The sequence below is a fragment of the Equus asinus genome, chromosome 17 (genome assembly GCF_041296235.1).
Source record: "Equus asinus isolate D_3611 breed Donkey chromosome 17, EquAss-T2T_v2, whole genome shotgun sequence".
Taxonomy (NCBI): Eukaryota; Metazoa; Chordata; class Mammalia; order Perissodactyla; family Equidae; genus Equus; species Equus asinus.
In genome coordinates, this window is record NC_091806.1 from 26,893,436 (window position 1) to 26,965,524 (window position 72,089).

Below are 72,089 nucleotides of genomic sequence, written 5' to 3' on the forward strand. Positions count from 1 at the left end.
TGTATTCACCTTTCCATCTCTGCAATGAAAGTTCACTGTTTAAGAATTAAACAAGATTTGTTGATTTTTCAGTCTGTGCAGCTTTTTACTTGTTGGTGACAGACTGGAAACTTCCAAGCTCCTTACATGTGGAGTTGGAAACTGGATGTCTCCAAGTTTCATTTTAGATGTTTAGATGTTTCTTTTGTTCTCTTCTTCATTAGAAGAAAGTTTACTCAAATGTCTGGTAATATATGTGTGCCCATCTTTACAAATGGGTCACTGAAAGGAATTCTAATGTCATGTTACATCACTTCAGATTTATTTCTGTTGTTGTGTCATCATAGAGATATATATTGTACCACCTCTAAAATACATCCAATCCATACTACAACATTCTACTTTATCACCTTTCTCAGCTGTGCTTCTATTAATGGTGTTTATAGTCCCTGACATTATTTCTCTGTTTCTCCCCAACCTAGAAGGCTCTCAAAACTATTTTTTTGAGTATTTTTTTTCTTTTCTTCTCTTTTTCCTTTTTCAGGAAGATTAGCCCTGAGCTAACATTTACCACCAATCCTCCTCTTTTTGCTGAGGAAGACTGGCCTTGGCTAACATGCTTGCCCATCTTCCTCTACTTTATATGTGGGATGCCTACCACAGCATGGCCTGCCAAGTGGTGCCATGTCCGCACCCGGGATCCGAACCGGAGAACCCTGGGCCACCGAAGTGGAATGTGCACACTTAACAGCTGCGCCATCAGGCCAGCCCTCAAAACTACTTTTGAACAGATAAATATATGAATGATTATCAGATCATTTTACTACCCCAAAGTTCAATTTGTCTATCAATAAAAAGAGAAGTTGTTCACTAGACCTATTGTTTCTAACCCCACTGCCCATCAGGAACATCTGGAGAATTGAACAAAAGTTAGCATTTTGATGGGTCTCTTTTGTCTTTCAATGTTAAGTTTTTCTTTTTAAGATTGGCACCTGAGCTAACATCAGTTGCAACTCTTTTTTTGTTTTTTGTTTTTTGTATTCTTCTTCCCAAAGCCCTCCAGTACATAGTTGTATATTCTTGTTGCTTCTAGTTGCAGTTACTTCTAGTTGTGCTATGTGGGATGCCACATCAGCATGGCCTGATGAGCGGGGCTGCCAACGCGGAGCATGAAAACTTAACCACTCTGCCACGGGGCCGGTCCTTCAATGTTAAATTTTTGTATTCAGGTCCTAGGGGTGTGTGTGTGTGTGAGTGTGTATAGATAAAGATACAGATATTACCATGTCTCTTGAATATGCTATAGATTAGCATTCAGGAGTCATAATCTCACATGGCTTCTGAAGTCTTACAGAGCATTAAGTGTTTCATGTCTCCTATGCCACATGCTTATGGCATTTTGTACTTTTCTCATCATTTGAATAGTAACTATTTCAATAAGTTCAAAATGTATATCTTTTCCTTTTCAAACATAGCATTAAATAATTTTGAAGACAGTATAAGTATAATGAATTTGGATGACTGTAAATCCATGTGCTGTATCCAGCAAGGAATACAATGTAAATTTACATTTTATAGTTCACCATGTAAACTGACGTGTTGTCATATAAATAAGTTATGTTGTCAGTACTAGCCTTAGAAAAGTTAAGTGCTAACCCATTATCAGAGATATAATATAAGATTATGTTTCATGTCTTAAGAGTTCTTATCTATTTGGTTAAATTTGTTCCTAGGTATTTTATTCTTTTCTGTTGCCATTGTAAATGGGATTGTATTCTTTCATTTTTTTATTTTATTGAGGTCATTATAGATTATAATATTGTGAAATTTTAATTGTACATTATTATTTGTCAGTCACCATATATATATGTGCCCCTTTTACCTCTTATGCTTAACTCCCTCCCCCTCTGGTAACCACTGATCTTTTCTCTTTGCCCATCTATTTGTTTATTTTCCACATATGACTACAATCAGGCAGTGATTGTATTTCTCTGTGTGGCTTATTTCACTTAACATAATACCCCAAGGTCCATCCACATTGTTGCAAGTGGGAATGCTTTGTCTTTTTCATGGCTGAGTAGTATCCCATTGTATATCTATATATACATTGTATCTTCTTTATCCATTCATCATTTGATGCACACTCAGTTTGCTTCAACATCTTGGCTATTGTGAATAATGCTGCAATGAACATAGGCGTGCATAAATTTATTTGAATTGTTGAGTTCAAGTTCTTTGGATAAATATCCAGTAGCTGGATCATATGATATTCCTATTTTAAATTTTTTGAGAAATCTCCATAATTTTCTATAATGGCTGCACCAGTTTGCATTCCCACTAGCAGTGTAGGAGGGTTCTCTTTTCTCCATATCCTCTCCAACATTTGTTATTTTTTGTCTTTGTAATTATAGCCATTCTAACAGGTATAAAGTGACATCTCGTTGTAGTTTTGATCTGCATTTCCCAGATGGTTAGTGATGTTGAACATCTTTCCATGTACCTATTGGCTATCTGTATATCTTCTTTGGAAAATGTCTGTTCATATCCTCTGCCCATATTTTGATATGGTTCTTTGTTTACTTGTTGCTGAGTTGTGTGGGTCCTTTTTTTTTTCTTAAAGATAGGCACCTGAGCTAACAACTGTTGCCAATCTTCCCTTGTTTTCTTAAAGATAGGCACCTGAGCTAACAATTGTTGCCAATCTTCCCTTTTTTTCCTTCTTCTTTTTCTTCTCCCCAAAGCCCCACAGTACATATTTGTATATTCTAGTCGCCTTCTAGTGGTGCAATCCCACTATGCAATCCCAGAGTGCACAGATTTAACAACTCAGCCACAGGGCCAACCCTGTGGGTGAGTTCTCTATGTATTTTAGACATTAACCCTTTGTCAGATATATGATTTGCAAATATTTTCTCCCAGTTGGTGTATTGTCTTTTGTTTTGTCCCTGGTTTCTTTTGCCTTGCAGAAGCTCTTTAGTCTTATCTAGTTCCATTTGTTTATTTTTCTTTTGTTTCCCTTGCCCAAGTAGACATGGTATTTGAAAAGATGTTTCTACGACTAATGTCAAAGAGTGTACTACATATATTTTCTTCTAGTTTTCTGGTTTCACATTTTACCTTCAAATCTTTAATCGATTTTGAGTTAATTTTTGTGTATGGCAAAAGACAGTGTTCTATTTTTATTCTTCTGCACGTGGCTGTCCACTTTTCCCCATATCATTTATTGAAAAGACTTTCTGTTCTCTGTTGTATGTTCTTGACTGCTTTGTCTAAGATCAGCTGTCTATAGATTTCTGGTTTTATTTCTGGGCTTTCAATTCTGATCCATTGATCTGTGTTTCTGTTTCTGTACCAGTACCAGTCTGTTTTGATTACTATAGTGCTATAGTATATTTTGAAGTCAGCGGTTGTGATGTCTCCAGCTTTGCTCTTTTTTCTAAAGATTGCTTTAGCTACTTGTGGTCTTTTATTGCCCCATATGAATTTTAAGATTCTTTGTCATGTTTCTGTGAAGAATATCTTTGGGATTATGGTTGGGATTGCATTGAATCTGGAGATTGCTTTACATTTTAACTATCTTTATTCTTCCAATACATGTGCATGGAACATGATTTAATTTCTTTATGTTATTGATTTCTTTCAATAATGTCTTATAGTTTTCATCTTATAGGTATTTTACTTCCTTGGTTAAGTTTACTCCTAGATATTTTATTCTTTTTTTGTTGCAGTTGTAAATGAGATTGTATTTTTGAGTCCTCTTTCTGATAGTTCATTATTAGAGTCTGGAAATGAAACTGATTTTTGTAAGTTGATTTTGTACCCTGCAACTTTCCTGTAGTTAGTTGTTCTTTCTAATAGGTTTCTGATGGATTCTTTAGGGTTTTCTATATATAGAAGCATGTCATCTGCAAATATCAAGAGTTTCATTTCTTCATTACAAATTTGGATACTTTTCTATTCCTTTTTCTTGACTTATTGCTCTGGCCAAAACCTCCAGTAGTAGGTTGAATAAGGGTGGCAGAGTTGGCACCCTTGTCTTGTTACTGCTCTCAGAAGGAGGGCTTTCAGTTTTTCACCATTGAGTATGATGTTGGCTGTGGTTTTGTCATATATGATCTTTATTATGTTGAGGTACTTTCTTTCTATACCCATTTTTTCAGAGTTTTTATCATAAGTGGATGTTGTCAAATGCTTTCTTGCATTTATTGATATGATCATGTGGTTTTTATTCCTCATTTTGTTAATGTAGTATATCACATTGATTGATTTGCAGGTGTTGAACCATCCCTGCATCCCTGGTATAAATTCCACTTGATCATGATGTATGATTCTTTTAATGTATTACTGTATTCGATTTGCCAATATTCTGCTTAGGATGTTCGCATCTGTGTTCATCAGCAATATTGGCCTATAATTTTCCTTCTTTGTGTTGTCCTTGTCTGGCTTTGGAATGAGGTTGATGCTGGACTCAAAAAATGGGTTAAAAAGTGTTCCATCTCTTCCATCGTTTTGGAATAATTTGAGAAGGATAGACATTAAATTTTCTTTGAATTATTTATAGAATTCTCCAGAGAAGCACTCTGGTCCTGGACTTTTTTGGGGGGGCAGGTTTTTGATTACTGTGTCAATCTCTTTACTTGCAATCAGATTCTCTATTTCTTCTTGACTCAGTTTTGGGAGGTTGTATGAATCTAGGAGTTTATCCTTGTCTTCTGGATTCTCCACTTTGTTGAGATATAGTTTTTCATAGTATCCTCTTATATTCCTTTGCATTTCTGTGGTACCTATTGTAATTTTTCTTCCCTCATTTCTAATTTTATTTATTTGATTCTTCTCTCTTTTTTTCTTAGTGAGTTGGCTAAGAGTGTGTCAAATATGTTTATCATCTGAAATAACCAGCATGTAGTTTCATTGATACTTTCTATTGTTTTTTTTTTGTTCATTTCAATTTTATTTCTGCTGTAGTTTTTTATTATTTCCCTCCTTTTTCTGGCTTTAGTCTTTGTTTGTTCTTCTTTTTCTAGTTCTATTAGGTATAGTTTAAGATTACTCATTTGAGCTTTTTCTTTTCTGTTAATGGAGGCCTGTATTGTTATGAATTTCCCTCTTAGAACTGCTTTTGCTGCATCACATATGATTTGGTATGGTGTATTTTCATTCTCATGTCTATCTAGATTTTTAAAATTTCTTTTCTAATTTCTTCATTGATCCATTGTTTGTTCAGTAGCATGTTGTTTAGTCTCCACATATTTGTGACTTTCCAGCTTTTTTCTTGTTGTTGATTTCTAGTTTCATAAAATTATGGTCTGGGAAGATGCTTCATATGATTTCCATCTTTTAATTTAATAAGGCTTTCCTTGTTTACAAACATGTGGTTTATCTTTGAGAATGTTCCATGTACACATGAGAATAGTGTGCATTCTGCTCATTATGGGTGGAGTGTTCTCTTTTGTACCCTGCAACCTTACTCCATTCATTTATTATTTCTTATAGTTTTGTGGTGGATTCTTTAGGGTTTTTAATATACAAAATCATGTCATCTGCAAATACTGACAATTTTTCTTCTTCCTTTCCAATTTGGATGCCTTTTATTTCTTTTTCTTGCCTGATGCCTCTGGCTAGAACTTACAACAATGTTAAATAAGAGTAGTGAAACTCAGCATCCTTGTCTTTTTTCCTGTCTTTAAGGGGATAGCTTTCTGTTTTTCACTGTTTAGTATGATGTTAGCTGTGGGTTTGTCATATATGGCCTTTATTATGTTGAGGTATTTTCCTTATATACTCAATTATTCGGAGTTTTTATAATAAATCAATTCTGAATCTTGTCAAATGCTTTCTCTGCATCTATTGAGATGATCATGTAATTTTTATTCTTCATTTTGTTAATGTGGTGCATCACATTGATTAATTTCTGCATGTTGAATCATCCTCACATCCCTGGAATAGATCCCACGTGATCATGATGGATAATTTTTTAATGTTATGTTATATTTTATTTGCTATTCTTCTCTTGAGGAATTTTGCATGATTTTCGTCTGTGTTATTGGACTGTAATTTGTGTGTGTGTGTGTGTGTTGTTCTTCTCTGTTTTTGGTATTAGTGTAATGCAGGCATCATAAAATAAGTTAGGAAGCATCCCCTTCTCTTCAAATTTTGGAATAGTTTGAGAAGGATAAGTTTCAAGTTTTCTTTGAATGTTTTTTAGAATTCACCAGAAAAGCCATCTAGTCCTGGAATTCTGTTTTTTAGTAAGTTTTCAATTACTGTTTTGATCTTCTTGCTAGCTATTTGTTTATTGAGATTCTCTATTTCTTCTTGATCCAGTTTGGAAAGGCTGCATGTTTCTAAGAATTTATTCACTTCTTCTAGGTTATCCAATTTGTTGGCATATAGCTTTTCATAGTATATGCTTACAATCCTTTGTATTTCTGTGGTGTCCATTGTGATTTTTCCTTTCATTTCTGATTTTATTTATTTGAGCCTTCTACGTTTTATTCTTGGTCAGTCTAAATAAAGATTTGTCATTTTTATTTACCATCTGAAACAACCAGCTCTGAGTTTCATTGATGTTTTTCTATTTTTTAATCTATATTTCATTTATTTCCACTCCAGTTTTTATTATTTCCTTCCTGCTACTGATTTTGGGCATTGTTTGTTCTTCTTTTTCCATTAGATAAACTGTTATATTGCTTATTTGAAATCTTTCTTGTTTTATGAGGTAGGCCTGTATTATTATATACTTCCCTCTTAGTACTGCTTTTTCTGGTTCCCTAAAGTTTGTCATGTCTTATTTTTGCTTTCTTTTGTCTCCAGGTATTTTTTGATTTCTCATTTTATTTCTTTACTGACCCAATAGTTGTTCAGTAGCATCTTGTTTAATGTTCATAAATGTGGATTTTCCAGTTTTCTTCTTGTAGCTGATTTCTAGTTTCGTACTCTTGTGGTCAAAGATGCTTGATAGGATTTCAGTTTTCTTAAATTTACTGAGACTTGTTTTGTGGCCTAATTTGTGATCTATTGTAGAAAGTGTTCCATGTCCATTTGAAAAGAATGTGCATTATGCAGTTCTTGAATGGAGTGTTCTGTATATAATTACTAACTTCATCTGGTCTAATGTGTCATTTAAAGCTAATGTTTTCATATTGATCTTCTGTTTGGATTAACTATTCATTCATGTAAGTGGAGATTTAAAATCCCCTACTAATATTGCGTTACTGTCAATTTCTCCTTTTACATCTGTTAATAATTGCTTTATATATTTAGATGCTCTTATATTGGGTGCATAGATATTTAAAAGTGTTATGTCCTCTTTTTGGATTGTTTCCCTCATCATTATGTAGTCCCCTTCTTTGTTTCTTGTTACAGTTTTTGTTTTAAAGTTTATTTTGTCTGATGTAAGTATTGCTATCCCAGCTGTCTTTGCATTCCCATTTACACAGAGTATCTTTTTTCATCCCTTCAGTTTCAGTTTGTGAATGTCTTTAGATATGCAGTGTGTCTCTTGTATGCATCATATGTATGGTTGTTGTTTTTAAATCCATTCAGCCACTCTATGTCTTTTGATTCAAGCATTTAGCCCATTGACATTTAAAGTAACTATTGAAAATATGTACTTATTTCCATTTTGTCACTGTTTTTCTGGATGTTTTAGTGGTTCTTTTATGTTCCTTTCTCTTCTCTTGCTCTTTTCCCTTGTGATTTGATGGCTTTCTTTAGTCTTATGGTTGTGTTTCAATTTCTTTATATTTCATGTACTTATTATGGTTTTCTGGCTTGTGATTACCATAAGGTTCATATATAATAACCTATGAAAATTTCAACCCCTATTAAGTAGATAGTCTCTTAAGTTTGACCTCTTATTAACAGCCCTACACTTTTACTTCCCTCCCACCACAGTTTATGTTTTTGATATCATGTTTAACCTCTTTGTGTGTGTGTACTTTTCCTAATCTTTTTGATGGAGATATACATTTTTAGCACTTTTGACATTCATACTAGCTTTATAGGTGTTTGATTCACTAAATTTACTGTATATTTGCTTTTATTAGTGATTTTTTTCCACAAGATTTTTCCTATTTTTGTGGTCTTTTATTTTCTACTTAAATCAACTTCTTTAAACAAAGAGCTGAAAAGCTCGTTTGCTGAAAATTATAAAATTATACAACATTGTTGAAAGAAAGTGAGGAAGATATGAAGAAGTGGAAAGATATTCTGTGCTGATGGATTGAAAGAATTAACATGGTTAAATTGTTCATACTTCCTAAATCAATCTACAGATTCAATGCAATCCCTACCAAAGTTCCAAAGTCATTTTTTGACAGAAATAGAGCAAAGAATCCTAAAATGTTTATAGAATAACAAAAGACTCCAAATAGCCAAAGTGATCCTGAGAAAAAACAACAAAGCTGGAGATGTCACATTCCCTAATTTCAAATTATACTACAAAGCTATAGTAATCAAAACAGCATGGTACCTACACAAAAACAGGCAGTAGGATCTTTGACATCCTTCTTAGCAATATATTTTTAAATACCACATCTCACCAGGCATGGGAAACAAAAGAAAATATAAACAAATAGAACTACATCACACTATAAATGTTCTGAACAGCAAAGGAAACAATTACCAAATCGCAGAAACAACCTAACATATGGGCAAAGGTATTTTCAATTCATATATCTGATAAAAATGCATTAATATCCAAAATATATAAAGAACTCATACAACTTATCAATAAAAAATACAATATAGTTAAAAAATGGGCAGAGGACCTGAACAGACATTTTTCCAAACAAAATATACAGGTGGCCAACAAACACATTAAAAGATGCTCAACATTACTAATTACTAGGGAAATGCAAAAGAAAACTACAATGAGATATTACCTCATGCCTGTCAGAATGACTATAATTAACAAGAAAAGAAATAAAAAGTGTTGGAGAAGTTGTAGAGAAAAGGGAAGCCTCATACACTGCTGATGGTAAGCAGCCACTATGGAAAACAGTGGGGAGATTCCTAAAAATATTAAGAATAAAATTATTACAGTATGCAGGTATTCCATTTCTGGATTTTATCCAAAGAACATAAAAACATGAATGCAAAAATATATTTGCACCACTATTTTACTTAAAACATTGTTCAAACAGCTAAGACTTGGAAACAAAGTTCCAATCAACAGATGAATGAATAAAGAAGATGTGGTATATATAGACAATAGAATACTACTCAGTTATAAAATCTTGCCATTTGCAACAACATGGATGGACCTTGATAGTATTATGCTAAGTGGAATAAGTCAAATTAAGAAAGTCAAGTATGGTATGATTTAAGTGGAACATAAAAACAACAAGAAACACATAGATATAGAGATTAGATCGGTGGCTACCAGAGGAGAAAGAGGATAGCAAAATGGGTAATAGGGCACATGCATATGATGTTGGATGGCAATTAACAAAAAAGAGCTCCTATCTAGTGTTAAATATATATATATATTTATATATATATGTACTACCAATTTATTGAGGTATAATTTATATGTAAGATAGATACCTCATATAAGTGGACTTCTGCAATGATTATCCTTCTGTTGTTGGCTTATTTCATTTAGCATAATGTTCTACAGATTCATCCATGTTGTAGCATATGGTAAGATTTCCTTCTTTCATAAAGCTGAATAATATATACATATATATATAAGATTGCCTTTATTCATCTTTCAATTGACATTTAGGTTGCTTCTGTATCTTAATTATTATGAGTACTGCTGCCAATAAATGGGTGTACATATATGTCCTTGAATTCCAGATACCAGTTCTTTTGGAAATATACCCTGAAATGGGATTGCTGGATTATACAGTAATTAAATTTTAAATATTTTGAGGAATCTCCATAGTTTTCAATGATTAATGCACCCTTTTACATTCCCACCAAGAATGCAAAAGTGTTTCAGTTCATCCAGATACTCACCAATGCTTGTTATCCTATGTTTTTAATAAGAGCCATCCTAACAGGTATGAAGTGATATCCAATTCTGGTTTTACTCTGTGATTGTTAAAATGCTTGTTCTACCCAATGTGATCTAAATGTTCAATGCAATCCTTACCAAAAAACCAATGGTATTTTTTTCACAGAAATAGAAAACTCATGTGATACTACAGAATACCTCAAATGTCCAAAGAAATCTTGAGCAAGACGAACAAAGCTGGAGTCATCACACTTCCTGATTTCAAAATATATTGCAAAGCTGTAGTAATTTAACAGTATGATATTGGGATAAAATTAGACGTACAGACCAATGGAACAGAACAAAGGGGCCTGAAATAACCTCACACATATATGGCTAATTGGTCTTCAACAAGGATATCGATAGTACACAGTGAGGAAGGTGGAGTCACTTCAGCAAATTGTGTTTGGAAAATGGAATATTCATATGCAAAACCGTGAAATTCCATCCTTACACCATGGACAAAAGTCAACCTAAGACTTAAACATAACACCTGAAACTGTAAAATTCCTAGAAGACAACATAAGGGAAAAGCTTCATGGCATTGGGCTTGGCAATGCCGATGAATATAACACCATAAGCACAGACAACAAAAGCAAAAAAACACATCAGAATAAAAATCTTATTCACAGCAAAAGAAACAACCAAGTGAAAATACAACATATACAATGGAAGAAAATGTTTCCAAACCACTTGGATAGGCATTTCTCCAATGAAGACATACAAATGGCCAACAGGCCAATATGAAAAAACAATTAACACCACAAATCATTAGGAGCATGCAAATTTATAGCACCATTATAACTCAGAGGATAAATGACTCGACTTATTCATAAATATCAACATATAGTGAATTATTCCAGAAGAATTTTCTTCTTTATTATTGAGTAAATTCTCATGTTGCTGTTTTTAACTGGAAGGTAATTGGAGCATATTCCCCTTGGGACACTTCCTGTGGCCTTCATCAGCAGTTGAGTAACTAGATATAAATAATTTAAATTAACCATATCCAGAGTCTATTTAAATCTGCTTTTGCTGTTCCACAGGTAAGAGAAACTTTCAGGTCATTTACAGAATATTTTAGGAGATAGAACTTAAAATATCAAGGTCAAGTATGTTATGAAATCCCCATTACTAAACCTTCAATTGATGCTTATTGCATAGATGAGTAAATACAAAGAAAATAGAAACTGTTGAATTTATGTTTGTAGAATTAAATGAGATTTCTCCAAATTGATTGTATGCTTTGATTTTCTTGATGGAAGAAGACAAAGGAGATTAAAGGAAGAACAATAAGAAAAAATATTAATATTAATAGAGGGCAAGAAAACAGTTGAGCATTTAACTATCTGGGGGCTTATATTTTGCTCTAATGATAATTGCTATAATTATTCTTTTGCTAATTTTCTGATTTAGAAGACACTGCAGATTACTACTATTTCATAATGTGTCTCTAGTCTCAATGTTTAAAGAATATCTAAATATGTATAAAAAATCATGCTTTATTTTACTGGAGGTGCAAAGTGGCAAGTCAGTTACTCAAGTCAGTTACGGTATTATAGGAAGCCGTGTAAAATGGTGAAAAGTGCATGCTGCATGAGGGAGACCTGATACTGATTTTTGACTCTGGTACTTGTTAGCTGTGAGAGTTGCTATAAAGGTGAAACAATGTGCGAAATAGTCTATTCCTGCTTCTTGTCCTCAATACATGGCCACTATTATTTTTCTCCACCTTTGCAAATAGTGTTTCAATGTTGAGCCAAAGATATTTGGAATTCTCTGCCTTCAGTTAAAATTGTATTTTTAGAAGTGGCTTTACATTAACTTAAAAAGTTGATGCTATACTATAAAATTCTTCAAGAATCACAATAATTTTCCCCTTACAACTCTGAGTCCTTTCAATGTATTCTAATATTGGCTTATCTATGCCAAGTACAAGTTTTACTTTGGGATCTAGTAGAATACCTGTTTCAAAAGAAATTTAGTCGAAGTACTTAACATTGTAGTCTTTCACCATCTTATTTACTTTGATATTACTTGTGATGCTAAATATTAATATCATATAATATTTAATTGTATGGTCATCTTAAATTTTTACCTAAAAATGGGCATATTTAAAGGAAATTGCCTTATATATTTATGGCTTTATACATTTAATTAGTCTATCAGGCTGTATAAGTATATGTTTTGTAGTTATTCAAATATGTTGCTATTTAATGAAGAGTAAACTTTGGAGAGAGAGTCTAATATCACACATGGATTCTATTCATGAACTTGGCCGTTGAACACATACTTTCAGATTCTAAATCCTATGTTATTTGTCTTGAACAAAGCATATCATTGAACTGATGCCAAGAATTTGATTGAGGCTGATCATTTTTTGTGTCTCCTGGCCACATTTAAGAAAAATAGATTTCATCATATTCATCAAAGTTTGTATTTTATTTCTTTCAATTTGCCTTTACCTCACATCCCTAATTACTTTCACCCTTATGTAAATAGTTGTCTCAACCTCTGGTCAGTTAATATTCCTGTCATCCTTCCCATGGCTCTTTAACATAAGAAAAAAACCACACATATTTAGATGCTTTCTAATCAAATTAACATATTTGAAATTAAATAGTACATTTAAAAGCATCCTATACTATTAGAGTCATTCAACAATATTCAATTAATTAGAGTAAGTGGTTTGAGTGCCGTAATTTGTTTTGTTGTAAATTTATTTTCAAAATGTAGGATTCAACCTAAATTCTGCCTTCTCTGATGTCTCATATGAGTATTCCTTGATTTCTCTGCCTTTTTCCTTTCCAATAATTCTGTGAAAATATGTTCTGTTGATCCTGGTAATTCTTCTAGGGAATAATGATTTTGTCTTTCCTAGAAGAAGGTTGGTCTGTTCTTTCTTCTTCTATCACTATTCCTAATCCAAATGGCTCTTTCTCTTATTGGGGGCATCCTTGTCAATGTATTGAAGCTGGGGACTGACTTGAAATTTGAATTTAAATAAGGTACAGGTTCTTATTTGCACTAGATTATGTGCCCTCAAGACTGACTCAAATTTCCTGGGGGTCATTATATAAAAAACTAAAATAATAATAATAATAATAACTTGAATAAAATATGCCCTTTACCTCATGCTATATTATGAGCTGATAATTGAAAATTTGGATTCAAGTTTAGACTTGACACCTAATTTGTTTAAAAAAGGTATTTTCCAGGAAAGATTTCTTGTATTCCTTCTTTAATTTATTTCTTCTTTTTGCTCTTAAATATTCAATTGCATGTCTTGGTGTAAGTCTTGTTTATTTTTGCTGTATTTTAATTACTGTTTTTCATGAATGACTTTAATTGTGACTCAAATAATACTTATCTAGTTGTTATCTCACTGACTCCACAATAAACAATACCTAAACAAGTAGAATACCCTGAAAAATCATATATTTTTCATAATAATTTTTCTTTTTCATCACAGTTTTTGAGGGATTTGAAAAGCATATAGAATCTAGATATAAAAAAGTAATAAATAAGACCATTTATTTAGTCAACAAAAACGTAATGTAATTCTTAGTATTTGAGAGATAAACTTGACTGAAATATAAGTAGCCATATAATTGCTTAATTCAATCATGGCCTATCTTCCTGAAAAAATATTGATTAATTCTTTCAGATACTCCCAAGAAGATCTAGTAGAGTTAGACAATGCTTAGGGATTAGTTTATAAAATGTTACAATCAAGGAGGAGGCTGCTACTCTGTAGAACCGACTTAATTCAAAACATTTTACATTTAACATAATCGTAAATTTCAATTTCACTAACACATTTTATCTTTTAATATTTACTCCAATATTTTAACATAATTATTAATGGTTGTATTCTAAAGGTGAGTAGATTATAGCAAATCAGTTTACACAATTCATGGAAGGTCTAGAATGCTGATATTCTATTCCAGTGTTCTGTACACTGATATATTATCTCACATGTTTGGATATCAGAAGGAAATTATTTTTTAGCCAATCACTTGGTGTTTTAATTTCATTTAACATGAAAACAGCTAATAGAATAGAGTAATAAACTAACCATTTTACCTGGTAGTATTAAAAATTGCGTTAATTCAGCCAGTGAGTGAACACCCATATTTTCCATTTAATTCTGCAATGAGTGGCATGAACACTTGACCCACCGTCTTGTCACTGTTTCCTGATCCACAACTTGGAAATTATACATGCCAGAAAATAAATACTAGGCATAGCTCACCATCTCTTGAATCACAATATTGAGTCACACTATTATTTATTCTTTTTTTAGTAAATGAGTTATAATTTTATGAATAGTTTCAAGTTTGTTCCACGAAGTATCAATATGAAAAATGTCACTGAAGTTTCTGTATTAGTACTGAAGGGCTCCACAGACAATTTTGAACTACAGATCATTTTATTCTTCTTGTTTCTAGCAATATACCTGCTTACTCTGATAGGAAATTTGGGACTAATTGCATTGGTTATTGGGGATCCCTGGCTCCACAACCCCATGTATGATTTTCTCAGTGTCTTATCATCTGTGGATGCCTGCTTTTCCTCAATAATTACTCCAAATATGTTAGTAGATTTTATGTCAAAGAAACATTTTCAATCCACTGGGGGATGTGGAAAAGTTCCAACCATTTTGGGAAACAATTTTGAAATGTGTAATAAGTTCACATACCCAGGAAAATCAGAGAACAATGTATCACTAAGTGAAATATCATGAGCAAGACCAAAATCATACATCTGAGTAAAAAACTTTACGGAACAAGATATGAGTGCATCATATAAAGTACTTAAAATGTCTACAAAGTTACAGTGTTTTATTAATGAGTATGTAAATATATAGTTAAGCAATTAAAACTTACAAATGAATGACAAATTGAACATAGAGTTTACCTCTGGTAAATATGGTAACTTGATAGGATCAGGACCAGGATTAATAGGAAGAGGAATGAGTGTACAAAGAGTTTCAGTTTTATAAGAAAATAAAATTTTACAGCAAAAATAAATGAAAGACTGTCTAATGTGAATAAAGTCAGTTTTATTCCTACTTAATACTCATTATGAAAAACAAGTATTTTTTAATTTAGGAAAATGTATATTTTCATTGTCAATATTAAAGTTAATGGCATAGTTAATAGAATCCCCTTAGGTAACTAAATTTTTTTAAAGTTGGGTAATTTGAAAATCCACAAACTAATGTGACTAAATCAAATTTGAAACTTCTATTTAACAAAAGATATGATAAGTTTAAATGGCAATTATCTTATTTTATATAATAGACAAAATTTATTATCAAGAATACATACAAAATATATGGAAAAATATAAAATTAGCAACTTCACTAAAAAAGCCACACAAATTGCAATTAAACATGTGAAATTATATCAAAATCTGTACTTACTTTGTGGAAGTAAAATTCGTATACCATAATGTTAACCATGTTAAGGGGAATGATTCAGTAGCAGTTATCATGTTCACAGCATTGTGCAACCACACCTCTATCCAGTTCCAAAATATTTCCATCACTCCAAAGTATGCATCAAGTAATTTCTTCCCATTCCTCCCTCCCCTCCAGCCCCTGGCTACCACCAATCTCCATTCTCTCTCTTTGAATGTATCTATTCTGGATATTTCATGTAAATGATATCCTAATAAATGTGAACTCTAGTGTCTGGCTTTTTCACTTAGCATAATGTATTCAAGACTCATACCTGTTGTAGCATGCATCAGTACTTCATTCTTTTTTTTATTCTGGTAAGAACACTTAACATGAGATCTACTCTCTCAACAAATATTTAAATATACAATAAAGTATCGTTAACTGTAGGTATAATGCTGTATAACAGATCTCTAGAACTATTTATCTTGCATAATTGAAACTTTATGCCCATTGATAAGCAAATCCTAATTTCCTCCCTTTCCACAGTCCCTGGCAACCACGATTCTATTTCTAATTATAAGAATTTGACTATTTTAGATAAGTCATATAAATGGAATCTCCAGTATTTGTACTGTGACTGGCTTATTTTACATAGCATAACGCCCTCTAGATTCATCCATGTGGTAACATATGGCAGGGTTCCCATCTTTTTCAATGCTGAATATTATTCTGTTGTATGTATATATCCATTATCTTTATCTATTCATCCACTAATGGACCTTTTTCGTTCTTTCCACATCGTGGCTATTGTAAATAGTACTGCAATGAACATGGGACTGCAAATAGCCCTTCAAGTTCCTGATTTTAGTTATTTTGCATAAATACTCAGAAGTGGGATTGCTGGTGTTACCATGCAAAGGGCTCAATCTGCTTGCTGCAAGAGGAAGCTGAGTTGTTGAGAGGCAAGCTGGTGGTAGAGAAAGGACTTTATTAAATGGTGAGCTAGCTGATAGGAAGATGGTAGACTAGGATCCAAAAAAAAAAAAACTTAAGACGGCACAGAATCTTGAAGCAGTCATATAGGATCACTGGGCTATAGAGCAAGGGGTCAGGAATGTTGACCATCTAGCACTGCAGACTAGGAGCCATCACACCAGTCCTTTCAGCTGTCATTGATGATACATACCAGCATAGAGTTTCTGCCCAAAGGTTATTACATTCCTAAGGAACGCAAAGGAACAAAGTTATCTCCTTTTTGTAGCAGAAAGGTTTATAGTAAACAGAGGTCAAGAAACCTCCAGAGCATGCATATTTCCCAGAAGATGGTCATCAATTCATCTAGACTATATGCAGACTCAAGTATTCCCTATGGAGGAAGAGAAGCAAAGGTTATGGAGAGTTATAAGATGGCTTCCCTTAGGCCAAGTCTGGTTTGGCTGATAACAATGGCTTACATGCTAATTCTATTTTTATTTTTTTTTGAGGACTCTCCACACCGTTTTTCATAGCAGCTGTACCATTTTGCATTCCCACCAACAGTGTATGAAGTTTCCAATTTCTTCACGTCCTCATCAATACTTGTCTTTTTTATTTTTATAATAGTCATCTTAACAGGTATGAGGTGATATCTCATTGTGGTTTTGATTTGCATTTTCCTAACAATTAGTGATTTTGAACACATATTCATATACTCATTGGTCATTTATATGTCTTCTTTGGAAAAATGTCTATTCAAGCCTTTAGCCTATTTCTAAATAGGGTTGTTAGGATTATTTTGCTATTGAACAGTGAGATTTCTTTGTGTATATTGGAAAATAACCCTTTATGTGATATATGATTTACATACATCTTCTCTCGTTTCACAACTTGCCTTTTAATTTTGTTGATTGTTTCCTTTACTGTGCAGAAGTTTTTAAATTAGATGTAGTCTCACTTATCTATTCTTGTTTTGTTGCCTGTGCTTTTGGTGTCATATCCATGAAATCATTCTGAAACCCAATGTCATGAAACTTTTCCCCTGTCTAGAAGTTTTATAGTTTCAGGTCTTATGTTTAAGTCTTTAACCCATTTTGAGTTGAGTTTTTGTTTATGGTGTAGGATAGGTTCCAGTTTCCTTCCTTTGAATGTGACTTTCCAGTTTTCATTACAATTTATTGAAGAAAATGTCCTATCCATATTGTATAATCTTGTCTCCTTTAAAAAAAATTAATTAAACATACATGTGGGTGTTTTCCCTGGAGTCCCTATTTTGTTCCATTGCTCTCTGTGTCTCTTTATGTTCCAATACTGCATCATTTTGATTACTAGAGCTTTGTAACATATTTTGAAATAAGGAAGTGTGATGCCTCCAGCTTTATTCTTCTTGTTCAAGATTGCTCTGGCTATGCATGGTCTTTTGTGGTTTTATATGCATTTTAGAATTGTTTTTTCTAATACTTTAAAAAGCACCATTGGATTTTGAAAGGGATTGCATTGAATCTATAGATCGCTTTGTATAATATGGACATTTTAACGATATTAATTCTTTCAATCTATGAATGGATGTCTTTGCATTCATTTGTTTGTGACTTCTTTAATTACTTTCATCAATGTTTTGTAGTTTTTAAGTTTACAAATGTTTCATCTCCTTAGTTAAGTTTATTCCTAAGTGCTTAATTCTTTTTTGTGTTATGTTTCATTTCGTTTTATGGATTGATAATATCCCATTGTGTGCATCTACTGCAACTTGTTTAGCCATTTATATGTTGATGACCACTTGACATCATTCTATGTTTTGGCTATTGTGAATAGTACTGCATGTAAATATCCTTGTTTGATTACTTGTTTTCAGTTCTTTTGAGCATTTATCTAATTTAGCATTGTAGGGACATATGGAAAATCCATGTTTAACTTTTGAGGAACTGCCAAACTGTTTCCCATAGCAGCTGAACTATTTTATATTTCGTTTTACATTTTCACCAGTAATTAACACATAAATCAATTTCTCCACATCCTCTCCAACGTTTGCTTTTTTCTTTTTCCCATCCTGTTTGGTGTCAGGTGGTATCTCAATGTGGTTTTGATTCACATTTCCTTTATGATTAATGATGTTGAGCATCTTTCCAGGTGCTTATTGGTCACTTGAATATCTCTTTGGAGAAATTTCTATTCAAGTCTTCTGCCCATTTTTTAATTGTTTTATGTGGCTGTCTGTTGTTGAATTGTAGGAGGTTATTTTGTTGTTGTTTTGTTTTGGGGGAGGAAGATTGGCCCTGAGCTAACATCTGTGCCAATCTTCCTCTATTTTGTATATGGAATGCTACCACAGCATGGCTTGATGAGCAGTGTATAGGTCCACACCCAGGATCCAAAGCCAAAAACCCCAGACCACCAAAGTGGAGTGTGCACACTTAATCACTACATTACCAGGCCAGCCTGTGTAGGAGTTTTTTATATATTCTAGATATTCAACTCTTATGAAATATATTTGCAAATATTTTATTATATTCTTTAGATTGTCTGTTTACTTTCTTGATAATGTCCTTTGATGCACAAAATATTTTATTTTGCTGTTGTCCAAATTATCAATTTTTTCTTTCCTGCTTGTGATTTTGGTCACATTTGTAAGAATCCATTGCCAAATCCAGTGTCGTGAAGATGTACCCTCCTATTTTTTCTAAGCATTTGATAGTTTTAGCTCTTATATTTAGTCCGTTGATTCATTTTGAGTTCATTTTTGTATATGGTATAAGTTACGAATCTGATATAAATTGGTAGAATCAGTTTAAAGACATCTTTGTTGTGTCCACTAGATTTGAAAATATTTATACCTGATGATGTAATAATTTTCAAGTATTATCCAAGTATATAGACTAGATATATCATAAATATGTGAGCAAAGTGCAGAATGAAAATACATGAACTGCATTATTGTTCATAACAAAGAAGACTCAGAAGCAACCAAAATGCCTGTATAGTTTAAATGCATGAAGAAAATCCATAACAATCAAGATTTCAAAATCTTATGTGAGCAAAATATAGATATATATACAAGCCAACCACAAAATGATGTAAACATAATAAATTGACTTATACAAAGCTTATATAAAATTTAAAACCACATAACTAGCAACAGTGTTTATGATTTATGTATCTAAGAACATAACATTAAATTCATTTTATTTACAAAAAAGACAATATGGATGAAACTTGAGCACATTAAATCAAGTGAAATAAGCTAGTCACAGAAGGACACTTTCCGCATAATACCATTTATGTGTGGTATATAAAACAGTGAAACACATAGAAGCAGAGAGTAGAATGGTGATGGTCAGGGACTGGGGGAAGGGGAAAATGAGAGATGCTATGCAATAGGTACACAGTTTCAATTCTGCAAGATGATTAAGTTCTAGAGATCTGTTATACAACATTGTACCTACTGTTAACATTGCTGTATTGTATAGTTAAAAAATTGTTAAGTGTGTAGATCTCTTGTTAAATGTTCTTATCACAATAAAAAAATCAAAAGATTCGGAAAAACGGAAAAAGATTGCAATAATTAATAGTTGTTGCCTCTAAGACGGGGTTGAGGGAATGGGAATGGGAGAGTTTGTATCAATGCAAATTTAGCTTACATGTAATTATATACTATTTTAAAATAATGAATTCTGTAAGGTAAAACTAGTGTTTAATGTGGATGATGGAAATATGGTCTCTAAATGTCATTTTTCTGCATATATATGCATGCATATACGTGTATGTGTGTAGACATGTGTGTGTGTATTTCTTACAAATATTTTGAAAGGTGAAATTTTGTGATCCATTGATGACCCCTTGTCTTAGAAATTTCTCTGCTTGACCAAAGTGAGCTCATTAAATAGCATGCTGAAACTTACAATGTGAGGAATACCTTTTGTACAATAAATAATAAACTTCAAATGAGAGATCAAGCTGTAATATAAAGCATCAATAAAAATGAAAAGTGTAAAAGCAATAGTTTTAAAAAAATGTTGACAATGTAATGGTAATTCTAAATAGATAAGGAAACTGGCAGAGCTGATGAAGGAATTGAAATATTGTTAACTTAGCATGGTACAGACTGCCTTTGGTCACGTAAGAGAATTTACAAAGGAAATGACAGAGGAAGCAATAACATAAACTTCATGTGGATATTTGGACTCTGGAAATAACTTCAAGGATTTATATCCATTGTAATGAGTAACAAAGTTGGTAAAAAATCTTTGCAATTTCCTCTGTATTGTCCACAATTTTCTGTTGCTTCATTAATTTCAGAGCCTAGAATGTACCACCCCCTTATAGATATTAGGAACATCAAGATAAAGAAGGAAAAGTTGTATTCTTCCATAAAATATTGAATATCCTAGAGAGTGATGTTCAAGTTGTCACTGTTTCTTTATCAAAGTTAAAATCGTGTTAAAGACAGATTATAGTACCAAGAATGAAAACCTCGTATTTTATTTCAGAATTTTAGGATGGATATTGTATTCATAGATTCACTCATTCATCATTCATTCCATCAGTCAGTCAGTCATATCTTTTGAGCATCTACTTTTTCCTGCATATTATTTTAGAAGCTGTTAATAGAAAGGCAAACTATTTAGGCATACGCTTTTCATTTATAAAGCTTATACACCATAAAATGCCACAAAAAGTAAAATAAAAGTGTTATCAGTTTTTAATTACTTTATTTGTATGCTTGAGTTAGGACCACAGGACTATAGGAGAAAATATATTTCCATCCAAATAATTTTAATTAAAAACTAAAAATATGACCAGGTATATGATGGCTGCTTTATGAAATTCAATTAAAAATTGATATTCAATCTTTACAACCATTCACATTTTGAGTTTATGTTATGTATCATCTGGGGTTTATGGCAAATAGACGAGGGCCTGTTCCTGACACAAGAATGGAGGGTTTGCATTCAATTTTATTGCCCATATTCACATTAAAATTAAACATTAGGGCCAGAATCCTGTGATTTCTAACTGCTGGACTTTCTTCCATCTGGGGCCAGCAACAACACTTCCCAGCAGATGTCAGGGTACAATTCAAAACAAACAAAAGCTGGAGTCATTGTGTGTGATTGTTAGTCAATATGATCATCTAAGAGAGTCCCTGATCTATCTCCATGTTTTCATTCTTTGGATGAAATTTTGATTGGAGCCTTGACTAATGAGCATTAAATTTGTCTTTCTTTCCCTAGGAAATTAGACTTTTACCTGGAAATTCTAGTTTTCCTGTTCATAGACTGGGGCCATAAACAAACATATTTCAGTGAGAAGGTCTTCAAGGACTTCAGACACTTGTAAACCTCTTTCACATGCTTCATGCAGCAACCCTAGGAGTGGGTCTCGGCAGATTTCTGTGTACAGGTAGGTTAATTTACTTGTTAACTAGTTTTGGATTTGAAGACCAAGTACCTTGGAAGCTTTATTAATTCAAAACAGACTCAAGACTGAAATGATATCTGCTCTGCTGTCTTTTCCTAGACTCAAATCTCTGTCCACTGATTGCTAAGTGGAAGTGATGTTGATATGAGTTAAATAATAGTCTCCATTATCCTTATCGATAATTTAGACTGATTGAGTATTTATACAGAACAAGGAATAGTCATTACAGAGAGTATATTTCACCTTAGTATAAAAAGGAATATTTTCTGCTTTCAATACGGAAAGAATTGATGTATGTTTTAGAGCAGATAAGAAGTTTCTTAAGTGTTTTTAAAATATAAGATTCTATGTCTCCAAGAAAGACCTCATAAATCACTTAACATGAATAAAAAACGTTTTTATTTTCTCCAGGGTGATAAATCCTAAGATAGAAAGAGTCCTGCTGTCAACAGTCATTGTCTATGTCGCTGATGGGCACCAAGAGCTCATGTCGAGATGCAGTTTGTACCTAACACAACCCAGGTTCAGATAAGTTTGAGGCAAATTCTAAAGTTAAAGACTAAAGGAAAATATTCTTGAAACAACTTCAGAAACTATTTAAAAATTAACTTGCAATGTTATTTCTCATCTGTCTTTTAATATAAAATGATGCAAATTAGTTAATAGTTACAGTTTTATTTACTGAGAATTTATTATTTTGGTAGACCTACACAATATTTCTTTTCAAAAACACACTCGAAAAAAATTATGTGTAAAAAAATGAAAATAACTCATAACAGGATCAAATGCAAAATCAAGAAAGATTCTGAAGAAATGGGAGAAAATTGGAACTGTTCTACAGAAATTTTATTTCAGTGTCATATACGTACTGAAATAAAAAGAAGCAACCCTAGATTTGCCATCAGTTATATTTTAGTAGAAGAGGGAATTAATAACAGGCAAGGATATATGCAAATAGACCTAGCCCTGGTGGTATAGTGGTTAAGATTCGGTGCTCTCATTGCTGCGGCCTGAGTTACTTTCCCAGTCAGAGAACCACACCACCTGTCTGTTGGTTTTCATACTGTGAATGCCAGTATAGTTCTCTTTAGATGCAGTGGTTGGAACCAAGAGATATGGGATGACTAGGGTAACACCATGAAATCAGCTCAAGATACACATTTGATGTACGGAATAAAGCATCTTTAAATAAACAAACACGACAGATTTAAGAGGGAATCAGGTTGTGGGAAAGTACAACGTGATTTGTTTGTTAAATGTATAGCTAGATATCATGTGTCTCAGATTTCTGAATATGCAAAATTATAATTCACTTGCTGTTTCTGTTTCAACTCTAAAAGCCCTCAGATAGGTAAAATGAGTTATTAGGACTGAAATAAGAAAGCATATTAAAAAATCATTCAATATATGCTGATAACAATAACTACTGATACCAATTACTTTGCATTCATTGTTACCAGGCTCTGTGATAACTAACCTATACATATGCATTATCTCACTTCATGCACACAACACAAGAACACGAACACTTGATAGGAATCACACAACTAGTAATTGATGGACTAATAACCAACAAACCAACTAACCAACCAAACAAAACCATAAAATCATACCATTAACCAACATCCTTTGAATAACTTCATCAAATTGAGTCTCATTTGTTTCATCAGACATAGAAGTAGTTATATCCATCTTCTAGGACATTCCTGCAGAATAATGAGATGATTATTTCAAAGTGCCCAGCATAGTTCTGAGAGAAGACAACACTAAATAATTAAAACTTTCTCCACTCCTTTCTGGTATCCAAGTAAAACAAAATAATCAAACTTTTACAAATAAAAACTATAAGTAATAAATTTAAAAAATCAAAACAGGCATTAAGCAATTTAAAAGAAAGAGGTAAAATCTGGGAAGGAAAGCAAAGGATGCCAGAACAAAATAATAGGGAACACCCTGAGCAAGTAGAAGTCAGAATGATAGGACAGGACTGGCTTATTTGGCAGATGAAAGGCAATATGCTTAAATAAAGAGGATTCAGAGTTTCTGAACGATACTAAGAAGGAACAGTATTGAGGTGTTGTGGGTTTGTGGGCAGCTGAAGCAGACTGATGTGGTAGAAACTGAAAAGGAAAAACCTAAGGTACTAAAAGTATTTCCCAAAGAAAAACTGAAATTCTGAAGGATGACAACAAGTTATGGGCTGGAGAGAAAGCCTGTGACAGCTAAGGAAAAAAATACTAGAAGTCATTCTGACTCATCAATTTCTTATAGGCAGCTCTCTTTTATCATTGGAAACACACACAAAGGCATGTGTGTACATATGTAAATGTATACATATACATATATACACATATTATATATTCAAGCAATACCATATATTAATAAAAGGATCAATGCATATAATAATATAAAACATGGATGCATATTCATCCAATGTAAAATGTATCCAGCAGTGGATAAAGAAAATAGTATCTTGTCAAACAGTTCTAAGAGTCTGAAATTGGTCTCTGGAGAGTTTGTATTTCCGAATTTTATGAAAGGATGGAGAGAAAAGCAACTATGATCTGAAATTTTTAAGTGTTTTTGAACAAAAAGTAACTGATTTTAAAAGAAACATTTAACAATCTAGTACCTAACAGAAAAGCAATTTTACCACCTAATAATCTCTTTCTATTTTCCCCATTAAAAGATGAAAGCAGTAATATAAATGGCCCCAGGGAATCTCAGCCAGGTGACTGAGTTCATCCTCATGGGAGTCTCAGACCATCCAGACCTCCAGATTCTGCTCTTCTTTGTTTTCCTGGTCATCTATGGGCTGACTGTGGCACCGAGCCTGGGCATCGTCACTCTCACAAGTGTTGAGTCTCGACTTCAAACTCCTATGCACTTTTTCCTCCAGCACTTGGCTGTCATCAATCTTGGCATTTCTACTGTCTTTGCCCCTAAAATGCTGGTAAACTTCTTGGTTTCAAAGAGAACCATATCCTACTATGAATGTGTAGCCCAAGTGGGTGGATTCTTAGCTTTTACCGTGGCTGAGATTTTCATGCTGGCTGCAATGGGCTATAACCGCTACGTGGCTATTTGCGACCTCCTGCTCTACATGCTGGCGGTGTCTCCATATGTCTGCCTTCTGCTGGTATCCCTCACATACATCTCCAGTCTGACCACAGCACTGTTTCTTCCTGTGTCTTCTCTGTCATATTGCTCTTTCAATATGATCAACCGTTTTTACTGTGATAACACCCCTTTGTTAGCATTATCCTATTCTGATACCTCCATTCCAGAAACAGCTGCATTTGCCTTTTCAGGGACCAATTTGTTTTTCTCTATGATTATTGTTCTAATATCCTACTTCAATACCATTCTTGCCATTTTGAGGACATATTCCTCAGAGGCATGACAAAAAACCTTTTCTACCTGTGCTGTCACTGTATTCGGGACTCTTCTCTTCATGTATTTGCAACCAAGGACCAATCACTCATTAGATACTGATGAAATGGTCTCTCTATTCTACACCCTGGTGACACCAATGTTGAATCCCCTCATTTACAGCCTAAGGAATAAGGATGTGAAGGACGCATTGAAGAGATTCCTCATAATCCATGTCAATCACTCAAACTAATGTAAATTTAAAACTACAACTATCTTCACTTGAAGGTTCTCATTTGCCCCTGAAAATCCTACTGTTAAGTGAAGAGGAAGCAAATAGTTAAAAATTCCATTAATTTCAATGAGGGAAGATTTTAATCCTTTTTATCTCAACTTCTAAAACCCAAATTTCCCTATAGAAAAACGCATTAATGGGCCAAAGATAACACACTTATATAATTAACAAACAATAATTTGAAAATAATCACATTTTAAAATAAGACATAAGTTACCAAAGGGTTTTCCTGATTTCTGAACAAGAAGAGAAAGCCTGCTGGCTGGTGGTGGACATATACGAGAATCACTGTTTGGAAGGTGCTCAAGAGTTAGATCATCTTCCTGGCCACGGATAGCTTTTGCTCAACTTATTAAAAGTTTTATTATTTTCTGCAGCATTTTATCCATCAATTTCTCAACTATTTTGGACCAATTTTATCTTGCAATTGAAAAAAATGTATATCACAGAAAAAATAAGCCTTTAGGGAAAAATAAAAACTAAGCAAAAAATGCTTAGATATACATGGAAATAAGACGTGGCAACATAGACTTAAAAAATACATAAAAGGCGATTCTTTTTATCCCTCTTATTTGGTGCACGTACATAAAAAATCATAATATTTATCAAATATCATATATAATTAATTTTTCCACATGATATTCTCATCCTAAGAAGTGTTGTGTAGAGTTGTCTTTGTTATGAAGTCATAAGAGCAATTACTTCTTTCAGAATTTTTATTTAGTGTTTTTTTAGAATGAAAAGTTATTAGACAAAAAAAAATGTCATTGTCCTCAAAGTGACACCAATTCTCAAGGACACTCAAGGCCAAAAAAAGGTAACAGTCATTGTATAACGTATCTCTGACTGTACATGTAAAACACTAACATACAGTGGAGTGAGGGAGAGTGGGCATAACATGCAAAATAAAGATAACAGCAATTGGAATGATTTCAGAATTTTTTTAATTCAAAAGTAAAATAAGAAATCTTGAGGTTTCCAGTGGAGATTTTTCTTGTTCCTTAAGATCTAGATAAGTTTAGTTTGAGCAAATAATGCCTTCTCCTTGGAAGTCCACAGACATTCACTCCAGTTGTGTACGTTGTCATGGGTCATACCTGTCATCTTTGCTTTCTGAAGGAAGATTTCTTCAAGCCACCTCCATGGAAATCAAAATGTTCTTTCAAATAAATCATTCAAAATGAAGTAAACTTCACTGCAGATAAAGGTGGAAGGAGGCAAAATATAGGCAAAATATATGTCATAGTATCAGGCCTCCTTATTCTTAGAGTATCTTAATTCTGTGCCACTAAAGAGTTTCTCACATGCCCTTCTTATATATTCCCCCAGCCTTAAACCATTATACTAGGTCTTCTCTCTAACCCCTTCTTTCCTCTCCTTTCTTTCCTCTCTGCATATCAGCTAACAGCTATAAAATTTTTCTTTCCTTTTATTAAACAAAGTTATTAGATTATGAAGCTTAAGATCCTTTCATAAATCATGCCCCCAGTTGTCACCTTCTATTCCAATCTTCTGTCCAGGATTGGTTATGCCCTTTCAACACTTACATAGGCAATTTTATAAACAAGCGTTTTCTGGGTTGGAGCAATTTTGTTGACAAAAACAGCTGAGATAACAAACTCTATACCTCATATCACAAAATGTACATGAATCTGGGTTAACTAAAATATCAAACTAGATATTATAATATATCATCTATAGTTATAACTAAATATCAAAATATCTTCTTTATTTTTGAGGAAGATGAGCCCTAAGCTAACATCTGCAGCCAATCCTACCCTTTTTGCTGAGGAAGATTGGCCCTGAGCTAACATCCGTGCCCATATTCCTCTATTTTTTTATATGTGGGATGTCTGCCACAAGATAGCTTGATAAGCTGTGTGTAGGTCTTCACCCGGGATCTGAACCCTGGGCAGCCAAAGCAGAGCGTGTGAACTCAACCGCTGTGCCACCAGGCCAGCCCCTAAAATATCTACTTCTTGACAAGCAATTATAACTACAAAAACTGTTCGAGATATAATGGTCAGAAGAGGTTACTAATGGTTTAAACAAACAAAAAACACTTCTTAAACTGTATATTTCAAAGATCTAATAAATATATTACTGAATATTGAGGGTGGTTAATATTTACATAATACAGATTTATGAGATATTATATTAATTTAAAACGCTTTATGAAATATTTAAGTTAGAAACTTTCCTATTAAGATTTGGAGGCTTAAAATATTGCTTTTTGATCACTGAATAAGCAATATGGCTACAAACAGTTCCTTGATTGTGGTGGTGGCATCTTCATTTCTGTTGTAATCACTTTTCTTACTGTTTGCTTTCTGTATCATAATTTTTAACATGTTACCAACATTCTGTGGTTCAATAGCAGGAAACTACAAGCTCTAAAACAGAAAGGCTCTGTGGAAAGCTTTTCAGGACAAGCTCACAGCAGTGAGAAAATATCTTACAGAAAGAGGCTGTGATACCACCCCTAACTGCAGGAGGGTGAGAAATAGTCTCACCATGTGTGTGTCAGTCCACCTCTGCCACAGGGTGTGTGTCAATTTTTTGAGTCACTTCAGCAACTATTTCATCCATATTATTCAAAACTGTCAATCTTGTCACTATTATATACAATCAAATATTAAAACTGTGCTAAGATCATGAGTTTGTCTCTGTTATAAGCTCTGAAAGTTTTGGCTGTCATAGATTGTGTTTAGTGCTTCTTTTTATTTCAAATGCAAACCAATATTTGGACTATTTTAAAAAGAATAATGTATTAAAGAAAATAAAACACTTTTAGCTCTATAATATTAAATCTGATTTAATTATTTATTACATTATCTTACATATGCATAAGGAGTACCTATTCATAAGTTGGATTTCCAGAGTAGGAAATTCTTGTGTTCTTATGGTGGAATATAAATAGATTAAAAATATCTAGATCCATACTTCTTTAAATAAATTAAGTGTGCTTATTTTTCCACATCAAGGTCCCACTCTCGGAGATATTTCACAGACAATTACATTCATGGATCAGTGGGGACCAAGAGTTAGTAATTAGCTAAATGCTTATTACTGTGGGAACAAACATTAAATGAAAGCAGACCCAGATTATAACAGAAGACAGCAAAATATTGATAGTAAAATGAACATACTTTAAAAACATTTAGTTGAGTGAGAACCTTTAGGTTTCAAAATGAATTGTATAACAACATGTGTGTACATTAAGGCATACATTATATTTAATTTATAAGATTGTGTTCCTTTTTAAGGGCATATATCAACTTTCTGGAGGAGGTACCCATGTGGGAAAGGGAAATTGAAGTGGGGATGTGGAATGAGGACTCCTGTTGATTCAGTTTAGTTCCTTAAGGCCCCAAAAGAAATAAAAATGAGTTATACACATATTCATAATTTTTATTCCTTTCAAATCTTTTAAAACACCATAGAACATGTTTAAAGAGTTTTGTCTTCATTGTCAGGCATAAAATTTGAGAAGAAGCCTTTGTGGAAAATGATGAATGTTGAAGTAATTTTGTGGGTGATTAAAGCACATACCCAACATTAATATACTTACATCTAGATATTTGAGTGGATGTAGTAAAAGTAATAACAGAGGAAAGCAGATGAATTGTACATAAAAGAACATTTCCTTAATGGGAAATTCAAAGTTAACCTGGACAATTAACAAAAATCAGTGGCATCATTTCCTTTTCTCAAGTGCTTTGGGAATAACCAAGAATCCAGAGGACACTCAAGCTCCCAAAGGAGTGTCTCAAAGGGGAGAGACACTCTTAAATTCTTCTGACTGCAGTTTGGTTATTAATGACATGAGGGAACCAGACTCATCAACATTTTAGGTGAGTAGATGACACTGATTATCACGATTACTAGATGACTATTTTTTTTTTTAATTTCATTTTTTTTTTTAAAGATTTTATTTTTTCCTTTTTCTCCCCAAAGCCCCCCGGTACATAGTTGTGTATTCTTCGTTGTGGGTCCTTCTAGTTGTGGCATGTGGGACGCTGCCTCAGCGTGGTTTGATGAGCAGTGCCATGTCCGCGCCCAGGATTCGAACTAATGAAACACTGGGCCGCCTGCAGCGGAGCGCGCGAACTTAACCACTCGGCCACAGGGCCAGCCCCCCGGGAATGAGCATTTTTTGAAGGCTCCAGCAACCATGCTGTCTAAGCAAACATATTGTTCATCAGATCAGGGTAATTGATGCCTAGAGAGTGTCTGTGCCTCAGATAGTAATAGTTTCTCATAGTGCTTCCAGTTGCCCAGTCATATGATACTGTCATTATCTCTTATTGTCATGCATCCGTACAGTGTCATTTGTGCCATAGATATGTGCAGCCTCATTTTACTAATACCATACAGAGATGGGATTATCAGAGTGTAAATTCTCCCTAGACCTGACTCTGAGGCAAGGACTTGATGTTTATTTGGTAGATGTTTATTTGCTATATGATATTTATTTGGTAGATGATTTCTGGAAGAAAAAAATGAGGGAATAAGGAATGTGAGACCGAGAAGGGAGAAAGTTAGAGTGTGCAATAAAGTATAGATGATTGCTGTAAGCAGCCAAGGTTCCATCACTCAAGATACCTTGAAGTATCCTTCAGACCTCTTCTAAGAATTGTCCAAAAGAAAGCCAGGAAAGCTGGGTGTTTATTCATTGATTCCTGTCACTTACCAGTTAAGTACTGCTCTTTGACACATTAAATCTCAGGCACTTCCAAACTGCCTTGCATATGGTCTGAGCAAGCTCTTAAGACATTTGCCCTCAAAAAAATAAATAAAACACTTGAGCTGGGAAGCTGCCAGTATGCCAGAAAACGGCTACCATGGCTGTAGGCCAAGTCACAACTGGCCCAAAGTGACAAGGGGTGGGGAGACTGATATGTCTGACCCAGTGATATTTGCAATAGTAAGATGATGGCAAAGCCAAAGTAATATAAAATATACTTTTTGTCTTAGGCTAATAAGTCCATGACAGCACAATACTAAGATGTCTATGTCTCTAGTATCATTGTGTTAAATTTGTTTTCATTTGGATAGTGAGGCTAAAGACTTGGAAGTCTCTCTTAACATCTTTCCACTACGTAGGGACAAAACCAAGTTTAAAATCAGTGCAATTAAAGGGTCAAGGAAGATCAAGCCTTGGAAGAATTATTAGCCAGGTACATGTGTTTTGCTATCAGTGTTGGCGAACTTGCCATACCTTAAACACTTAATTGTTCAAGGCTTACATATTCTCTTTCCTCTCTCATAATGTGCCTAAATGGAGTAAGGGAAGTTTTTCTTCTTGATCTGTTGTTCTTCATGTTATAAATTGCACATGCCACAAGTGAACAGGGAAAATTATTTTTGAAGGATGGGAAGAGGAGGGTAGAAGTCCTTCCCATACCTCTGCACAGGTCCCAGTTGTATGGCACAGGCATAACACAAACCATGTTACTCAGCACATAAAATTTGGTCCACATGTTTGAGACTCTAGCATAATGGGATATAATTATAATGAAGTGCAGTTTAAAAAAAATTTTAATGACAAGCCACATAGCAATGGTTTGGGAGTTGGCACTGAATCTTACAGCTAGTGAGCATAATTCTGCACATCTTAAGTTACAAAATTTTGGTATTCACCAAATAAGATTGTCCAAGTGGCACATTTTATCAGATTCCAAAGTTGTAATTAAAAAAGTTTTATATTGATTTTACATCCTCACTAATGTCACTTTATTGCAGAGTTGGTGTTCCCTTATGGAGATAATGCAGTGTATTTTACGAAATAAGGAATTGAAATATATATAAACACTAATGGCCTTATTAACAGTGTTGGATGAGAGAAGCATGGGTATTTGTCCTTTTTCTATAATCAAAAAAAAATGTGTACATAGTTCTGCAATGCTAACTCACTACAAAGACTGCTGAGCCTGACAAATTTTTAGAGCCATTCAAGAGTCTTTCTTTTAGTCTTTCTTTCTCTCTCACCTTGGAATGGGAAGACAATGTTCTCAATGTGACTAACAGATTTGTCTCAGTTGAGGCTATTTGCAAGACCTAATAGAATACTAAGTTGAGATTGGGTGTTGGCATTTGCATAGAAGGACATCCTTGGGCTTCAGATCTATTCCCCGAGTCCTGGTTCAGCTGTGGAGTTTGCACTTCCATCAGGTAAAAGATTAGTTGTTCAGTTTCCCTGTTTCTTTCCAGTCAGTGCTTGGGTAGGGGTGATGGGAGGAAGAGTACAAAAATGATCAACTCATTTGTGTTTCAGAAGAACTCAAGGAATTTGTAAAATCACAACACTGTGATGTTGGGATGAAGACGTTGGCCAAACTGTGCAACCTACTGTGGAATATTCCTTACTTTGCGTATAACTTTTGGTAGTTTAAGGCATTAGACTTTTCCATTCTCCTTGTTTGGTTGCTACTAATGAATTTTATTTTTACATTTTTTTTTTTTACAAATATTTTGTTAATATTGTGAATAGATTTTTGGATAAAGTGATTTTGTGGGGTAGATTTCATCTGCCAAATTGATCTTGAATTTTTCTTCTAATTTTCTTGAAATTTCTGCTTATTTAGAGACATCCAGAGGTTTTAATTTTTAAAGCTATACGAGTTTAAACATTTTCCTATAATGTTAGGTTCTTGATTAGTCTGTGATTGATTTTTATATGGATCAACTAGACATATAATTTCATCATCTTCTATAAGGATAATCGTTTTATCCAACTCCACTTACTGAATAGACCATTTTTGCGTCACTGTCCTGGCATGCCACCTCTGTCATACACAGCAGTTCTATACAATCATGGCTCTTTTTCTGACCCATGATTCTGTTTGACTGATGTATTTGCCCATCTCTGTGCCAATTCCACATTGTCTCAATAACTGTGGCTTTATATGTTTTAATACCTGGTACCTCAGGTCTTTTCAAAAGTATGTTGCTTATTCTTTATAATTTGTATTTTCTAAGCACATTTTAAATCAGTGTAAAATTCTACAAAATCTCCTAGTGAAATTTTGAGTGGAAAGGCATTGAGTAAATAGATTAATTTGAGCAGAACTGGCATTTTTATAACACCGAATTGTGCAATCCAGGAACATAGTATTTCTACCAATTTATTTACAACTTTATGTTTCTCAGTTAAATTTTAATTATTCTCCTTTGAAAAGTAAGTTCATCTAACTTTTATAAAGTTTTCTGTCAAGTTATGGAATTTCCCTATTAATTTTTATTGTTTTTGTCCTATCTAAATGGTATTACTTCATCTCTTCAAATGCTTACATTTTTTTAGTTCCATCTGATAATGTGGTGAATTATATTTATAGATTTTCCAGAATTAAAACTATCAACCAAATGTGGGATCAACCCAGCTTGAATATAATGTACCGTAATTCTTATACATTTAAAGAATTGATATCAATAATATTTTAATATTGATTAGGATTTTTAGATTTACATAAGTGAAATGATAGACGTGAATACACTGTTTTCTATTATATACATATATATTTTTTAATCAGGATTTTGCTGACCTCCTAGGATGAATTGCAGTGTGGTCCACATTTTTTAAACTCTGAAAGAGTTTGTACTAAATATGAATGATTTTCTTCCGTGAAAGTTTGGAAGTGCCTGCGTTTACAACAATCTGAAGAGTAAAGGGGAAGCAGAGATAGACAAAATATAACCTTTACATTAAAATGTACTGATTAAAAATATTTGATGTATTCTTGATGGAAGAGGAAATGAAGGTATAAGGATAACCTTCAGATTGAAATATAGTGCATATACTCCAATTCTATCAATGCCATATCTAATTGGATTTATGTGGATTGAATAATTATCTGTCTTGTTAAAGCACATTTAAACAGGTAAAATGTGAGTGAATTTCAAATGAAGCATGCAATATCTCATTGCCCTCGTTCCCTATCACTTTCTTTCTCTTTCGTCTTTAGACTTCATGCAATGGTATTGTTTCCCAGCACCTGAAGCATTTGAGACAGTGTTCTCTACTTGAGATTGATGTTTCTTTTTATACGGTAAGTATATTCATAGGAGTTTACCAGAAGATTTTAGGTGTTAATTAAAAAATATGTTTTAATAATTTTTTACTTGTCTTAAAATATGTTAGCAAAATATAACTACAGCATTAAATCCATCATTTCAGAGATACTAGTGCTAAGGTCGAAGCAAATGTGGGAATGCCTGCTAATTGTTCTTTTTCAGATTGAATAAATTATAGACACAGGCCTTACTTGATATGTAACATAGCAAAAATCAGAAACTTCAAAAATCAGCATGTGCTGAAAATCAGCATAAGTGCTGAAGTTTCAGATACACTGTTCTAGAAGAAATAAAGAAGAAGTTATTTATGTGCACTAGAGGGGTATGTTGGGGACTTCTGCAAGTTAGCTAAATTATTTTCTATCATTATAAAAAATCATTAAACAATGTTTAAAGTTCATAAAAGCATAGTGGGATGAGAATACAATTTTTTAAAAAATCAGTTGAACAGTGGAATGAGAATACAATTTGGACATGTGGAATCATATGGAGAGAAGTAAATCAAAGTCTATTAAATGAGTTAATTGTAGTTTTCTTTGTAGAGTGGGACTGAAGTTGTGGGGACAAGAAGCAGAGGACTATTACTTTTTATTACAATTAATTCTAAAATTTACTATGTTTAACTAATTCTGTATATTTTAAATGAAAAACATTTTGAAAACATATCAAGATTCCCACTCTTGGCCAAACTTTTCTAATGATAAGTTGTTGACAGAACCATAAAGGTACGGTATATACCTTGTAATGATAACCAATATGTGACACAAAGAATAAAATGACTACTATATATCTCAGGTTGTAACGGTTTCTAAATTGAGTCTAGATTTAATGACGAGGATGAGTCTTGTTCTAATCACTACATCTAAAAACGTTGGATTTATCTTATACATAATGGCTTTGCATACTAAAAGTTTAACAGATGATATTTCCTGAAACCCAATGACTCTTCTGATGGTTTTTCCCTCAGTTATTTTTCATAATGGCCTGGATGGACAAACAAAATATAACAGTGCTAAAAGAATTCATTTTCATGGGAGTCACAGATCATCCTGAGCTGCAAGCTCCATTATTTGGGCTCTTCCTCATCATCTATGTGATCTCAGTGGTGGGCAACTTGGGCATGGTCATCCTCACCAAGATGGACTCCAGGCTACAAATACCCATGTACTTCTTTCTCAGACATCTGGCTTTTGTTGATTTTGGTTATTCAACAGCTGTAGGACCCAAAATGTTGGTAAATTTTGTAGCTAATCACAATACAATCCCCTATAATTGGTGTGCTACACAGCTAGCTTTATTCATCTTGTTCATCATTAGTGAACTTTTCATTCTGTCAGCAATGGCCTATGACCGCTATGTGGCCATCTGTAACCCCCTTCTCTACACAGTCACCATGTCACAAAGGGTATGTTGGGTGCTGGTAGCAGTCCCTATTTCTATAGTGCCTTTCTCTCTCTGATAACCACCATAAAGATTTTTATTTCATCCTTCTGTGGCTCTAATGTAATTAGTCATTTCTACTGTGACAGTCTTCCCTTGTTAACTTTGCTGTGCTCAAGCACACGTGAAATTGAATTGATAATATTGATCTTTTCAGCATTAAATTTGGTTTCATCTTTCCTGATAGTCCTTGTGTCCTACATACTGATCCTTGTGGCCATCCTTAAGATGAACTCTGCAGAGGGCAGGCACAAGGCTTTCTCCACCTGTGGATCTCACCTGACAGTGGTAGTTGTATTATATGTGACTCTATTCTTTATGTACTTGCAGCCCAAGTCCAGTCATTCCTTTGATACTGATAAAATGGCTTCAGTATTCTATACTTTGGTAATACCAATGCTGAATCCCATGATCTACAGTTTGAGGAACAAAGAGGTAAAAGGAGCCCTTCACAGGATATGGAAAAATCTGTGAAACTCCCTGTATAAAGTTCAGTAGGTAATGTATATAGAATAAATTAGGTTATAGATAACTGTTTATTATATATAATAAGCAGTTAGAAGCAGTAATGTATAAAAGGCATGAGAAACTAGAAATGTTTTTCTTATTTTCAACTTATAGCTGTTCAAGTGGTGATCATCATTCTGTTATTAACTTTGATTTGTTCTCAAGTTTCAGTGCAACAGCCTGAAATCTGGACCACTATTCTCACATTGCCAAGTGCTTGTGATATAATTAAAGGGAAGTCTTTCTTGATGCATCTCCCATTAGATAATCTTTATTTAAATATTTACTTTACTAAAATATTTGCATTGTGTCTCACACACCATGTAAATCCCAGTGCCCATAATACTAACATACTGACATATAGAACATGGTAGTCACTGTTCTATGTTCTGGACATATATACAGCCATGAAGAATACATCGAAATATCTGTCTTAGTGATATTTTAACTCTATCTCCCTTATTGTGGACGGAATCTCAAATTTCTGTTAAATTATGATATGTGAACATGCATATGCTTGGGGAAGCAGAAATAGAAGTCTAATTATTTTCAAGTGGTATATTGTGTATACGAAAAATCCAGAAGAATCTTCAAGCTAAAACATTGTGAATATTGAGTTTTGTGAAGGAGGTTGATATAAGGTCAGCATATAAAATATCAATAACTTTGCTATATAATACAAAAAACAGGTAAAAGTGAAACTTTAAGGTATTATGCAAAAAAAAATCTGTAAAATATTTAGGTGAAAATCTAATGAACAATTTGCATGATTTCATTGCTGTAAACTATAAAGACATTAATGAGTTATTAAAGAAGACATACAAGTAGCAATATATCATGCCAATTGGTTGAAGACAAGAATGTTGTGATGAGGTCAGTTCTCCATAATTGTCCTATAGATTTAATGCAATAACAATAAAAATTCCAACAGTAGTTTTTAATATGCAAGTTAATATCAAAATTTATGTGAAAATGCAAAGGATCAAGAATAGCCAGGGCAATATCTTAGAATAAGAAAAAATAGAGAAGACTTCCAATAACAAATATGAATTCCTTTAATAAAGCTATATTATTTAAAAAATTGTGCCATGAGGCTGACCCTATGACATAGTGGTTAAGTTTGGTATGCTCCACTCTGGTGGCCTGGTTTCATGTGTTTGGATTCTGGGCATGGACCCACACCACTTGTCAGCCATGCAGTGGCAGTGAACCACACACAAAATAAAGGAAGATAGGCAAAGATGTTAGCTCAGGGCTAATCTTCCTCAACAACAAAAAAAAAATTTAAAAAGGACAAGATTGGTGACAGATGTTAGGTCAGGGTGAATCTTCCTCAGCAAAAAAAAAAAAAAAAAAAAAATTGTCGTGAATACAAGTATCGACAGACCAATAAAAGAGGTAAAAATGAAGCCCCAAAACAGACTCACATGTGTAATTTCACTTGATCTTAAGCAAAAGCTCCGTTACAATGTAGTGAGGAAAGGAGAGTTTCTCAGAAAATTGACCTAGTTCAACTGGGTTTCATATGTAAAATATGTACCTAATCATTTGAATTATATGTAAAAATTAATTGAGATATATTATGAATATAAATATGAAAGCTAAAAACCACAAGGTTTCTTCACAAAAAGTAGAATAATATCTTCATGACTTGGAAAAGCAAAAAGTTCTTAAACAGTGCACAAAAAATAATAACATTAAAGTTGGATAACTAGCACTCAGCCAAAAAATACATGAATGTGTTAAAAAAAATCATTAATCATTAGATAAGTGCAAGTTAAGATTATACTCTGATATCTCTACTTAACCAACAGGATGGCTAAAAGTAACAAGCTTGTTTCAACAACAATTCCAAATTTTGATGAAAATGTGGAGAAACTAAAATTCTTTTCCTTTCTTGCAGGAGTGTACGTTGCTATAAAATAATGGGGGAAAAAAGGCATGGTAAATACTAAATTTTAGTATGTGTATCCTCTATGATGCAGCAATTCCATTCCTGAGTAATGATGCCCACCGGAGGATAAGTGACAGAATGTTCTTGGCAGATGTAGTCATGATAGATGTTAAATGCATATCAAAGGTAGAATGGGTAAATATATAAAGTAACTTTCAAAAAAATGTATTCTGCACAACCCTTTTAAAAAGAAGAGGGAGAGAAGGAGGAGGAGGGGTAAGAAGATGAATGGATATAATATTAAGTGAAAGTCATCAGGCTCTCTAAAATTACCACTATATGTACAAATACAAATGATCCTGAGTTGTACTCATCAGATCTGGGCATTTTATATGTTATATATTTTGTTTTAGCAAGTGTGATACAGTTAAAGAAGTACTTCATATAAGCAAGAATGCAAGGTTGATTTCATATTTGAAAAACAATTGCATAAATTAACATTGCTATAAGTTAAAAGAAAAAATAAAATAGGTTTATAATAAAATTTGACTCCACTTTGTAATCAACTATTTAGCAGAGCAGAATAGAAGAAAACAGTGTTATAAATGATATTTTAAAAATCCTAAATATGGGGGAGAGAATGAATAGTTTTACACAGAGGATTTTTAGGGCAGTGAAAATACTTTGTAAGGTATCATGATGATGGATACATATCATTACCTTTAAAAAACCTCTATAAAACCAGTAACGTAATGTTGAAAAATTGCAAACTTCCCCTCTGAGATTGGTCCCAAGACTAGGAGACCCAGTCTCACCATTTATATTCAGTATGTATTGGACTTGTAGCTGGTTTGCTATGATAGGATAATAAATAAAAGGTATAAAGATAGGAAATCACAAACTGCCATTTTTAAATAATTTTGGTATATGTTATGGTTAAATACATAGAGGAAAACCTATAAATAATTTATTATAAATAATAAGGGAATTTAGCAAATTTGCTGGATGCAAAATAAGTTCAGAAAAATCACGTTTATTTCTACATCCTACCCACGATTAGAAAATAAAATTGAAGGAAATACATAAAATTTATGAAACCATTAAAAAACAAACTCAATTTAGGACTATGTCTAATACAAAAATCTAGGTCTTCATTAATGATATGTATAACAAGGCATTTAAAACAAGGCATTTAAAACAGATAAATTGATAAAAATTTATACAAAATATGTTCATGCAATGGAAGACATGCTATTGCAACAATGTCCAATATCTTTAGATTGATCTATAGATTAACTATCATCCCAACATAAATCCTTTCTTTCTGCTTTCCTTCCACCCTCCTTCCCTCCCTCCCTCTTTTTTTCCACCCTTCCTTTTTTTAATGCCTTTCTTCTTCCTTTTGAAGTTTGGAAGCTGACTGTAAAATTTATTCAGAAAAGCAAAACACCAAAAATAGCAAAGATAATCCTGAAGAAAGAGAACAAAGTTGCAGGAGTTACACTACAGGTGCCATAGACTATTATAAAGATATAGTAATTAAGAAAACATTTTCCTGAGGACAGACAGCCTGATCAATGGAACAGAATAGTGACTCCAGAAACATTTACACATTAACTGATACCTAATTTATAATAGAGGTCTCACTATTTTACAAAAGATAAAGAATAATCTTTTCATTAACTGCTATCAGATAACTTGTATATTTATTTTGAGAAAAAAATAATCTAGACACCTACCCATACCTTATACAGAATCAATTCCACCTGGATTAAATATCTAAATGTTCAATGAAAACAATAAACATTTTAGAGGAAAACATAGCAGACATCTTTGTAATATAGGAATATGTACAAATTTTCAAACAGAACACACAAAGCAATAAATATATAAAATTTATAAAGATTGATCGAACAATTTCAAGAAATTCTGTTCATCAAAATTAATGGTGTGAAAAGGGAAACACTCAGAGCGAGAGAGGATATTTTTTTATCAGACCTGCATAATCAGACATAATCTGAAAGAGAACTCATATGCAAAATATAAAAATAACTTACAAATCCTTGAATAATTTACATGAAATACAATACAAAGATGACAAAAGACATGAGCACTTTTCAGAAGAAAATATCGTTAAACATATGAAAGTTTCTCAGTTTTATTCCATTTTTATGAATATACCACAATGTCATGTGGTTGATAGACATTTGGAGTTGTATGTTGTTCCTTTTATCTGTCTAATCACTGTGGTGGGCAGACTTTGAGCATTTACTTGAATCAGGACAATATCCAATATATTGTACACCTTTGGGGAGATGATTTTCACATCTGTATGAATAGCACCCTGTGGGGGACTGGACTTGGCCACCCCAAGATATGTCTCTTTGGCATGAGGATTATTTTGGGCTGGTTACTTTTAAAAACTGCAGACAAGAAAGAAACTCGGAAAAGTGGAATTTCCTTACCCTTTGTTAAGAGACGTTTACATTTGTAAATAAATCTCCATCTGTAAATGTGTCTCCCTCACTGCACCAGGAAGAAGGGGGGATGACCTTATCTCTAGAAACTCTTAATCAAGTCTTTGCAAGCAAGGACTTAAATCTGCATAATAACCTTATTCTTGTTTACTGTGCTTTTCTGTAATCTCCCATAACTGACTCCCCCTACACCCAACATCCTTTTTTGTCTTTAGCTGTGGGCGGTATTTAAGGTGAAAGCCTCTGCCATTTTGGCAAGTTGCTCAGTTTGCCTGAGCCTCTCTCCAGTATACCTGTTATAAATCTTTGTTTAATTTTCTCCTGTTACTCTGTCTCATATAAATTTAATTTCTTGTCTGGCCAGAAGGACCCAGAGCAGGTAGAGGAAATGTCTTCTTCCCCTACAACACCCTAAAATAACATGGTGCCCAACCTTGACAACTGCATTGGCACTGTGCCTTTCCCCATTGTATCACTTAGGAATGCTTTTCCCATGCATGTAATGGATCACTCAACAAATACCACTTCAAGGAATGGGGTTTAATTTTTTAAAAGAATGATCAGATATTGGATCTTCATTACAGGTGGACAGATACGAGAGTTTGAAGACCACAGATGGTTTCTACTGACACTGCAGTGGTGGTGGCCTCATTACCACTGGGAAATGCCCTCACTTGACACCACTCTAGCAGACATGGGGAGGGGCACCTCAATACTGCCAAAGAGTTAACTTCCAGGCTCTATACTTGGTCTCCATTTACACCATATATTTGAGGTGACATATTCATTGCCAGAAGGAAGAAATGAAAGTCCTGGCTCTCTGCTTGACCTTCTCTGACATCATTCATTCCTATATTAGGGTTAGGACACTTCCTTACAGCTTTATGTGGGTGGAAGTCTAGGCTCCTCCTTTCACCTTTGCTTCTGTGATTGGGGATGTGGCAGCAGTTTTTGTGTGTGTGTGTGTGTGGTGTTTGGCTGGAATAGAGAGAATATTATCTAAACCTTTCCTGCCTTGCTAGTCTGCCCCTTTCCTGGTCCTCTATCTTGAGGAAGCTAGGTTTTTAGGGGTGCTTTTCTTTGTCTGCATCTGTTGGAATGTCTGTGTTTCTGGTTTCTTCAGCTTCAAGTCTGGGATATATATCATAAAAGAAAATGTAGGGATGTCACTACTGTGTTATTCCTTGAGTTTCAGAGTCCCTAGCATGTCTACCTTCTTCTTTCCACTTTTCAGTGTCTTATTAAGTTTGCTTTCTGTATTATGTCTAGGGTCTTTAGTGGTTGAATAGGGAAAAGTAAAGTTGCTTGATCTTCATGGAAGCAAAATTCTCTATTTCTGACCTTTTTTATAAGTTGTGTGAATGTCAAATGGTGACCAATAATTTTCACACATTTTTGTCCATTCCACTCATTTCCACTACTCATCTTAATGAAGTAATGCTCACGGAATACTCATTGAGTCCAGTATTTCAGTAACTTAGCAATAGAAGTCAGACACAGAATTGACAGTTTGAATTCCAATCTGAATTGTTCTACTTCTGAGTTGTTTGATTTTGAATATCATTTTTTGCATCCTATTTACTAAACTGCTTTGCTACCCATATAAATTCTCAAGATAAATATTAGTAGCTCGCTTTAGATGTAAGAAAACTGAGACAAAATTAAGACAACTTAATGTATATGATCACATCATTCTGCGGTGAATTTTCTCCAGTCACATACACCACCGGAGGACTGAAATGTTAGCAACTCATATAAGGTATGCTCTGCTTGGTCAAGGAAGCCATGTAGTTGCCATGACTCCCAACATTATACTTACACCAAAATATTCATAAATATTGGTATCATAACTTATATGAAGTAAAACATAAGCATAAACCACTATAAGTACATATTGTTAAAAAGTCAAGTGATTTATTTAGGCCATTAACAGTATACACTGGGAAATTAATTACTGATGTCCCCATCATTAAAGCATCACTATAAGCACCAAGTGAGAAGATCAATGTAAAGAGCCTGGCCCAGAGTAGGTGTTCAACAAAAGTGTGCCTCACATCCAAATGAATGACCATCAACTTAATCACACAGAGAGTAGACAGCAGTTTATTGTTTGTTTTATAATATTTATATATAAATCACTTCTTCTTTCTTTGAGTGTTACTGAATATCTCTTGCTTTACAGAATAGATTTTTAATCACCCAGACGTGTATGAAACTTTTTCCTTTTGGATTCCTTTATACATATTTTACCCTTTTGTCAAACTATAGTTTACAGAATCAATGGTCCCTGGAAAAACTCATAGAATGCCCTTGTCTCTGTAATCTGATTTGATGAGGCATTCTTTTTTTAAAAAATTCAATCAAATCAGTAAAGTATTTACAAAGTGTGAAAGTATTGCTTAAATGACCATATTTACTTAACTTAAATGGCAGGGATATCAACATATTAAAGAGCAGGGACATCAAGATATTTAGTAAGATGGTTCAGGAACCTACATTAATGACATTTAAAAATACCAAGCAGTCTGGCTTCTGTGACCATGGGAGACATTGCGTGGCAACATCTAATTTTGAAGCTCGTGAAGTAAAAGCTTGTTTCTTGCCCATATCTATTAAAAGTAGCTGGAATTTTTCCTTTGGGACAGCCTTCCCCAGGTTCATGGTGGGAGAGCAGCCCTAGAAGGTCACTAACTCTGACATTTTCTACCTTCAGAACTTCATTACTTCTGGAAAGAGAGAGAGTCCAATATCTTATATACCTTGATGGAGGCTTCTTGCATTTTCTGAGATCTGAAATAATTTTAGAAAATTAAATATTAATTCAGAATATGACTATATGTATATATACACACACACTCAGAAAATGCTCTGTGGCACTTCGTCACATTCCTTACCCTATAATAGACAGTATAGACAATTTAATGCTTCCTAAAAGTACAATTTCCATTGGGTGGTTGGATACCTATACTTTATATTCAAAGCTGTTCACATTTGTTTCAGAATTAACTGTCTTTCTCTTCTCTGTTAAAGTGTCATTTTAGAAATGATGAGAAACAAATGATGATTATTTTGGCTCATCTATAATTTATACCACTTATTTATTTTAATGAAAACATTTCAGTTGTTACAGTGGTGAGAAGGTAGGAGGAGTCCATTACTCCTGGGTCAAATTCTCTTGTTGACAATAACTAACTTTATTTCATTGGACAAGTTATTTAACTTCCTGGATCCAAAATATAATTGTGTTTGCTTTTTAAGATTGCTTAGAGTATTGAAGGAGATAATTCCAATAAAGTATTTAGGGTTCTTTGACTATAAATTAAACACAACAAATTAGATACATCGTTGCATAGCTAGATAGGACTCTGAAATACATTTAGTGTGTGATATCTTTTGGTTCACAGTGATCAATATTAAACTTTGAAAACTTTGTAATTGAACTGTTTCTATTTTGGAGCATTTCTGTCATGGTTATATAGTATTTATTTTTAATAATTTGTTTACTTTAGTAATCAAATGGACATCTCAAGTTTTCATTTACAAGCTAGCCTTGTTAAAAGTGAGACAAACAAAATAAATACCTATATATTTTTTGATATCCCCCATGCTTTTCAGAGATTATCAGCAGATTTGACAATATTGAGAGCACTTTCAACAAATATTGTCTGAATATTTCAAAACTACATTTTTACAGATCTGTCTTATACTTGCTCTTTCTTCTGCTACTCTAAGAGAATTAATTGAAAATTTTCTCTTAATAAAAAGATCGCTTATAAATACAAAACATTGTAAAGTATAATTTTACTTTAAATTATGGAAACAGCATATTTAAGAATAGAGAGTAAATTAAATATTCAAATATAAAACTATATAACTTTAGTAGAAAAATTTGATGGCAATGTTGTAAATTGAATTACATAATAAGATACAGATTTTACTTACATGAACTTTAGGATTCAAAAGACTGATAGGATTCTATCATATTTGAAATTTTCAGTTATCTGCAGAATGAATGCTAAAATAAAAAATAAAAGAAATAGGAAGATACTAAAAGAAATTAATTTACCAAAAATGAAAAATGTTTAGTATATCAGTTTATTTAGAATACTCATATCCATCTCCATGGTTTTTTACCCTTTTCTTAGAAATGAAATCAGTTAAGATTTTTTCTGAAGTTCAGAATGACCAATATATTAATAGCAGATAACTGAAGAACCTTTTTAATGTAGTGAAGTTTACTTCGTGAAAGAGAGTTGATCTTAAGTGTTCTGATCTCAAAAAGGGAAAAAAAAGATAACTATATGATGATTGAGATATTAATTAGCTTGATTTTGGTACTCTTTTCACAATACATACACATATCAAAGCATCATGTTGTACACCTTAAAGATATATAATTTTTATTTATCACTTGTAACCTAAAGAAAGCTGGAAAAATTTTTTTTAATTGCAGTAACATTGGATTATAACATTATATAGCTTTTGGATGAACATCATAAAATATTTCGAATTCTGTGCGGATCACACCATGTTTAACACCCAAAAACTAATTATAGTCCATCCCCTCACATGTGAGCCTAATCACCCCTTTTGCCCTCCCCCCTTCCCCTTGGTGACCACCAATACAATCTCCAATGCTATGTGTTTGTTTATCGTTTTTATCTTCTACTTATGAGTGAGATCATACGGTATTTGATTTTCTCCCTCTGACTTATGTCCCTCAGCATAATACCCTCAAGGTCCATCCATGTTGTCACAAATGGCCGGATTTCATCATTTCTTATGGCTAAGTAGTATTCTATCGGGTATGAATACCACATCTTCTGTATCCATTCATCCCTGGCTGGGCACCTAGGTTGCTTTCAAGTCTTGGCTATTGTGTACAATGCTGCAATGAGCATAGGGGTGCAAGTATCTTTATGCCTTTACATTTCCAATTGATTGGAAAATATTTAAATCAAAAAATAAAATAAAACATACATTGAACACAATAAAAAAATACAAAATTACATTCCCTAATCATATAAATTTGTTTACCACATTAGTATAATTTTCCCCAGATTCCATCATTTCTATTACTATTCACAAACCAGAAGTTAAGTTAAATAATATTAACAGCATTTTCCAATATTATCCATATAGAAAGGGCTTTAAAAAATCATAATACATCATCTTCCTGGTAACTTACTTTTCTTACATGAGAATTCACCATGAACATCTTTCTTAGCCAACAAACATTAAATATTGTTTTTAATATCAACATAAGTGTCATTTTAAAAATACAGTTGAGCATAGATCAGTCACTTTGTATTTGGCCATCCTTTGGTTGATGAACATTTGATTGTTTGCAGCTTTTTAGTTCTTTTGCCACTATAGAAAATGCTGGAATGAATAGCCTTGTGATTATAACAAGATATACTATTGTTTTTTATGTCTGAAATGTATATATAAGATTTATTCCACATGCTAATGATGTGCTGTTGGTTCAACATTTTAAAAATATCTATAATAATGAAATAAAAAAGAAAACATTGAGAAAAATTTCTATGCTTTGTGATTTTTTACCAAGTGATATTTCCTGGTTTTTTTTCAAAGAAAGGATACTAACATTTGCTGACACATCATTTTCATTGTATGATGATAAAATTGCAAAATGCTGATACTAGGTGAGTAGCATCACTTATTTGATATCATAAATACAAAAAGAAGAGTTCTAAAACATTACCTTCTTTTCAACAGAAAGCTCATGGTATTCCCAACTTTACTGGATAGGGCCATTTTCCCTTATTGCCACAAAATACATTTTTTCATCATCATTGTATTGATGAATAGTTTAGAAATAATGCTGCCAACCTATGTGAAAATCCTTTAGTATTTGTACACTCTCAAATTCTTCCCAGAGCAAGAAACTTTAGTTTTCTTTTGATTACTTATTTTGACTCCATATCTAATTAATGGCTTGATATATCAAAAGCTTTTAGTTAGCAAATTGTAATATATTTGTATTAATTCTTAAATGGAAATGCTTGCAAAGCACTAATGACTCAAGTGCATAAACTCAACCTCTGATTATTTACACAAATCCTCAGTGTGGATTTCCTACATGGACTCTGCAATGATTTCCTCAATTCATATCCCATGACTTCCTTGTGAAGATAGCAAAATATATTCTTTCTTGAAGGGATTTTCTCAAAGACTTAAAATTTTCCACATGGAACAGGAGGCCTTCTGGCTTTAAGATGATGGAGAGAGATTGCTTAAAAAAGAATTATCTCTTTTAATACCTTATCCTAAATTCCCAGGTTGCTCATCCCTTAATTTAACACCACAGTGTTGAGACCAAATTACAATTTTTAACAAGACTCAATGTTAAGTTCGAATCCATTTTTTTTCTTTTTCGATTTGAAACATACCTTTTTTTTTAGATAAAGTTAAAGTTTATTTTGTTTGAAGATGTTTCTGAGAATTTTGCAGCCTCCTTACAGATAAGTAGAAAACATTCATTTGCAAAACCAGGGTTAAGAGAGCTGCCTTTGAGACCTCCCAAAAGGATGGAATGTTGTTTGTCATGCAGCTGGCGGGTGTATGACAACTTGTGATTCAGTGGAGAGGGTGGTTGAGTATGCTAATTTTAGCACCTGCTTTTCTTCATAGACGAATTGTCTCTTCTTCCTGCCTATTATCCCTGCCAAATGACTAATCCACAAGGTGCTTTGGAACATTTAGGTTGGCGTGTTGTTAAAAAAAGAAAAAGATGACAAAAATGTTGATTGCCTTAATGTACATATGTGCTCAGCAGCATTTCTCAGTAGATGCACTTTTCCTGAGCTTATTTAAGTAGATCAAGCTGCTTCTAGCTGATACCTTTGCTGAGGTCTCAGGGTCATAACTTGATTGTCTTTTCTTTATATAGGGTAATAAATCCAGAGGCCTAAAGGAACATTCTGCCAGTCTGGATCTGGACAGCTCTGTGTCCAGCACTTTAAGTAACACCAGCAAAGTAAGCACAGTTTTCTTTATATGACACCTTGAAGAAACCAGCAAATGGGTCTTGTTCGGTTCCTATTGTGGGGACCTGAAATTGGCCACCCCAAGATATGTCTCTTTGGCATCAGGATTATTTGAGGTTGATTGCTTTTGATAAACTGGGACAGGGCAGGAGGCTCTGAGAAATGGAACTTGCCCTTCCTTAGGACACATTTACATTTGTAAGGTAAATCTCTATCTGTAAAAGGTGCCTCCCTCTCTGTACCAGGAAGAAGAAAGGAGATGACCTTCTCTCTAAAAACTCTTAATCAATACCAAAGGCAAGGACTTAAATCTGCATTTTATTGTGGTAGTCTGGTAACCTCCTGTAACTGACTTCCCTCCCCCTCCCAACTTTGGCATTTCTTTAAGGATTAAGCATCTTTCTTTAGGCTGGGAACCGATTGCGGCGCTCATCTGTGACCCCCCCCCCCCAACCCGAGGCAACACACCTGCCACCCTGCGGCGCTCACTGAGACAGCAGACCTATCTGCCGTTTCCTTCAAGCGCTGTGCTGACAGAGCAGCCTCGTGACTATTGTAAAAGGGACTTTTCAATCACATGTGAAACACCCCGTTTGGGGGCTATATAACCACTCTGTGCACCCCACTTCTTCAGTGCCCTTTCTTCCTTCAGGAAGCAAGGCCCCAGGCCATGGTTCCTCATAAAGCTTTGTTTAATTTTCTCTTGCTATTCTGTCTCATGTGAATTTAATTCATTCTCCAGCCAGTCGAACCCCCATTTGGGGAGAGGAAATGTCCTCCTCCCCTACACTATCTATAGAGCTGATCAAAAAGAACAAAAGAAACCTTGTATCTCCAATCATGAAAAGTTTGGTGCTTCCAGACTTCTTGGTGCAGATGGAGGGCTGGTCTGCAGTTCTACTGTAACATAAAAGTTTTACATAACAAAGCAGATGGCCACTCCATAGGCAAAGAAACAAGACCATAATTTTAGACCACTAAGATCTAATTTATTGCAAGCAACCAATGGAATTTTTTTCACAAGTTGATTTTCCAACATTAAAAATAATTAAAATTGGGAAAATCTTAAAGGTGGGTTTGTGAGGGGCCGGCCCCGTGACCCAGCAGTTAATTTTGTGGGCTCCGCTGCAGCAGCCAAGAGTTTCGCTGGTTGAGATCCTGGGCGCGAACATGGCACTGCTCCTCAGGCCATGTTGAGGTGGCATCTCACATTCCACAACAAGAAGGACCCACAACTACAAAAATATATACCTATGGGCTGGGCAGATTTGGGGAGAAAAAGCAAAAAAAAAAAAGGAAAGAAAAGTAGATTGGCAACAGTTGTTAGCTCAGTTGCCAATCTTTAAAAAAGGAAAGTGGGTTTGTGAGTTCTGAGAGGCACTCAACTTCCTGAAACTTACTTTATCCAGGAATCAAATTTTAATATTCAAATAATTTAGTAACAGACACCAAATGTGATTGTTCTTAGAGTAGACAGGTCTGGACCTAATCACATGAAATACAATTTTGGGGGCTCAGGGCAGACCACCCTAAAATATCTCACAATGTCATATCGATTATTTTGAATTAAAATTACTTGAGAAGCAGTCAGTGAAAAAAAAAGAGGCATTTTGACCCTCTTCTCTCTCTTCTTCCTGAAAACAGGAAGTAATTCCCCCATGTGAAAGATAATTTCTCTACATTTTTTATCACCAAAGTGGGAAAGTGAGAGCTGAGAAGCCTAAATAAACAAACATTATTTCATTTCTAATTTGTTACCTCAAACCCAAACTCTGCTTAAATTCCTTAATAGTTAAACACTCAAGCCTACGTTTCTTCGTCCTCTCAAATCCTCACAAGTTTATTGTTACTTTGTGTAAAAAATATATATATTAGCTGCCTGCTTTGTTTACTCTCTGAGCATCATTTTTTATGCTCTCCCATGTACACATATTAAATTGTTTTCATTTTTTCCCATAGATGTAGTCTTGTGTCAATTTTGTTATTAGTCAAGCCATAAGAACTCAAGAGTGGTAGAGGGGGAAATTTCCCTTTCTAACACAAACAAGGTCTCCCATGTATGGCTTTACATCTGCTTCTGTACAGTAAAGAAAAGATCCAGAATAGCTAAAGCATCTTGAAAAAGAAGAAAGTTATAGAATTTATAATACTGTTTTCAAGACTAACCATAAATCTATAGTAATCAAGATAGAGTAATATGCTATAAAGATAGTAAATAGATCAATGGAAAAGAATGAAGAGACTAAAACGTGTGCATATATATGTTCAACTGATTATCAGCTAAGAGGCCAAAGTAATTCAATGGGATCCAACACCTATATAAATATTCTCTACAAATCAATAATGAAAAGGTGAACAACTTAATAAAAATGGAGGAAAAGAACTGAAATACATTTGTGTGACAGGAAATTTATAGACATGTTCAAATATAACAAAAGAGTTTCATTTTTAAATATTCTGTTTGGCTCTTCTCTAGTAGTTATATCCTATCTTTTTCACCTAAAATGCAATCATAAGGAAAAAAATAAAATAGTGTTTTCATTGCCTGAAAACAGTTTTTTAGATAACACATCCTCCTTTTAACATTCACTTTACCCCATTCCTTGAAATAATGACTATGTGAAATGCTGACCCTTTATTAACATATTTGATTGAAAAAATATATACTACTCATGAATTTATATTCCGAATCCTCACCAAATATGATTGAAATTATTTTATTCCAATTAATATAATTTATATGACTTTTTAATGAAAGACCCAGAGTACCAGCATAGAATATGCTTTCATGTTAGCTCATACACTTAGTGGATTTTCTAAAGATTTTCCTATCTCCCTACTATAATATCAGTCTCCCTTATTGTGCGCAATAAATATATTGTATTGTGATATCACTACACATTCAATGGACCATGCTTGTGAGAGTTCCTTATATCATTTGAGAACACATTTAATTGTTTTTATAATGGTCATTGTTCTATTTTCTGATAGTTTTTGAACAGAAATGTACTCTAAAATCTGTTGTACAATTTTGAATAGATAGAGGTGACCAGACTATATCTCAGACTTAGCAAATGGGAATCACTAGATACAGGTCAATAAATCTACATTTTAACAAGCTCCATGAGTGCTTCTGACATTTAGCCTTAGGAATGAGTCTTGACAAATAGTCAAAGAACTCAACTAGAAAAGGTATATGAAAAATCATATTAACATTCTATGAATCTGTTTACTTTATTTATAAATGGATTACAGTTTTGAAGAGCTTCAAGTAGAGGCACTAAATCCTCAGTCATAATAGTTATGATATAAGAAAAGAAATGTAACCTACAAGACAAAACTAGACTCATAGACATGGAAAAATTGTTAATTAAGATATCCTCATATTACCCCCCCAAAATCTGTTTCAAACTGTTTCCTACTAATTCTCTTGCTAGTTAAGTTATCCAAAGGGTTGTCTTCTAAATTATTCATCTTAGGGAGAAGGAATATGAGGCATGTCAGAGGATGTTTTTTTCTCAATTACACTAACATCATGATAAAGCCTTTAGTTGAACTTTGCATTGTCTCTTGTTTCCTTTAATATTTTATAAAATTATTAATTTCAGAATGGGCAGCTAGAGAATATGCTTTAGTAAATGAGGAAGCTACCACAGTTCTTTGGAATATTTTTGTTTCCCTGAAATTAGATATGAGAACTCATATATCCACTAAAAAATAGTAAAGAATGAAACTATGTAGCATCTTTTAGTATACAGGCTCTTGCTAATCACTGTTAAAACACTGATATATTGATGGAGTCTAATGTTGCAAGATGGAAATCCTTAATTTATTACTTTCCCTTTGTTTGTCTGAGCAGCCAAGCTGTGTTTACTGGGCATGGTCCTTACTACATGTTTATTCACCAATGCTATGACCTATAAATCTTGTTAGTGATGAGACATGAGAGCGAGGAAATGGATGTTGCAGGATGAACTAAGCCATGCATTACATTTGGATGCTTGCAGTGGTTGTTACATCTCTGAATAGAAATCTATGAATTTACACTGCACAAAACCATCAGATGAAATATATGCAGGACTCACTGTATAAAGTTCCTGAACTCGCATATAAAATGTATTTTTAGTTTTCCATGGCCCTCTATAAAATGTCCTCTATCAGTTATGCTTTATTTAAATTTTTAACCTGATATGGTATTTTTATATAAAGAAACAGAAAAAGAATTGGGAAATCAAAGGGACTCAATATTTCTAATTCATCAGTAAGGGTTTCCTCTTAATTACATTTAGTGTCGAATGGCTTGTCCAGGGACAATACCCGTGCTCCTAAAGACTGTTTTGCTTGTTGTTTAAAAAGCATTGTACTGTACATACACAATGAACATGCATTGCAATACCAAACCACAAGTCATGGCATTTTATAACAAACAAAAGCAGAGATGGGACATCTAGCCAAGTGTACCAGATGTGTTTCTCAGTTGGAAAAAAAAGAGAGACATTGTATATTCATAGAATAATTAATTAATATTGAAAAAATGTAGCTCAAACATATTTAACTTCCTGTTTTGATCGCCATTTACACAATGTAGCCAGGTTGTGATTTCCAAGCTTTTGCTATATTTTCTCTTTCTGTCAGTGTCCTGTTCATACACCATAAAAAAGAAATCTAAGATTCCATCCCCCCTTCATTATATTGCAACACAGTGTTATAGTTAAAAATTTATTTAATTTGAAACTAAAGAAAAATTTTAAATTCATCATCAGTATAAAAACACAAGTCCACCCTTCTTTCTCCACACACTAAATTGATGATGTATTTCTTATTCATCATCTGGTTCAGAGTGACTAGGATGTAAGCTAATGCCCAGAGATTTTACCATACATACAGTACATACAGTGTTGGGGAGTAGGTACTTTAAGGAATTGAATGCACCTTTCACAGAAAGCTATTTGTAAGAATTTTAAAAATGTAATTCCTACCTGCCTTTAAAAGCCAAATACAAAAACTGACACTAAGAATCTACAACAACAGAAGTATTTTTAAAAAATAAACTAATGATAATATTTGAAGAGTTAGGAGAACCTTAGACCAATAATATGCTAAGGGCAGAGCTACAGATATGTTCTTCAAAAACAGGGAATCAAATCAATATTTTCAGCCTACCTTAGGATCTAAACTGAGCACAAACTGTAATTTTTCTCATAATCTTACTTACGTCATGCTTTGAGGTAAGTCCTTTGGGACAGAGACACTGACAAAACCATGCAATCAGCTGCTAATCAGACTCATTATGAGGATAAATAAGAGCACCCTCTACCTGGGTAGATTACAAGAGTATATTTCAAAATGGACTTTGACTCATTGATGTCTGTTAACATTGCTATAGTACCTCAAGATAAGAATTTTAAAATGTAAGTAGAGTATAACACAATGAACTAGAATTAAAAAGTTTGGAGTACATTTTGTAAAATAAAGTGTTTTAAAGGTCTTTCGGAGTATTGAGGTGATGATAAATAAAGGTCAGAGTTCAGCCATCAATAAGCTTACTTACAGTCTAAAGAGAGGAAGATAGCAATCAAGCAGGTTCAGAATGATGAGTTACAGTAATCTGATGGAGTTAAGTACTGGATACAAAGGGAACACATGAGAGGAGATCCTGTAACTAGAAGAATTTGAGAAAGGGAATGTTATGAGAAAATTTCTCTTGGTAAGCATTATCAAAACCAATATGGAAAAATTTAAAGCAAAGAAAGTTTCAAGCATATTGATTGAAACAAACAGAAAATAACTAAATGCATATTCAATAAAGTAAACAATAGTTGTAAGTACAAAAGAGCTATTAGTAAATTCTGAAGAAAATTTGAAGAAACACAGACTATTATTTTATTTGTATATTTATTCTCGGTGTACTTTCCTGACTCTATAAAGTAATTTGCATGATTTACCTAATAAACCTTTGTTTTCATTTTTCAAGTATAAATGTGAGACAGAGACAAAGAAAAGGAAAAGGAGTAGACGGGAAACATGACATTTGACATTAATAAGAAGAACCTAGTTCTACAATTTTTACACTTTCCTAAAATAAATTTAGTTTTAATATTCAATAATTGAATTATTAAAAACAATGAAAATGAATAAGAATAAATAGCAAGATATCCAACTTAAAGAAGAAAAACAAAAATTAATACACACAATAAAATTCAAATCTATGTTTTTTTAATAAAAGGTAAAATATTGAAAGAGACTTACAAACTGGCTTTTATTTCCAAATATCTTGGAAAGAAAATATCAATTTTATTATAAATGACAACATATTATAAAAATTATATGAGGATGGGGCTGGCCCCGTGGCCTAGTGGTTAAGTTCGCGCGCTCCGCTGCAGGCGGCCCAGTGTTTCGTTGGTTCGAATCCTGGGCGCGGACATGGCACTACTCGTCAGACCACGCTGAGGCAGCGTCTCACATGCCACAACTAGAAGGACCCACAACGAAAAATATACAACTATGTACCGGGGGGCTTTGGGGAGAAAAAGGAAAAAAATAAAATCTTTAAAAATATATATATATATGAGGATCATTCTCTTTGATCATGTAACTTCATGTTCCAGAGATAAAATGTGAGATATTTTAGCAAGCAAAATCAGGAAATAATTTAAGTTTCTAACCACAGAATAAATAAGATATTCTATATTGAGAACATAATGATGAAGTGTGGACTCTTGACTCAGAAACACATGGATTTGAAATCCAACTAATTGCACTCATCAGCCATCTGATTTTGTTTTGGATGTTTCTGTTTCAATCTCCTATTCTTCATCTGTAAAGCCAACAAATAATATGGCTTTTACATAGAGCTTTAGTGAGATTAAATGAGGTAAATAAACACCTGATTCTACCTTCCATACTCACCTATTTTCAGTATTTGCGTTATTAACATAACTATGAAGATCGTTTTGCAACCTATAGTGACCGTTATGTGATAAATTATTAAGGTAAAATAGAAAATACACCCCAAAACTATATTTCTGCTACCTTTGGGGCAATGTGGAGTTATGTCTGTACAGGTACAATGACAGATCTGTCAAAGTGATGCCACTGCAGAAGCTCTGTTTTCTTTTAAGTTGTTAATGTTAACATCTTTTCAGTAAAAGCAATAGCTTAAACATTTTAACAACTCAAATTACAGTTTTAATTAGCTTAATGCACAAGACATTTGAACAGAAACCAAGGCAATGTGGACTGTTCCATAGTTCCCATCTTTGTATTTTCAGTGGATTTCAGAGTAGAGAAATATGCCTTTTCCACATATACCTCTTTCTGTTCTCCCTCCTACTCCCAGAATCTCAGTATGCTAATGATCTCTATGTTAGCAAAAAAAACTTCTTTACAAGATATTAAAGTGTAAAAACACCACTTATAGGAATGGCAACTTGAACTTAACACTTTTCTCTACTTCCTTATGCAGATGCCTTGAAGAGATATGACTCAGACAAATTGCACCTCCATAAATAAATTTATTCTCGTGGGCCTCATGATTCAAAAGGAATTGAAGATGCCCCTGTTTGTGGTATTCCTATCCATCTACCTCTTCTCAGTAGTAGGCAATCCAGGTTTGATCCTAGTCATTAGAACTGTTACAAGACTCAACACACCAATGTACTTCTTTCTAAGCAACTTGCTTTTGTAGATTTCTCTTTCATTTCTGCCATTACACACATAATGCTTGGGAATTTCTTGTAGAAACAAAATGTAATCTCTTTCAATGCTTGTGCTGCTCAGTGAGGCTCTTTCCTCACCTACATGTTATCTGAGTGCTTACTCCTGGATTCCATGTCCTATGACTAATACATGGTCATTTGTAACCCTCTCCATTACATGGTCACAATGTCCCCAGGAACCTGCATTCAGCTTGTAGCTATCCCTTATTGCTATAGCTTCCTGATGGCACTGTTTCATACCATCCTCACCTTTCACTTCTCCTATTTCCTTTCTAACATCATCAATCATTTCTATTGTGATGACTCTCCTCTCTTGAGGCTAACTTGCTTAGACACTCACTCCAAACACCTATAGGTTTTGCTCTGTGCTGGTATCATATTCATTTCTTATGTTCTGATGATCTGTGTCTTCTACATGTTTATTATTTCTGCCATCCTGAGGATGCACTTAGCTGAGGGAAGATGCAAAGCCTTCTCCACATGTAACTCCCAAATGCTGGCAGTCACCGTATTCTACAGTGCCATAATATTTATGTACATACAGCCAAGCTCAGACCATTCTCTCAACACAGATAAGATGACGTCTGTCTTCTCTGCAGTTATCATTCCCATGTTGAACCTCTTGATCTACAGTCTTAAGGATAAGGATGTGAAAGACGCCCTGAAAAGTCATCACCAGTAAGAACCAGGCTTTTGTGTTCATGAAATTTAAAAAATGATTTGAATAAATAAAAGTGGACTTTCCTTCATGATCTGATTTTTCTTCTATTAATAAAACTAGTAGAGTGGCTTGATCTTATTTGGTGGTCAATAAAGTTTTGTTATCTGTAAAATTAAACCATTCTCTGAATCTTTGTAAGGAAGTTTGACTTAGAATTATAATTTATATATAGAAAGTATCATGTTACATTGTGTTATCTCTCAAAATAAAAAATATATTTAAAAAATCTATTATCTCATCTGATAGCTACATAACTAGGAACGGGCAACGCAGAGACAAAAGTAAAGATACCGTGAATGACCGTTTTAGAATTATGAGTGCTTTAGTAGTATATTTTTAAGAGTGTTTTAATAATATATTCCAAATTAAATGCTAAAAGACAACTATAAACCAGTGATTTCAACTGGGAGTGATTTTCCCTCCAGGGCGCATTTTGCAATGTCTGGAAATGTTATTGATTTTCAACATTACAAGATATCATAAAGGAATACTATTTCTATCTAGGGGGTTGAGGCTGGAGATGCTGCTACATAACCTACAGTGCATAGGAAATTCCCTCACACAAAAAATTATCAATCCAAAATAGTAATAGTTTCAAAGCTGAGAAAACTTACCCTAAATAATTGTTTCCTAAACAATCATAGGTTTCATATAACTCTATAATAAGCTGGTGAATAGTGTTGCTCAAGTTTTCTCTAGCCTTGCTGGTTTTCTCTTTCTTCATTCTATCAATTTCTGAGTGACATTAAAACCCAGTTGAATTAGGCTTTTATGTTTCTTATCTGTAAGTTTTTATTTCCTAAACTTTGAGGTGCCCTTGTCAGTTTTACGTGAATTTGTAATTGATAAATTTACTGACATTTTTTCCTGTTATGATTATTAAATAGCCCTCTTTGTTCCTAGTAGCATTTCTTGTCTTAAAGTCTATTTTTTCAGACTTTAATAGAACCATCTCAGATTGAGCCAGGCAGCTCAAAATTCTTTTGAGTTAATGCCAGGCAGCTGAGCTCCCTCAACCCTCTGATATCAAACTTATACCTACCCCACCAAGGTGGGCAGCAAATAAGGGATATTTAATTTAAAAAGATGTACCAATTTTAAGGCAGTTGTTAGTTAGGATTTAAGTCACTATAATCTCTGTAGTAGTTCTTTAGCAAGATAGTATTTTCAATGGGTACTGCCAATGTTTCTTCCAAACTCAAACATGCATTAGTGTCATCCAGAGGGCTTGTTAAAACAGATTTCTTGGTTAAGCCTCCAGAGTTTCTATATCAGTAGGTCTAACATTGAGCCAAAGAATTTTCATTTTTGGCACGTTTCCAAGTTATCTTGATGCTGCTTGTCCAGGGTTGTACTTTGATTATTATTACTTCATATGATCCCTTGACCATATTTATAGACAGATCCTGGTGTGTTTTCCCTTTCAAGAGCCAGTGCGCACATCTCTTTGATGGAGAACAGTATCAGCCTTCCTGAAGCTATTTTCTCCATGCCATGTGTGCCAGAAGTTACTGAGAATTTACACCCGACATGGGACAGCCCTTACTCAATGACTGATATGTGCACAGGAGTATAAATACTCAAACGCCTTCACCTACTTATTAGAATATTTCTGGGGTTTGATCTGTCAGTCTCCAAAACTCTTCCATGGGATTTAACCCAAGTTAATATCATGAAACTTTGATACTACACCCTTGCTTGGCTTACCTTTTTCCAGGTTCCACTTCTCGCTCAATCAAATGACTGTTGAGGAACAATTCCTAATAAATCCCATTTATCCAAATCATTGACTTAATGTTTCTTTTATGGAAACTTAAGTTAAGAAGGTATTATAATTTCTATACTCCACATTATTTGCATAATTTGACAGAAAACAATGTGATTTTAAAATAAATGGGTTTTTTTTAAAGATTTTATTTTTTCCTTTTTCTCCCCAAAGCCCCCCAGTACATAGTTGTATATTCTTCGTTGTGGGTCCTTCTAGTTGTAGCATGTGGGACGCTGCCTCAGCGTGGTTTGATGAGCAGTGCCATGTCCGTGCCCAGGATTCGAACCAACGAAACACTGCGCCACCTGCAGCGGAGCCCACAGACTTAACCACTCGGCCACGGGGCCAGCCCCTAAAATAAATGTATTTTTGAAAGATTAAAATTGTTTGACATTCACCAATCTTTCTCAGTCTGTTGAGTCTTACTGGAGTACTTCCAGCAATTCTTTCTGTCACAAAATGGACTTAGAAGTTTAAAAAACAAAACTTTAGTAAATTAAAAGTCTGAAGAATTATTTAGGGTATATAGTCAGGCTTAGTTTGGTCCTTACCACAAAATTCTGTGTGCTTTTTCTCCTGGGTGAAGGAAGACAAATGTATAGATGTGGATGTCAGGAGACATGAACCTGACTCCTGATAGAATGACTGGCTGAATTACCTTTGGAAATTCATTACTTCCCTCTTTGGGTGTGAGTTTTCTCATTGGTAAAATGATGAAATTGTGCTAAGTATATGGTTTTAAGTTTTTTCTTTTACAGAATTATTTTGCTCACAAGTGAATTCTTAATATTATTACTACTAATAATAGCAACAATAATAACTACAGCTACTCTTGTAGAATGAGGTGGCATGCACAAAACTTTGCCCAATTGTTCTTCTTAACATATTTTCCAGACTTCTTCCTTCAGGTCGCTCAGCAACACTTGAGTCATCTTCACAGAATCATATTACTATTCAAAACACTGTCTGAAAATTGTGGGACTAAACGCAATCTACTACTCCCTGAAGCCCACTAATTCTCTGATTTTCACTTTCTCATAGGCATCCCAGGAGCACTGCTTTGCCAGTGGATGTCTCTCTCACCAGTACTATTCCAGACCCGTGCTCGAAGCCCCTTCATTCCTTATGACAATCATGTCTACTTGGCTCGCCAATTGTGAATAATTGTATTAACTGCAGTAGCCCTCATGAGACTCTAAGGTCCACTAGGGGTTCTAACATCCTACAGTTTGTAAAATCTAACACTGAAAAGGAAATGCTGTCCTTTGGAAAATTTGAGATCTGAATGTCTTGAAATGTGTTTATTCTTTTCCAAATGTTAAGAAGTAGAATTTTTCTTTAATAATGCTGCTAGAGAAAACATGAAATTGTAGTGTAAGTCTGATTTAAAATTTTATTTCTTATGTTATTGAAATGAAGATAATTTTAATGAAATGCTTGGAGATCCAGGGTTTCCATTCCCAAAATTGATCACAATTTGTTATAATTTATTCCACAACGTGAAGAATTTTCTAAATAACTATATTAACATATTTACTTTATTTGTAGAGGCTGAACCCCCAAGTTCTCACAGATCACTCTTTAGTAATAACTCAGGAAGGAATGTGAAATAGAAGTAGCCCGATGATACTTTCTCATTGGAGATGCCATGAAACATTCTTTTAAGTTCTCCTGGGTTTTCAAGTGAGAATGGGAGAAAAAGCAAAAAGAAACTCCCAAACTCACTCTACACAAGTGAAAAACACAATGTTGAGGAACATTTTCCAGGGGAGGATTGGAGAGAGCACTGTGTGTATGTTAAGCTAAACGTGAGTTCATTCTGATAGCATCCACTCTAATCCAGTACCACAAGCTTCACTGTAGACTTAATTTCATGCTACTCTGTAAAGTCCCTCTCCAACAGTGAGTAACCTGGATCCTTCCACATAAAAAAATTTAATTATTTGTTCAGCTCAAATATACATGTACAACAATTTCACAATTGTTAGCTAACACCACCAAGAGAAACAAATCTACAAACGAGGATACAGAGTTTGTGTACAGTTCCTTTTGTTTATAATTTTACATTTTCTGATCAGAACACCATTGTCCAAAGTTAGTTAGGTGAATTAATCCTTCAGTGTGGCTATATCATGCATTTAGATACAGTTACATACATTTATCATAGTATGCATCTCTTCCTGACATTTGCCAACAATCTGGTTAATTTTTCATTACATATAAAATTTACTCTTTGTGATGTACAATTCTATGCCTTTATGGAAAATGCATAAAGTCAAGTAACTACCACCTCAGTAACATGTGGAACAGTTACTTCACCCTCAAAGTTGCCCTATGTGTCTCCTAATCAAATACTCCCCTGTCCCCCAAACTTTGATCATCCCTGCAGAACTATTTTCCATAAAGATTAAGAAATGGAAAGATAAAACATTCATTGAGAAGAGGCTGGAATAACTTATATAAAACTAATGTTGAAAAAACCATTATAAAAACACAATCCTAATAAATTGTGTTTAATAACTTCTTTTCATTGTTATTTGAATTCAGTATAATTCATTTACATGCATTAATTTACATAGAATATTTCTTCTTAGTTATTATTCCAATATCTCAATACCGAGTACCAAATCATGGCATTTTACAGCAAGACATAAACAAGGATAAAACATTTTACCATCTGTATTAAGTATGTTTGCAAACTTAAAACAAAATCAAGTACTGCCTATTTATAAAATAACTTCATTATTTCAAACATAGTTCATGTTTATACATATATTCTGATTAACTGTGACACAATGTGATCATATCAGGCTCTTATCACTAAGGGATTGCTGCCTTTTCCTCTTCAATGAACCAGGTGTGTTAATGCATTATTTGTAAACCATGTTAGATACTGACTCTCCTCCTTCATTATACTGAAACCTAGAGTTATAATTTGAAATTTATTTCATTGGAAACTATGTGGCAAATAGTATATTCAAAGCTAGTATATGAAACAGACAAGTCCACTGTAGACACCCCTGACACAGGAAGGGTTAATAATCACTGGAAAAGGCTTGCCAACAAACTGTGACCCATAGGTGAGAAGGCTGGTTAGCCAATGACTGGAAAGACCTCCAAGGCGGGGCAACCTAAGCCAGGTGTGGTCGCCTGGGGGCACAGATGGAGACATGATATTGGGAGCAGGAGGGGCCATTGCCTAGGAGGCCTTGCATGCTCCAAGATAAAAATACAGGAGCACAGCAATAACATGATAATATCAAAACAGAGGCCGAGGGAGGGTGCCTTGAGAAATCACTAAGAATTCTTGGCATTTGCTAATTACATTGTTCAGAACAGCCGTGTATGTTTAACAGCTGTAAGCTATGTATATATTGAAACGCTGGTTATAATAAACTCAGAGTGGCCATCAGCCCTCTCCGCATCTATCCTGATGTGTACATTGGATTGTGACACCGACAGTCCACCCTATTTTCCCACAAGCCATATTCACATCCTTTGCTTATCTATCATCCAATTCAGTGTTCCAGGGGATGTAAGCTTCTCCTTGCTTTGGATCCCAGGATTTATACCAAATGCGTTACTTACTTATATATTTTAAGGTCACTGTGTATAAGCTCAGTTGTGTTTTTCACCTCCTGTCTATTTGAAACCTCTGGAAGATATCTCAGGGAAATCTGTTTCACCCTTATTTAAATGCTGGTCTCCCTAAATCACTGAGAAGACAACAGAAAAGGCAGTATATTGCAAAAAAGGAAATAATTCCATAATTTCTTTCCTCTCCCCTACCAAAAAAGCCTTTTGTAGTTTAGAGGATTATTTCATTTCCATGGAGATGCTGTCTTTGTCATCTTAAACTAGCATAACGAAATCCAAAAACTGGGTAGTTTAAACAACAGAAATTTATTTTTTAACAGTTCTGGAGGCTGGAAAGTCCAAGATCAAGGTTCTGGAAATTTAGCTTCTGGTGAGAGTCCTCTTCTTGGCTTCTAGGCAGCCACTATCTCATTACGTGTTCACATGATATCTTCTTTTTTAGGATGTGTGTGGGGAAAGAGAGAGAGAGAGATTGAGGTCTGATGTTTTTTCTTATAAGGGCACTAATTCCATCAGGAGGGCCACATCCTCATGATCTCATCTAACCCTAATTTCCAAAGGCTCCAACTCCAAATACCATCACATTGGGGGTTAGGACTTCAACATATGAATTTTGGGGTGGCAGGTGGAAGTGAGGGGTTACAATTTAGTCCATAGCAGATGCATTGCTCACTAATAACTATTAAAAACATGTCCTTCCTGCACACCCTTGCTATGACCACAGATTGGCTAGAAGAATGCTCCTTAGACGAAGTAACCAAGGAAATTAAGTAGTAAAAGCTAGAGACAACCTGGAAGAGGAAACAAATACTTCATGAGCATTTCAAAGAGTAAGACAAAGAGAGAGCATTATGTATTAAAATGTTCAGGAATACGTTCTTGGGAGTATTAGATATTCAGTTCTTTGAAAGACATGTTGGAAGAAAGCTCACAAGGCAATTCTTATTTTTCTTTCAAAGATAAGTAAAACTCCTGTCACTAAGCAACAATAACACTACCACTATGAATAATTAAAGCAATAATAAATAAATAATAGCACTTCAAAAATTAGGGAAATTTAGGGGGCCAGCCTGGTGGTACAGTGGTTAAGTTTGCACGTTCTTTTCCACTTTCATGGCCCAGGGTTCAAAAGTTTGGATCCCGGGTGCAGACCTAAGCACTGCTTGTCAAGCCATGCTTTGGCAGGTGCCCCACATATAAAGTAGAGGAAGGTGGGAATGGGTGTTAGCTCAGGACCTGTTCCTCAGCATAAAGAGGAGGATTGGTGGCAGATGTTACTCAGGGTTAATCTTCCTCTAAACAAATAAATAATTAAATTAGAGAACTATGGGGAAATAATGTCATACTAAAGAAAGAGCTGTAGATGTCTGGTTCTGCAAAAGCAGAGAATAGTTAATTGATAGTTAATTGATCTCCAGGCTGCCTTTAGATTCCTATGGGGTGTGGACTGTAATTTTTCTGATGATCTTACTTGCATCATATCCCTAGGACAGATCCCATGGGATAGAGTCACTGAAAAACCCTGCTGTATGTGGTTGCCCAAACCCACTTGGAGAAGAAATAGGAACACCCTCTACCCAGGTAGGTTTATAGACTGTAATTAAAACTTGAGATCCAAATGAGTATTTTAAAAATGAGGTAGAATAGAATACAATTGATTCTGGAATAAAACATTTTATGTGGCATTTCCCTAATTTTATTTAATAAAATAAATAATTTTATTTAATAAAATAAAATTACAGACTCAATTATAGACTATAAGATAGATTCTATTATATGCTCCAAGAAGACTCTAGCAGACCATTTGGAAATGTCAGGCGCTTAAGTGACTAGATTGTAACCTATGTGAAAACTTCCTTTCCCATTTTTGTGAAAGCTAGACATTTTACCCAGGATGAGAGGTGAGCACATTAAAATCAAGTCATCAATACGCCCCTCAATATATCTGATGTAAGCAGCGTTTACATGGGCAAGGGAAATAAGTATCAAATATTACTCCAAAAATTAATCTTTGATGCCCCATTACCAAGCATCTAGAAGGGGCTACATTAGGAATAGTTATCTGTCATTAGAAAATAAATTGTTCATCGCAGAAATGCTAAATGTGCTAGAAACTCCAGTGCTTTTTCTTTCTAACAGATGTAATAGAATGAGTGAATGCACATGGAAATTTTACATTTACTCTTTAAGAAGGAGATTGCCTATGTTTTATATTTCAGCACACAAGCCAAAAAAGTTTGAATAATTTGACTAAGGGACACTATTACTAATATATGGCATTGCCATGATTTAAATTCTAGTCTCATATTCTTTTAATGCTATAGCACACTGCCTTTTAATGTGAAAGATCATTATCATCATGATTACATAAAATTGTTTGTTTGTTGTATTTTTACTTTCTTTTTTTTTTGAGGAAGTTTATCCCTGAGCTAACATCCATGCCTATCTTCCTGTACTTTATATGTGGGACACCTGCTAAAGCATGGCCTGACAAAGGGTAAATAGGCCTGCATGCAGGATCTGAACCAGTGAACCCTGGGCCTCCAAAGCAGAACGTGTAAACTTAACCACTGCGCCACCGGGCAGGCCCTGAAGTAAAGGTTTTAATGTAGCATTAGGATAAAAGAATCTAAATACATGGGCCAAGCATTGTGTAAGACTATAACTGATGATGGAAAGAAAGCTTATTGATATACACAGTTACGATAGAAAATTCAGTCCAACTCAGCAGGCATTTTCTGAGGACCTTCTGAATCCTGACTACAGACGACCTATATAACTTCAACGTAGACAATGAAGACATTGAATTGTTGAAGATTTTGTCTACCTTTGTTCAGTAATAACTTACATGTAGACTGTAGTCGATAAATCAAGAGTAGACTGAGATTTGGAAGGGCATCAGTAAGAGAATTAGGAAAGATCATCAAATGTAAGGAGGTAACATTAGAGATTCAGGCCCAGATTGTCCACACCCCCGTATTCCCAATTACTATGTATGGGTGCAAAAGCTGGACAGTGAATCAGGCTGACAGGAAAAAATTGATTCATTTGAAATATGGTGTTGGAGGAGAGCTCTAAAGATGTCCCGGCCTACTAGAAGGATGAACAAGTGTATGCTAGAGCAAAGTAAGCCTGAACTATCACTACAAGCAAAATGAGAAAACTGAGGCTGTCCTACTTTGGGCGCATCATGAGAAGAGAGGATTCTTTGGAGAAGACAACAATGCTGGGAAAAGTAGAAGGCAGGAGGGAAAGGGGAAGACCAAATATAAGATGGATTGACTCCATAAACAAAGCCACAGGCATGAGTCTACAGAAGCTGAGTAGGGTCGTTGAAGACAGGACGTTGTGAAAATCCTTGTCTTTGCGTCCCTAGGAGTCAGAGCTGACTTGATGGCATATAACAACAAACTGAAAGCTTAGTGGTGTGCTGAAATTTCTAGAGGGACAAAAGGAAATAATATGGATTTCTCCAAAGATAATCAATTTCCCTCTGGTTTTGATTATATGTTAGCAGATACTTGATAATCAAACATGTATCTCTGTGTATATTTATGCATATGTATATATACACATACATACATTTACATACACATAGGTACACATATTAATATAGACATATTTCCTCATAACAGAAGTGTAGAATAAAAATGTTTGGTGCAAGTACTAAGTGCAAGAAAAAAGTGACACTTTATTTCAGAAAAGGAATAAAAGAAATGCTGTAGGAGCAAGCAATATTTCTGTTAGGAAGTAGTTGTAGGTAAGCAGAATATATTTGCATTTCTGAGCTGGTGGCTGTGAAAGGTAGCTTTGTGTGGGGGGAGCTAAACTACCCTAAGGAAATATTATTAGATGGTGAATGTGCTTTAGAATATTGTAGCCTGAATTTTTTAATGAAATTGATTTTTAGAGAAAATATTAGTGCATTCTGTTAATCCTTCTGGATCTGTGCATTCACATATACAGACGTGAGACTGTCTTTTTAGATATGTGCATGTGCTTTATGACATCTGATACACATATTTCTTTCAGTAGGTCATGGCCAAAAATGTCTTAAAGCCACTAGTCAAGAAAAGGATGTTACTCCGAGTAGCTCTATAAACAAATGCATACTTTTATCTTCCATATTTAATTTTTTTTCTCACAATGGACTTTAATTTCTTCGTATATAAGTTAGAATAAATTAGAATGAAGTTTTCTAGGTCTATGTTTTCCTCCCCGCCTTTATTGCTATCATTAGATACTGAAAATCTATCTCTGCATTAGGGTCCCAAGATGGAATATAAAACATAGAGAATAAACTTTCCACAGAGTTGTTGCTCAATAAACATCTTAAATTAAAGGAAAAGAATAAAAATAGCAATAAAATCAAAACTTTTTGACGTGACCTGAGAAAGAGTTGTGCCATATAACAGTCACTAATCATTAAAAAGACAGAGAATATGAGTTATCTGTGCAATATTTATGCCCTCTAAAGTCTAGTGTGTAGAAAGCAATTTATGTTTTCTCAAAATTGTTTTTAATTTTTTGAATGGAAAAATAAAGAGAGAAATATGGCAGATGACATTATGGGATTTATTAACAATAAACTATATTTCTATAGATGTTATCTTGTCCTAAATTAAACCTTTTATTGATAGTCACATTCCAATTATGAACAAGAGTTCAAAACGTTATGTAAAACATATGAAGACATTCCATTGAAAATAATACAGTAAAGAAAAAAGTAACACAAAAATAGACCAAATCTATATGTTTTTAAGTGTAAGAGCCATGCAAATTGGTTTAAATCTATTAGAAATTGGATATCATTTTTATTTAAATTAAACAAAATGTTTTAAAATTTGGAGGTATTCATTGGATTTGATCAGGTAAATTGATTTTTTACATATAAAGATGTTGTGAAACACTGTGTCAAGAAATGGTTGGAAAAATTTAGGCATGCGACAATGAAATATATTGGGTATATTGAGAACATAACAGTGGGTGAGCTCCTGCATCAGAAAAACACAAGTTTGAATAACAGCTGTACTGCAGACTAGCTGTCTGGGCTTAATACAGGTGCTTAACCTCTCAGAATTCTCTCTGTCATCGGTAAGATGGGCATGTAAGTAAAGAAGTAAACACCTATAAAGCATGTCATCATGCCTTTCATAAAGTTACCCATTCCCAGTGTGTGTCTTATTAATGCAACCATAAAGATTGTGTAGCAACCTATGGTGACCTCTCTGTAGTAAATAATAAGTGCTGAATAGACAGAGCCTTCAATAACTGTCAGTATTATTTTGTATCACACAGGCTCGATGACCGGTCTGTCAGAGTGATGTTACTGCAGAAGATTCATTTTCCTTTATGTTACTAATGTTAAGATTTTTTTCAACAGAAACAATAGTTTTGAAGTTTTGAAAACTAATGTGAAATTTTATATAATGCACAAGAGTTTTGATCAGAGAGACAATATGGACTGAATCCTCATACAATTCTTAACTTCATAAATGCAATTTATTTGGGCAAGGGATGTAAGCCTTTCCCACAAAATATCTTCTTTTGTTCTTTGTCCAATCCCCAGACTCCAAATAATTTTAATATTAGCATGTTCATATTAACAATAAAATTGTTTTTCAGGATATTAAGATTTAAATTTAATTTAATTAAGCAGAGCCTCATTCTTCTCTCTTTATCCAGAAACACTGAAGACACATGGCCCAGATAAATTATACCCGGGGGTCAGAATTTATTCTCATGGACCTCACAGATCATCAGGAGTTGAAGATGCCCTTGTTTGTGATATTATTATCCATCTACCTCTTCACAGTAGTAGGCAATCAGGTTTAATCCTAATCATTAGAACAGAAACAAGACTTAACACACCAATGTACTTCTTTCTTAGCAACCTGGCTTCTGTCGATTTCTTTTATTCTTCTGTCATTACACCCAAAATGCTTAGGAATTTCTTGCACACACAAAATGTAATCTCCTTCAATGCATGTGCTGCTCAGTTAGGCTGTTTCCTGGCCTTCATGACAGCTGAGTGCTTGCTCTTGGCTTCCATGGCCTATGACTGATATGTGGCCATTTCTAACTCTCTGCTCTCCATGATTTAATGTCCCCAGGAATCTGTAATCAGCTTGTGGCTGTCCCCTACAGCTATACCTTCCTGGTTGCAGTATTTCATGCCATCCTCACTTTTCACCTCTCTTATTGTCACTCCAATATCATTAATCATTTCTATTGTGATGACATGCCTCTCCTGAGGCTAACTTACTCAGAACCTCACGCCAAACAGCTGTGGATCCTTGCCTGTGCTGGTGTCATGTTCATTTCTTCCCTTCTGGTTGTCTTTGTCTCCTACATGTATATTATTTCTGACATCCTGAAGATGTGTTCAGCTGAGGGCAGGCACAAGGCTTTCTCCACATGTGGCTCCCATATGTTGGCACTCACCGCATTCTTTGGGACCCTGATCTATATGCATTTACATCCAAGCTCTAACCATTCCCTTGACACAGACAAAACAGCCTCAGTATTCTACACAGTGAGCATTCCCACGTTGAACCCCTTAATCTATAGCCTTAAGAACAAGTTGGTGAAAGGAGTCCTGAAAAAAGTCATCTATAAAAACCAGGCTTTTGTGTTCATGAAATTAAGAAAGTGACTTGAATAAATAAAAATGGGATTTTCTTCATGGTCTAGCTTTATTCCTCAAAAAACTACCAGGATGTCTATTCATAATATGCCATTTCTGTATATCTGTTCACTATATAATGAAATTTTCTAGATTTACACTTAGAATGAGATTTCAGATATAAAAGTAACTGTAAAAATTTGCTCCCCTTCTTTCATTTTTCAAATGGAAATGTAGTAAAAGTAATTAATTCTCTGACCCTAAGAATTTATACCAATTTTTTTCATCTCTCAAAATGAGAATTGCACCAAAAACCATCATCTGGATATACAATTAGTTATAAGCAGAATATGGACAAAAGTTCAGACTCTCCACCCCTCCAAAATCCCCAGTTCAGGATTTTCTGGCTGTATTAACAATATGTCAGGAGAAAAGTAAAGATACATAGTCTAAATATCTTCTTCTTGATTTGCTAATTTCTTGAAAACAATTATTACAGTGTAAAACTGTCCCATATTCACATTTCAAAAATTGCCTTTATTAATGAGAATTGTACTCCATCTTAACTTTATCTATTTCACAGATTTAACGTGGCCTTCCACTGGTCTGGAAGTCTGGTTTGCTCTGGAATGACTAACTCTTTAAGTTAACTGCCTTTTTTATGCCTATGAGACCTCATTATATTTTTTCTGGTTATCTAAAATAAATTAACAGTGTAATTCAGAGATGGAATCCCATAGGGTATCATACATTGGAAAGAAACGTACTCAAGATAATTGAACCATGAAAGACCATTTTACCAGTAACAAGGATTATATGCAGTTACACTAGGAAAATCTTGGGTAGATTGATCATTATTGATTAAGGTACAGTTTATACCACAGTGAACTCAGCTGGCAATGTATCCTAGTGAAAAGAACATATGCTTTGTAGTCAAAAAACATGCTCAGGTCCTAAACGTGGCATTGTGCTATGTGTGGGCTCTCATCAGTTTATTTATCTGTTAAAGGAGGCCAATATTACTCAATTTGGAGTATTTTTAGGATTAAACAACATGAAAAAGGATAATAGACAGTGGTAGGTATTTGCGTATCATCTCCCTTTCTTTCATGAGCCTAAAGACCTCAGTTCTAGTCTCAAATCTACTGATGAACTTGAGAGTACAATTTATAAATGAGAATTACCATACACAGCTGATAACTGTGACATAGATAAGATATAGATATAGGTATAGATATAGCTATAGCTATGTATGTATATTTTTCAAATAAATGGAATAATTTTACACGTTTCCATTACCCAGAAAATGGTTTTGAGTTTGCAACTAAAACATATAATTTGATATATTTTTTCCATCTAGGGACCATTAGAATACTAAATATCAGGAAGAAGCTATTAATGTGCAGGGAAAGGACATTATATTCAAGTAAAATTATTCCTTACAAATCTTGCCTTAGGCCAAGGCCCAAAATATACTATACATATATTTTGATGGATCATAGAGACACAGGGCTAGTCTGATCCACAGTTTTCAAGTCTCTTTCCTCATCTTTTCTTTAAACTCATTCACCTACTATTTGAACATTTCAGTGGCTCTCTGTTTTCTTACAAAGCTCCTTAGCATGTTTTAAGTCTGTATTCTATATACTGAAAGATTGTCATTAAGGTCCTTGAATTCACAACCTCCTGTCTCGGCAGGGTGGCACATTTACTGCGCCACAGCTGTTTCTTTTAAAGAGCACAGATTCCTTGGAGTCTGGATACCTGAATGTGAATGCTGGGTCTAACACTTGCTGAGGCAAAAGCTCTGTATTGTCATAGGATCAAAAAAGAAAATGAAGGGGCAGTCTCGGTGGCGCAGCGGTTAAGTGCGCACGTTCCCCTTCGGCGGCCCGAGGTTCACTGGTTTGGATGCCGGGTGCAGACATGGCACCGCTTGGCACGCCATGCTGTGGTAGGTGTCCCACATATAACGAAGAGGAAGATGGGCACGGATATTAGCTGAGGGCCAGTCTTCCTCAGCAAAAAGAGGAGAATTAGCAGCAGATGTTAGCTCAGGGCTAATCTTCCTCAAAAAAAAAAAAAAAAAGAGAACAAATTAAAGAAAATTTGTTTGTTAAAGACTTTTTAAAATGATAAATTTTAGATTTCTTACTCTCAATTTTAAAATGTTGAACATTTAGAAAACTATCTAGCCAAAATAAAATTTAAGAGTTTCAGGTTAAAACAAAATTTGCTACATAATTATTAATACAGGCTAAAAGATTTATCATGATTTTTATTTAAAATTTAATGATGATTTTGTAAATTGGTCCTGTTCATTTTGAATACAATTGCTTTCAATTAGACAATTTTTTAAAATTTGTTAACAAATTAGTCCTCCTGAGGAATATATCACAATGAAACGTTTTCCTCAAAAATGTGGAATTATGAAGTTATTTTTAATGGTAAATAATTAGGAATACTTCAAATATTCATATGGGCACTAGATAAGCTCAAATTGTATGTATCTAAATGTGAAAAATTATCAATATTCATAAGCATGGAATCCATTGAAAAATGGAAATATATGTATGAAATTAAAATTAAGTTTGTTTGAAGTAGAGTATAGCACAAAATGTAAAGAATCAGTTATTTATTTATTTTTTAATTTTATTTTTAAATTTTTTTATTGCAGTAACATTATAACATTATATAGCTCTCAAAGGACATTGTAATATATTTCAGATTTTCTGTAGATTACATCATGTTCACCAACCAAAAACTGATTATAGTCCATCACCTCACATGTGAGCCTAATTATCCTTTTTGCCCTTCTCCCTGCCCCCTTCCCCTATGGTAACCACCAATCCAGTCTCTGTTGCTATGTGCTTGTTTGTCATTGTTTTTATCTTCTACTTATGAATGAGGTCATATGGTGTTTGACTTTCTCCCTCTGACTTATTTCATTTAGCATAATACCCTCAAGGTCTATCCGTGTTGTCACAAATGGCCAGATTTCATCATTTCTTATGGCTGAGTAGTATTCCATTGTGTATATATACCACATCTTCTTTATCCATTCATCCCTTGATGGGCACTAGGGTGCTTCCATGAAACTTCTAGAAGAAAACATAAGCAGTATGCTCTTTGACATAGGTCGTAGCAGCATCTTTTCAAGTACCATGTCTGACTGGGCAAGGGAAACAAAAGAAAAAATAAACAAATTGGACTACATCAAACTAAAAGTCTTCTGCACAGCAGAGGAAACCATCAACAAAATGAAAAGACAACCTAACAATTGGGAGAAGATATTTGCAAACCATATATCAGAGAAGGGGTTAATGTCAAAAATATACAAAGAACTCATTCAGCTCAACAACAAAAAAACCAACAACCCAATTAAAAATGGGCAAAAGATCTGAACAGAGACTTATCTAAAGAAGATATACAGATGGGCAACAGGCAAATGAAAAGATGCTCAACATCATTAACTATCAGGGAAATGCAAATAAAAACTACAATGAAATATCACCTCGCTCTGGTCAGAATGGCTATAATCAACAAGACAGGAAACAACAAGTGTTGGAGATGATGTGGAGAGAAGGGAACCCTCATACACTGCTGGTGGGAGTGCAAACTGGTGCAGCCACTATGGAAAGCACTACGGAGTAGCCTCAGAAAATGAAGAATAGATCTACCATATGATCCAGCTATTCCACTGCTGAGTATTTATCCAATGAACTTGAAAACACAAATGCATAACGATACATGCTACCTTATGTTCATTGTAGAATTATTCACAGTAGCCAAGACTTGGAAGTAAAGGATCATTTAAATGAATAGAAAGGAAGGATGGAAGGATCAACCACAATGTCACCTTATAGGCATAACTACTAACATTTTACCATATACAATTTGAGTATGTTTCCTGTGTGTGTATATGATGTACAGGTCATAATATGTGATGTGAACATTACAGAAATAATTTCTTACTACATAATTTGGTTAGAATGCCGCTCTTTTTAACTTGCTATATTTTTAACATTTTTCAATATCAGTAAATGTAGACATTTCAGCTTTTTTATGGCTATTTAGTATTTTAATAAAAAGCTGTGCAATAACTGAACAGTTATCATATATTTAGACAAATTCCATTTTTGGTAAGTAAAAATTGGATAATTTATATATTTGCATATTTATATTATTTCCCTGAGTAGCTAGCATTAAATCATTGTATCAAGTGGCAGGCATATTTAACACTTACTATTACACTGCCTTCCAGAAAGATGAAGACAAATTATATCTCTATTAGCTGTATCTGTTTTCCTACAACTTTACCAACAGTGGGTATTATCATTCTTTTAATTTGATCAGTCTGATGGACAACTTATTTCTACCCAGTCCTTTCATATTAATGAGATGGATGTTTTCTCTTTGTAATTACCATGTAGATTGGGGAGAGAGACCCATAAATATAGGTATAAATATGCTGTGGAAAGAGACGCATCATAGATTTTAAGTGCTGCTCTAGCATACAGTATACTCATATAAATATGTGTGCCTCTTACTAAACACTATTTTCTATTATTTTCCTTATAATACCAACCTACTTTTCATAACTACCACCAGTGCAGCTCCTACTAACTCATAAAAGCTACATCTGCACATCTCTCCCCATCTCCAAATTCAGATAGGTTTAGATCAGCTGTGGTAGGAATATTTACCCTATAGGAATCAGTAAATCAACTGATGCTACAAATCAGCAATATTTTGTTTTTCCTTTTTTGAAAGCCAGTTAATAAACATTCACTGGCATGCCACTGATTCT

At 34.0% G+C, this 72,089-nt stretch overlaps 4 pseudogenes; all 4 read left to right on the top strand.

The window, feature by feature from the left end:
* Window positions 1-24,489: 24,489 nt before the first annotated feature.
* LOC139040721 (olfactory receptor 8J2-like) lies at window positions 24,490-25,412 on the top strand (annotated as a pseudogene).
* Window positions 25,413-34,510: 9,098 nt separating this feature from the next.
* Window positions 34,511-35,436, top strand: LOC139040586 (olfactory receptor 8K3-like; annotated as a pseudogene).
* An 18,894-nt stretch (window positions 35,437-54,330) lies between these two features.
* Window positions 54,331-55,287, top strand: LOC106826589 (olfactory receptor 8U8-like; annotated as a pseudogene).
* Window positions 55,288-66,354: 11,067 nt separating this feature from the next.
* Window positions 66,355-67,309, top strand: LOC106826588 (olfactory receptor 8U9-like; annotated as a pseudogene).
* Window positions 67,310-72,089: the final 4,780 nt, after the last annotated feature.